This window comes from Emys orbicularis, chromosome 3, assembly GCF_028017835.1.
Source record: "Emys orbicularis isolate rEmyOrb1 chromosome 3, rEmyOrb1.hap1, whole genome shotgun sequence".
NCBI lineage: Eukaryota > Metazoa > Chordata > Testudines > Emydidae > Emys > Emys orbicularis.
In genome coordinates, this window is record NC_088685.1 from 148,885,466 (window position 1) to 148,957,554 (window position 72,089).

General features: G+C 43.0%; 1 protein-coding gene across 1 annotated transcript; it reads right to left on the reverse strand.

Annotated features, from left to right (window-relative positions):
* Positions 1 to 4,820: 4,820 nt before the first annotated feature.
* Positions 4,821 to 43,714, reverse strand: RMDN2 (regulator of microtubule dynamics 2). Its single transcript, XM_065401469.1, has 11 exons — positions 43,691 to 43,714; positions 42,417 to 42,883; positions 35,547 to 35,742; positions 33,138 to 33,240; positions 30,855 to 30,915; positions 16,425 to 16,500; positions 13,326 to 13,403; positions 7,407 to 7,505; positions 6,575 to 6,628; positions 6,403 to 6,483; positions 4,821 to 5,141 (listed from the first exon to the last, which is right to left on the reverse strand). The coding sequence occupies exons 1-11, from the start codon at positions 43,712 to 43,714 to the stop codon at positions 4,821 to 4,823; spliced, it is 1,560 nt and encodes a 519-aa protein (XP_065257541.1).
* Positions 43,715 to 72,089: the final 28,375 nt, after the last annotated feature.

Consider the following 72,089-nt stretch of genomic DNA (forward strand, 5'->3'; position numbering starts at 1 on the left):
CATGCACTTCTAACTGTTCAACACCCCTTTACAATACAAGATTTATGACCAGTGGAAGACCATATGATTCATCAAAGCCTTCTGTTTAGTACAAGGGATAAAGGAAAAGAAATCTAATATAGTGCTGTACCACCAATTTAACCCCCAAATCTAGTTCGTGACATTACTCCTGTATTCCCTTGCTTTAAAAAAGACTGTGTACATGATTGTGGCCCCTTGTTCAGAGATGCCAAGTTGCCCATTTCCAAAACCTCAAGATATAGGGACTTACAGGAACAATGACCCTGAAGGATAATACATTCTCTTTGAGAAATAGTTTGTCATTTTACTTGAAGACTTATTTTGTGCCCCCTTTGAAGAATTACTCCCAGTTTGAAACTGGCCCACTGACTTTTTTTTTCCTTCATGAGGGATATTGTCTATTTAGAGATGCTCCAAGCTGGAAGTGGCCCCCTGGGAATAAGTGCATATTCTGTAGCGGGGAGAGCAGAGAAAAAGAGGATATTTGGATGTGACTACTGTCCCAGATCTATGTTCATTTAAACCAGCTGAAGATCTGGGCCTATGTTTTCTAAGATCAAAATTCATTAGGGACAAACATGAATATGATAATGGCCTCATTTTCAGAGATGCTAAGTACCTGTAGCCCCCACCGAACTCAGTGCAAGCTGTGAGTGCTCAGCAGCTCTGAGAAATCAGGCCATCATTGACTATTATTTCTAGTGTTTATGCAGCAGCGTAAATTGCACCATAAAGTGCTCTAAGTGCTTGTTCCTTAAAACCCATTGCTGCACCACTCCAGGGACTTTGTCATATAGGGCTGGATCCACATAGGGATCTAGGCACCTAACTGCCACTTTAGGAACCTAAGCCCAAAATTTAGATCCTCAAAAGACCCACTCAATTGCTGCTTAACCCGGTAAACACCTAAGTTTCCTCTGGTAAAGTCTCCTGATGACGCCAAACAGCTTGGTGACTATACTCCACCAGGATCCACAAACTAGGTGTTCCCCTGCCTATCTCACCTGCAGGGCCCAATCCGGTAGGCATTTTCAGAAGCCGCCTATCCAACTGCCCGCACCCATCCACCAAAAACGCAGCCCGAGACAAAGAGGTGGTGATGGCGATGGCAACAGCAACCCCCTCATACGCAGAACACTCACCCAAGATCTAGGAGACCAGGGTTCAATTCCCTACTCTGCCTGATGTGGAGCAAGATCTCTTTCCCTTCCCAGGTGTGCCTAACCACTGGGCTTTAGGGTGTTCTGGGGTGGATCACTCTGTCTCACTTTTGAAGCTGTTCCAATTTGTAGGAAATACTTAAATAGAGAGAGACAGCTCTCTCGCCCAATGGTTAGGGCATTCACGTGATGGTTCCAGTCCCTGCTCCAGTGAATATCTAACTATTTCATACAAAGTGGAACAGTTCCAACAGGATAGATTCCTCCCTCTCAGGTGAGTTCCCTAACTACTGGTTTCTGAGGTGGGAGACCTGGGTTCAAATCCCTGATGCAAATTAGACAGAGTGGGGATTTGAATCGGGGTCTCCCACAGCCTGGGGTGAGCGTTCTAGCCACTGGGCTATTGAATATAAAGGGGCCACTATTACCACCTCCTCCATTTTTTTGTGAGAAAGAGAATGACTTGGCTTAGGCACCTAACTCCAGGAGAGGGTTCACGGCTGTGAATCCCGAGTACATGAGGCACCTCCTTCTGGCCCAGTATTAAGCACCTAAGTCCCTTTGACAGCTGAGGCTTAGGGCACATCTCTCTCCTCAATATTTCCTACTGGCTAGTTTAGGCAGCTCCTTGTCCACATACTGGCCTTCGTGACTCCCATTCTTAGGCTTCTAACTCTCCCCATGCTTTGTATAGGGATCCTAGCTGCCTAACTTGAGACTGAATTCCATTAGGTGGCAAGAGACTTAAATGTTAGACATTGCAATGCTGAGACTCCATTGTGCTAGGCACTGCACAAACACAGAACAAAAAGACAGTCCCTGCCCCAAAGAGCTCACAGTCTAATTACAAGACAGGAGACAACAGGTGGATATAGACAGACGGGGGGAAGCACAAGGAAATGAGACAATATTTATCAGCATGATAGGCAGCGGTCTCAGCACACCAGCTGCCTAACTGCAGTCAAGCTTTTCGTAGGCCCTAGAGCAAAGTAGAATTTTGAGGGGTTTGAAAGACGATAATGAGTTAGTTTTGTGGATATTCATGGAGAGCTTCTCACAAGCATGAGGGGCAAGATGGGAGAAAGCACAAAGGTGCTTGCTTGAAAATTTAACAAGTGGACAATGGAGGCTGGCATCATGGGTCACTCAGAGGAGGGATTCGACTTTCCATTAGTGAATGAGAGATAATAGATCGGGTGGAGATAGGTCATGAATGGCATGGAAAGTAATGACTAGTAGCTTATGTTTGATATGACAGAGAAGAGAGAGTCACTGAAGGGATGCAAGGAAAGGGGTGCCATGGTCAAAGTGATGGGCTAGGAAAATGATCTTTGTAGTAGCATTCTGAATGGACATTAGTGGGACAAGATTGTATTTGTGACAGCCAGAGAAAAGGATGTCACAGTAATCGAGACACGGGATGAGAGCCTGGACAAAGGTTTTAGCTGGATGGATCGAAAGGCCATATTTTAGAGATGTTACACAGAAAGAATCTTCAAGATTTAGACACAGCCTGGAAATGAGGACCTAGAAAGAGGTTCAAATCAAAGATGACACCCAGGTTATGGGCCTGAGTGACAGATTGAATGATAGTGTTGTCCACAGTATTATTATATTATGCTTCTGCTTTTTATGCAAATGTACATATTTCTGAATAAGAGCCAGTCTTTAAAAAAGAAAGGATAAGCAAAGAATTCCCCTGCTGAATTACCCACGTGAGAAGATAGCTGCGATTACAGTCGGAAATGACAGATTTCTAGCATGTCTGTGACAGCATCTTAAGCCATATGGCAGATGATGAACCTCGAGACTGCACAATTATACTGAAGTAACCTTCACATTGAATACATTCTGCCTGAATTGCTTCTCCTCCTCTCCATCTTCAATCTATAATCTCCTTATTTTCAGATCTGTTTCCACTTTAGATACTTTATTGATATCCATTTACTATTTTCTTTCCATGAGCCTCTGCACTGTTAGTACAATCTCTTCCCACTCCAAACTAATCTGACTAGATATTCTTCCCACCTTAATCTCCAAACCCTGAATCATTTCAGGAGCTTTTCCATCACATTTTTCCAATTTCAATAATAGTCTTTCCCTTATTCAATAAACAGAACAATCCACAATATTCTAAATCAGATGTAATTAGGACTGACATTTGGCACAATTCATCTTTCAAATCTCTACATTATATTTACTTGTTTCACAGACTTTGCTTGTTGTTTGATCACACACATTGGTTTTACTGCATTACTCACTGTGACCCCAATGTCTCTTTTTCCTGGACTTTCTTCTAAATCTAATCCAAAACATTTCACATGTAAACAAAGCCAAGTCAGGCAAACAACAATCCAGGGCCAGAATGTTGTGATATCTTTAAAATCATGCAAAACAAAAAAGGGTGAATAATTTAAGTGTTTTAGTTGAACAAGTATTTTGTTGCTAAGGGGCTCAATTGGTCCCCACTCTTAGGCTTGTCTACACAGTGTGGTGCTATGCTCTACAGGGTATGATTTCTAAAGCACACTAATGTGCTGAGCATTAGTTGGTCCATGTAGATGCTGCTGGTGTTCAAATGTTCTCTAGTGCTGTTTGCCTCAAGCTCTCTTCAACCAGTTTTCACATATATCTTGAAGAGAATTGATCCTTTTGGCTTGCTGTATTTGAGGGATCGTGTGTGATATTATTATTATTGTGTAATATCTGAAATGATTTCCTGTACTTTTTCAGCCAGAGCTCATTGCAACATCATGTGGATAGCACTAGGGTTAACACGGGGGCAAAACTTCAGCATTCTTAGTCCTGCCATGAGTGCAGGGGACTGGACTAGATGAACTCCTGAGGTCCCTTCCAGTCTTATGATTCTATGACTAACGTGTACATACTAAACTGTCTCTGCTTAAACCAGTTCAGTTACAAATTGTTCCCCGAAGCCACTGATCTTGATTTTTCTACAATGTACTGTGTACTGCTAACTGATGTCAGATCTACTGTGTACTGCTAACTGATGACAGATCCTCTTAACTTTAGTAAGAGGATATCTTAGCATTAAGTAAAGAATGAAACACTGCTAAGGAGATTATTAATATTTGTATCAATAAATATTACCAGAAAATGTCATGCTTAATTATATTTAATATATTATATTATTACAATATACCCTAACTTTGGCTGAAACTAAGGCCCACCCAGAAGCTGTTCTTGGTGCAGCAGGCAGTGGTCTGTCTTCTGAGCAGGAACATTTGGCAGAGTTGTCAATCAAACTATGGGGCCACTTAAAGGTCTTATTTCCTTAACTTCAAGAACTGAATGGGATAGAGCCATTTCCTCTCAGGAACCACCTCTATCTCTCTCTCCTGTCCCACCACATCTGCAATGCTCACAGTGGGTCCTTAGGCTGATAAAGCTTAGGTTTGAACTTGTGACGCTCTAGGACATTAAGGCATTTTCAGTGGAAGGTCTGTAATTGTGAAACTTGCTTCTACAGGAGACCAAAGAATATGTATGGATCTTATTGCCATGACCTGGTCTACACTGGAGAAATTAAACCAGTTAAAGTCTCTAGAGTATTTATAGAACGCTTTGTGTCCACACAGAAAAGCACTCCAAATGGTCAACAAAGGATCTAATAGTCAGTTAAAACAGACTTTCTTCAGCAGATGTAACTGGGTAAAGTTCATCTGGTTCAGACTGTACTAGTTTAACAGTAGTGTGGCTGAAGACAAGTTGAAACTTGTCCTCCTCCTGCCACTGACCCACAATGCACTGGTGGTCTTGCAGAATCACCAGGCTCCAGAGTACACTGCTTTTAGAAGCAGAACCAGAAATCCAGAATCCAGAGTCATTGAGACCGAAATTATTTAGGGCAGCGCAAATGCGGACATGGGGCAAAACTTTTCCGCATGTAAGATCCGAGGCCTTTTTCTGCAGCCACATTAGGACAGCAGCAGCCATGAGCTAAGAAGCAAGAAGTCACATCTTCACATTCCATCTAAATCGCATCAAAACAATGTAATATTGGGCTGTTAAGAAGGCGATCCTGTCGTAATAGTGCCCACCATCACCAGATAAAGAAACAGATCTTAAGATGGTTAAATAAAACTTTGTTTGATAGCATTTGGTCTGGCAAGGAATCACGTAACAGCTTTGATTGTGAAATCTATACTTTTTTATTGTTTTGCCTTTATGGTCCCCACTTCTCTATTGTTTATCTGTCTGGTTTCTGTCTGGTTCTCTGATTGTTTCTGTCTGTTACATAACTAATTTTGCAAGATTTATATCAGTTAAGGTGGTGGGGTCTGATTGGTTAAAGAACTGTTTCGTAATGGGCTAAGATTGGTGAAAAATACTGTTTTGGAGCACTTTGGTTATGGTACAGCTAAGCAGGACTCAAATTTACCTATATAAACTGGGGTCCAAAAGGAAGTTCTTTGGAAATTAACTCCAGGACACAGCCCAAGATCAGAGCTGCCAGATCTCAACAGCCTGCCAGCTATATCGTGCAGAAGCTGGAGGAGCCCCGGATGACCTGATCCTGACTGGCCAGTAGGAAAAGTTTGTCTGCCTTATTGGGAGTGATGAGCATTGTATGCTTAGCGTGTGCATTCTGTTTTGGTAACTGTTAATAAATAGAGGTTAAGGATATTACTGTGTAAGGCTCTTTCACCGGTATAAGGCCCTGCAAACCCACTCTGAGCCTTAGAAACTGGGCAAAGGTGGGTACTTACATTAACCAGGTTACACCCTGAGCCCTATGGTGGCCCTGAGCTCTAGGAACTTGGTAAGGATAGGTGCCTAGGAATTGGGAAAGGGTGGGGGGTACCTAAATTAACCGGGTTACACTTTGAGCCCACGGAAGGGTAAAGTTGGGGTGCCCCAGAGTGTGCGGGTAACAAGAATGGCTAGTAGGGACACAATTTGAGCTTAAGCTAGTTTAATACAAATAGATGAATTACAAATGGGTCAATTCTTTGGCATAAACCAGACTCTTTACAGCAAGCTTTAGGAAGCTTCCCAAACAACCATTTTGTCAGATATTTCACACAGATGGAATCAACTATTGTAATAAACTGGCTTAAAAAGAAAGGAGGAGGGTTTCACCTTCAAGGGGTAAAGTGGTGTAGCTTTATTACCATAGTGCATTTGGACACAGCAGTGATGAGTGCCAAAGAGAGGACAACAATCACAACAGAAACTCATTGCCACTTTCGGTACTCACCTCATTGGTAACTGGTAACACTGATGATGCAAAATCACAGTATCTCAGTGCATTGCTTCTCTGGCCAAGATCTTTGTAGCACTGAAAGAAAAAAAGTGTGTAAAAACTAACCAGGCCCTCTATAATACCAGATTCTATGAATTATTTTTTTAAAGTAAACTGTTTTAGTTACCTTTGCCAAATACACATAATTGTATTTGGAATATCCAGGATGCATTTCTTCAGCCTGGATAATAAAATACAGGAAACAACAGAGACTCAAATATAGCGTGATGAGACTAATGTGGTCAAGATACAATTTCCAGTAAAGCACAAAGCTTCCTCAAAGATTTAGGCTGGGTCCCTTCTGTCTGAATCATCTCATACCAATGCTCCATAATCCCTTTAGCACTGTTTAAAAAAATATATATGCAAAATTCTTATGGTTAACACACAAAAGCTGGAAAAGTAATTTTTTGAGACTTTGCTGAAGTCCTGGGGCTTCTCTCTCTTAAATGCTTGTAAAAGGATCAAGAAAATGCATCATCCCAGGTACAAAATCAACAGCATTCACCCATTCATACCATCTGGAAGATAATTAAAAAAGAGTGATATTTTACTCCGCTGTCAAATAACCAAGCAACCATTGCTCACTCTAAGCAAGTGGGCAAGAACTATGCACAGTTGCTTTATCGATTTTTTTCACCCTTCCCCTCTTCTCCTTGCCTCTTTTATTTCTGTGTCCACCCTCCTCTATCTCCTGGAAAGTTCAAGATGTCTTTAAAATATATTTGAGAGCATCTGACTCCACTCCCTCTGCTCCCCTAATGCTAACTTTGTTGTAAGAGCTCTGTAGAGGTGTACATAAATAAATAAGTAGTGCTACTCACTCTACTCCATACTAACTTAAAAAAAATTGTTATAGAAATATGTGATAGAACCTTGAATTTATAGCTGCTGAACATAAATTGTTCAGCTGATCTTTGGTAAATAGCTACTCAGGAAAACTGTTGGATAGGATCTACCTTAAGGAAATTCTGCAAAGCTTCCTGTACTGTTGAAGTTGGTGGAGTCCCAAAAAGAGTAGCAGCTACTTTCTTCTCAATCCAAGACAACTGTGCTACCTATAATAAAATCAGAGAAGGAAAATATACTTAAGGCTTACTTTCCAGTTATGAAGCAAAATATTACCTTGTATTACTGTATACTTATACAATTTGGTGTGCAAAGGAATACTAAAAGGAGTCTTTAATAAAATATTTTTGCTTCACTATCCCAGAGTCATCTCTTATACACACATTGAATATTTGACATAATTTAAAGGGTTTTTTAATAAATCCCTTTTTACTGTAAAAATACAATATACACATCATGAGAAATTCAGTGCAAAATACTGATTAAACCAACATGAGATTATCACTACCCACATCAGTTTTTAAAATGTCAGGTTGAAATAGAGGGTATAGCTTGATACCCCATCTACTAAATGTTTCTGAACATTAGAGGCAGTTGTTGATATTGTCATTATGTGGGAAGCTAATGCTCTTCTAAGACAAGTTCATTGTTTTGTGCAGTGATTTGACACAGATATCACTAAGTAGGTGCCCAGCTGTCTGCTTGAATTCTGACCAATAGCACATGCCAAGGAGCCTCTCTCTTCCCAGGATTACAGGCTGGTGTAAAGGGACCTTCTGGAGTTTTCTTCATTCTGTGTTGCCATTGTCACACTACAGTATATACTGTACACCATTTCCTTCCCATATATATCTAGGCATACTCCAGCAGTTACAAGAAAGCATTCTTGAGAGTGAGTGGGTCGGTCACTGCCATAATATTTTTAGTTCCACCACCTAATCCAATGAACAGAGACGCCAAATCCCTAATCAAAGCAGGAACAGCAAAGAGATGACAATATAGGGATGGAGAAATTGGTTTTCTCAAATGGGATGCCACTTCATTGAGTGGAGGAACTACCTGTTTTCCCCCGACTAACGTTTGGGGGAAAACTAATGCTTCTGGAGAGGAAAAGCAGGATGATTCTCCTGCACATCTGTACTTTAACAGTACACCTGATGCTTACTGAAATTGACTAGGACTGACAAGGCATATGCCCAAGGAGTTAGGCACTATGATTCCTTGGTAACTGCTAGCATGACCTACATAGAGGGGATGCAACCAAAGAATGAAGAGATGAGAAGAATTCATGTGAGAACCAGGAGCTGAAAAATGTGGTGAGTCGACCCTGTCTCAGCTTAGACAGAGCTTCACATTATAACCAAAGACTTGGGCCATTAAAATTCATGTCTGTTGTGCCACAGTACTGATGACTGGTGGTGAATGAGAAGGGGGGATGGAGAGCTTCAGACCCCTCAAACCCTTACTTAGTTGCTCCTCTGCTCTTTGCTGCTGCAGTCAGCTATTATCTACCTGATTTTGAAAGCTGATAGCTTTCCATTAAATAAAAGAATCTACCCAAAACTAATGATCGTAACATATACCTCGCCACTGCCATCCACTACAATTTTTAAATTTTCACGGGATGTGAATTTTTTAATATTTCTTATTATAAACTGTTCTATAAAATATGCCATTGCAAAGTATTAATGTAGCCAGCATACAACAGTAAAGTGTATACAGACTATTTTCTTGTCTGACCTCAATCATTTTTGCCAAGTTTGAGTAGCATTGCATGGAGACAAAGCAACCTGGCCAAGTCTCGCTGGTCTTCTGGCAAAAGCCAGTTCCTGAGAAATGATGTCGTAAGTCTTTCACTTGAAACAACTAAAAATAATATTCTGCAGATAAACAATATTAAGAAGTAACTGTATCTATTTTCATTATCTTTCTCCCTCCCAATGCCTCTTTCAAGAGAAATACTCTTTGACAAGCTCACAGGTTCCTGTTCATTAAAACAACATGGTGTTTCTCCCCTGCAATGCATAGTGCCAATATTGTGCTACTAAGTGCAGCATGTGAGTTAAAAAACATGCAAATGTAAGCTATTGTGTAGATAAAATGATTCCTCCTCCTCACACTGCACTTTTCACCTGCTCTTTATTTTCTAAAACCCATTGAGTGGGACAGAGGGGTTGCAGCAGAGTTTAAAAGAATATATTGCTTTCTTCAAGCCAATCCATTGCTGCAATGCTCTTTGCTCTCTTGGAGTGGGAGGAAGGTATTACTGGTATCTTTAGGTCCATCTGATCCAGATGCAGTGAACCCATTAGTAAGGTAGGAGAGAAAAAGGAAGGGAGAGAAACTGCTCATATTGAACCTCTCTGGACCACCCAAAATTCTAGAGTTATACACACACACACACACACACACACACACACAGACACACACACACTCTACATAGATACCATCATCACACACACACACCCCTACTATGATGCAATAGTGAAGGGACTTCCAAGTTTTTGCACTGTGGAATTTATAATTAGCTGCTTTAATTCTGCAGGCTGAAATTTAAATACAAGTTCTGTCTGGCAGTTGTCTTGTTTTCTTACCAGATTTAATCAGAATTACTTTACTGGGGTCTGGTTGGGTATTTTGGCTGGCTTGGGTGCGCTTTTGCACTGCTCAAAATAAATAGCTTTGCTCTGCCTTTTTTATATTAAAAAGAAACACCAATTTAAAGCAACACAGTTATCTGCATTTTAAAAGTATGCATGCACAAAATTTCATTTTTAATAATATTTAATGTGCACAGGGTTTGGTACTATTATTATGAATAATACATAAGCATCCTACTGCCTTCTACAGAGCTTTAAGCATTCACATTGATACTCTAACCGCTTCCTCTATGCAAAGAGAATCCCCACCCATCCTATTGGAGCTGCTCTCCATCCCCTTTGTGTCATGGAAGTGGTGCAAAAATTAAAGGGACAAAGTTGGCCCAGAATGTGTATTCTGTTTAAAAAGGTGTTTCAGGGCTATAATGATGCCAAGGAAAGAATTGTATTGGAGCTGTTGAACTCAAACTTGTTCCAGTTTTAAAAAACCCTTTAATTACAATGTTCAGGGTTATCCCAAAGAGTGTGAGATTGCTGGGGAGGCCTGTACAAGATGGGTTTCAGAAAGACTAGGTGAAATGCAGATCCTCTCGATGTCCGTGGCAAAATTCCCTTGACTTCAATTGGGCCAGGATTTCACCCACTGTCTGCTTCCTGGGTTCAGAACCACAGGTTCCTCCTGGGAGTGGAGAGCAGAGCAGGACGTGGCTGATATCACAGGAACACAGTACAAGAAGAACAAGCCGTCTGCAGGCATCTGATTGACTTTTGAACCTTCCTTAGGTTAGGATTTTTGAAGCTAGCCCATGGCTCTAACTTAATAGCTTGAAGCTACTCTGACATTGCAAAGAACAAGGGAGGAAGCATTATGGTCTCATTTCAGGAGAAACATTAGCTTCCAGTCACCGTGATCCTTGAGGGTGCCTGTCCCTTCTACTGGGACAGTGGGTTTATTAGCATCTTACAAATGGAGGAAACCCCTTTGAGATCTGAGGAGAATTTTGATGCTCTCCGTCTTTGAACTTTATACACCTTCTGGCATAATCTGGTGATGTCCCTCTTTTTGTGGGGTCTTTCCATTCAGAGTCCATTATACTTTCTGGAAATCAGATATTGAAAACAAGGCATTATCCCAGAATTTTATCGTTTCCTGATGTCCCTTGGAGGAATAGAATCCATACCACCATTAGGATCAATTTTGAAGGATGAACAATTAGCTTTTGGAGGGCATCTGTCTTAAAAAAGCCTGCTTTCCCCACTGGAGTCTGTCATACATCTGGGAGTCTGAAGAAGAAGACAGTTCTCTACCATCGGAGGATGAGGAGGGTTCGGTCGTTTCCCTTTCCCATGCTTCTTTTTGTTTTCTCTGCTTGAAAAAGGTGCTCAGAGGAGAGAGCCCAAGGAGTCATCAAGTCCCTGATTAACCCTACTAAAGTTGGAGGAGGAGAGGTCACCAAGATATCCCATCTACTGACAAAGAGGGGAACAATCAAGAAGACATCTCTAGAAACCATGGTATCAATAGAGGGGGAAGGGGACTGGCAGCTGCCTCTCTCTGTTACTGCCAGGGAGGAAAGAAAGCTACCCATAGGCTGCTGCCAGAGGCGGTGGCTGCCAAAAATCTCATACAAAATCCTACTCTTGGAGGACGGGGAGCAGACTGCAATTCTCTACTGGATATTTTAAGGCTACATGAGAAGTTCTTAGCAGCCTCCCTTTCTCCCAGGGTCCAGCACTACCAGAACTTTGTGCTGTCGGCTAATTAACAAAATGCAAATTGTGTCCATTCAAAGTCTTTTTCAAATACCAGGAATCTGCTACCAAGGAAACAAACTCATTCAATCTGAAAATTCAGCCTGGAAAAGACTTGCATCCCTAAAGAATTTCCTCCTTCAATGCTTCCTTGGTAATAGCTAACTAAAACGCACAATACAATTGTCCTCAATAAAACCTTCCAATCCATCCAATTTTAGCAAAAATATTACTGTCACCTACTTAAATATCATGAGAGGTTCTTCTTGTTTTATTACAGTATATTAAGATGGAATTGAATTAAGTAATTGTATAATGTCTCAGGACTGCTGGCAGAAATGAAGTAACTGGACAGCCTGCTTGTTGTAAACTATCAGCTTCCAACACAAATACTTTCATGTTTGCCAGTATAAGAGTTGAGAAATGCCATAACAGTCTGCATATGTATCTACCCACTTATCCAGCACAAACTCTGTAGGCTTTTCACTTACCAAGGAATGAGAGTAAGAGAATTACAAAGAATATGGTATAAGTAATTGGGTCAAATTGATCCCTGGTGTAACATCACTGAAATCACTTGAGTTAAACCAAGGCCGAGTCTGGCAATTGTGAATAATTTGCAAAAAGAAAACTCAAGAGAGTCAACTTTTAAACACTTACATGGCCTTTATTAGAGGCCTTGGTGCAGTTTCACTGGTATGTTTTGGCTGTTCTGTACCACTCCTGTGATACAAAGCAGCCGTAAATCCATCTCAACCAGATGCCTAGGTCAGGTTTACCGCTCCTTTGCATTAATGCAGCAATGAAAAACTTTATTATAAAAAAGTCATGTATTTGTTTGTATAAACTTTCAAGAAAATCTAACAAAGCTACAATACTAAGATGGGATGTGTACCCCACCTGGGGCCTGAAAGAGCTAATTTGGGCTGGGAAGGCCAGTTATGTTCCTGGATGCATTGGGAGGAAAAGCCGGATTTAATGAAACATGAGTGCCAGCTGGGAAGGAACTGTGTGGTTACTAAAAGCCAGGAAGTTAAAAGCAGAAAGGGGGCTGCAGGGAGAGTCTACAATCAGTCTCTGAAAATAGAGAGGTGGGGAGGAGGAAGCTCTAGGATCCTAGCCAGACTAGGAGAAGGCTGGGAAGAAAAGTTGGGAGCAGGAGAAGGGAACACCCCTGGACTGTAGACCAGTGAGAAGGGCAGGACTGGGTGAGAACTTTGAAAAGGGAGTCAAGCCCTGAAACAGGGGCAAGGCTAGGAAAGCTGAGCTATGGAAGAAGTCCCAGACTAAAGGGGAAAGAAACAATAGAGGGGCTTGCAGAAAGGAGCTTGTACCTAACACCTAACCACCCATGCTCCCTCTCCAAATCTTAGTTACCATTTCATTGATATGTGTAAATAATAAAACAAAATTCAAAACAAGAGGCTTTGAATACGAGTATGCGGTATAGTTAACAAGTGTGATTACAACGGGTAGCAAGGGCAGTCTGTATTAATAACCAGGCATGTAGAAATTATTTCATGACAAGTACATAGCAATGCTTTGTTTACAGTTTCACCATTTCCACTTCAATAAATGTGTCATTTCTCTCAGATTTCAGTTACAGTATTCCATTGTAAACACATGATCATTTTTCAGCACATTCAAATCAACTGTTAGGCATAGAAAACAACTTACTGAATAGCACCATCTTCCATTTAGGTAATATAAAAAAGGATCTTGAGGCTTAAGTTCAATTGCTTTGTCTACATGCTCCTGTTAGAAATAAGTTCAAAAGAAAGAAAATGGGATATTCATTTCTGATTGGGAGTTGTCTTCAAACTTTAAAACTGCATTGCAAAATCAGTGCAAATTTATTCAAGTTATCTTTTGTGACTGCTTTTGCTACAGTTCTTCTAATGATCTGTAAATATTTTAACTGGCAATACCCTTGCTTACAGAAGAAAACCACAAACACAATTATTTAACAACTCTGCACATAACGTACCAGGACACATTGCATTTAGAATATGACCTAACTCCTCTAAATTTCGAACAAACAGTTGAAAGAGCTTTAAAACAAACAAACAAGACTGATGTACTCCAAACCTATTAAACTTTGGTTTTATCCCTATCTGGTATTAGAAAAGTATAGCGCATCAACCCCATGTGAACACTCCTATTTTGCTTCCTAGATACTGTATGCCTGAACTAATGATCAACCACTGAAGTGTAACCTTCTCTAGTGTGGAACATGGCACCACACAACATTTTATATTCAGAAGCAGGACCTGGTTTTCTGTGAGGTGGATAATATGAAAATACATCCATGGCAGATAGTCAGAAACCTAGAATTGATTGGACATCGATGTCTAAGACAGGAATTGAACCACAGACCTAACTTTTCAATTGAAATGTGACTTGAAGTACAGCTCCTATGCCCATGCCCCACAGTTCTGGAGATAAAATGGGTCTGAATTAAACAGTACAAAGAATAATAAAAATCAAATGAGATGTTTTCTTCCAAACCCACCTTTCCCCTCCTCCCTCCATTTTCAGGTCTCATTTTTTTAGGCAAATTATTTCTGCATAATCAGTATTTAAAGAATAAGGAATTTCTTGAAGGAGTTTTTTTCAACCCTGATTTATCATTTGCTTCGCATCATAACTCAATTGTCAGATACTGTAGGTTTCACTTTTCCTACATCTCTATTTTTTTCAACTAAGCCAATCACTAAAATAGTGGTACAAAGTATTAGAACTTCTCATCTGAACTACTCAAATGATCATATTCTTGCAGTTCTGAGAGCTTCCTATTTCATTTTTTTGGCAAACTATTCAGATATATACTACTCTTTCAATCTATTTCCCCCTGTAATTCCCATGTTTCTATATTATTCATGTGATTTCAGAAGTTACCTCTGAAGAGGAGACTCTTACTGAAAATTGTACTGTTAACATTTGAGTCTCTTCTTAAACTCACTCCTTTTATAACCACAAAAATTACTTCTTACTTATATGACCCCCTTGTAATTATATCTGTCTCATGATCGATCCATTTTCTTCCGTCCAGATATTCTAGGCCAGGGGTCGGCAACCTTTCAGAAGTGATGTGCCGAGTCTTCATTTATTCACTCTGATTTAAGGTTTCGCGTGCCGGTAATACATTTTAACGTTTTTAGAAGGTCTCTTTCTGTAAGTCTAAAATATATAACTAAACTATTGTTGTATATAAAGTAAATACGGTTTTTAAAATGTTTAAGAAGCTTCATTTAAAATTAAATTAAAATGCAGAGCCCCCCCGGACTGGTGGCCAGGACCCGGGCAGTGTGAGTGCCACTGAAAATCAGCTCGTGTGCCGCCTTCGGCACGCATGCCATAGGTTGCCTACCCCTGTTCTAGGCTTTACTCACTTGTACTGTTAGGGTGGAATGCTCTCTGAGATGAGATTTGTACTATATAGATACTATATAATATGCTCTTTCACATCCCTACTTAAATAACACCTTTCAATTTAGACAATTGCTAACAGTCTTACTTAATTATGGGAGCATTTTCATTGATATAAACTGCCTTATTTGGCACCGGTGTTTATTAGATGTGCTTTTTTTTGTTTTTTTGTTTTGGTTATTTACTGTGTAATGTAAAATGCCTTGATACCGCTGAATAATGCTATATAAGGGACAATTCTTGCTCTTGTTGAATAGCAGCACAAGTTTATCAGCCTTCTATTTCTGGGTCTCATTCATTCATTGGGACTACTTGTGCAGTAAGGTGGTATTCAACATGGATCGTATAGGTGTGTGTGGGCCTCAATAAATAACATTTAAAATATAATAGCACATGGAAAAACTTCTCCTTAGACACCTTTAAATTACAACTAAGATTTTAAGTTTCTGTGGCAGAGACTTAGTTCCTTCTTTTTGTTTTATAAAGTGTGATGCACATCCATGGTGCCATGTAATAGATAAAAATTAAACATAAAAAGAAACCTTAAAAACTGGAGCTACAAAGGAAATAACACAAGACACTCGGCACTGGTTGGTGTAGCTAATACAAGCAGGGATGCTAGCCATGGCATTCTCTTGCCAATATCCTAGGGGCCAGGACTCCAAGAAGCAGGTTGAGGGTCACTGTGGGAATGTACTCTGCTGCTGTAGAGGAGATGCTGGAAAGAGGCTGAAATACAGGCTTGGGGGGCCAGAGATGAGTCAGGAGCAAAAAGGCAGATTTATGAGTCACCCATGTAAAGATGGTAATTGAAGCCATATGTGTATATGAGAATCCCTGGGAAAGATGTAAGGCTAGAAAAGGAGGATAAGGACAAAGCCCCTGGCAAGACCTTCCCCCATGTTACAATGCTAAGTGACATAGCCCACGTTTCTGAATGTGAAATACACATGTATCTGCAAATGGAAAACATTAAACAAAATTATCACTTCCCCAGGGTGACATGAAGCAACATCAATCACTGTAGGAAATGGCTGCATTTAGTGTTAAACTTGTAATTAAAAAAGAAAATTGAAACAACAGCAGAATCACTTTTCCCCACTTTGCTTAGGTCAAAGAATAAGGCAAAAATCTTGCCATTGATATATGAAGTCATATTTAAATCCTTGTCATTTGAAAACTAATGGACAATATGTGGTAGGAGCACATACAAATAATTTCTTAATCATAACACTGGCATTGAAACATACCCTGAGGCTAAGTTAGTTTGCTGCAAAAACCTCCCTTTTATACTATCGGGGAAAGTAAATTAAGAATAGTTGCTAATGAAACTACCAAAAAACATACCTTAAAGAGACAGCCATTCTTGATTTTGTTTTGTATACTGTCAAACTCAGACATATAGCCGCACATAATTGCAAACCTGGGGGGTGGGGGAAGGGAAAGAAAAGCAGCAAAAATAAAGTTCACACATTTTTGATCATTTTAGTCAAATCCCTTTGAATCAAATTATAAAATATTTCTATAATTACCTCATACATTGCTAGAATATTCCTGAAGATTTACTGGCTGGCCCAAAATTTAATGTGAGTTGTGCATATTTGGAAAATAGAAAAACATGATAAAATGGCAGCAAAAAAGTTGCCAGACACTTAGAAAGTATAACTGATTTAGGCCTTCAATGGAGTTTGAATCAGGGACCTCCCTTCAGAGCTGAAAGTATGAGCTTCCAACTACTTAAGCCAAAGGACCAAGGATAACATTTTTAAAAGTGCCGAGTGACTCAGGCACAGGCACCAAAGTGCCATTTACAAAAGTGACCTAGGCCCTTAGGAGAAAGTCAATGGACTTAGGCTCCTGAGTGCTTAGTCACTTCCCCCCCCCCCCTCCCAATTGGAATTAGGCACTTCTGAACATTTTTACCCTTTGGGTTCTAGCTGTCAGCTGTAATGAACTAATTAACCTTATGTTGACCAGCCATGAGAGGAGGAGAAAGATCCACACTCTCTTAATATGGGTTACATAAGCAGCACACATATATCCTGGCATACAGAGAAGGGTGAAAGTTGCCACAGATGACGTTGTCGAGCTTGAAAAAGGAGCACAGCTCGCTATACATAGAAAACAGCATTATCATATCCTGTCTTTCAGAACCTGGAGCCAGCAGTGAATCTGCCGGAACAAATCATTTCACCTCAATGGTGGAGCAATCAGCACACACAGTACCACAACTAAGCAGCATAAAGCAGATTAGCTGAACGCTATGTTGTGTCAGTGATATGTCAAGAATGCCAGTGGGGGTGACAAGACAGGACACGGACAGCACCTTGGAAGGAAACACATGATGTCCACAAACAAATACAAATACTCATCCCATAGATAGTATGGAAATACTGAGCTTGTGATCATACCAAGGCGTGCTCAGGGGCATGGGCTTAGGGCAAGATGGGCAGCTGGCAAGAGTTGCAATTAACTGCATGAATTGACCATGAGATATTAACACCATCCTGATCTGCAAACACATATCCTCACATCAAGCTGCTACTGATAATATACCTGAGAGGCTAATAAGTCCAGAAGGACCATACACATTTGATAGGAATGTAACTGCAGCAATTGGCAGCTATGACTGAAAGAATACAAGATTGGCTCTCAAATCATATGGTTGCATCATTCATGTATTCACAAGCTAGCAAGGTTCACAGAAATAGTTTCTTAATTACTACAAGAATGCAATGATTGTCAGATCAGTTACATGGTGCCAAAGAGGTTTGATAGGGACGTTAGAAACATGAGCGAAAGCAAAAGATAGAACTGATAGTTCATGGTGTGCAAAGCTCACAGAAGATCTTGTACATACATCTTCTGTATAAATGACTTTCACGGATTCTGTTTGTCTGGCATATGCAGGAAAGCACACAGAAGTAGAAGATGCAGCTACACAAAGACTAGTCCATGATATTGTATTTGAGAAACTATATGTGATCATGTAATTAAAGACTGTACCAGATGGCATATTCATGAAAGATAGGTCCATCAATGGCTATTATCCAGGACAGTCAGGGATGCAACACCATGCTCTGAGTGTCCCTAGCCTGTGTGCCAGAAGCTGGGAGTGGACGACAAGGGATGGATCACTCAATGATTGTCTGTTCTGTTCATTCCCTCCGAAGCACCTGGCATTGGCCACTGTCGGAAGACAGGATACTGGGCTAGATGGACCACTGGTCTGACCCAATATGGCCATTCTTATTTACAAGGGAGAAGAGAGCTAAGGTTGCGTGCACAATCTTAACTTTGCCATTTCTTGACTTGTGAATGCTACTTTAACTTTCCTGTGAGGTAGATTTTCCGTTATGGAAATGTATATAAATAGATTGCACTGTACTCGATGATGTAGCACTGGGTATAACCAGAGTATTCTCAGCTAAAGGTGGGGCTCTTTGTGATGTGCTTACATTCATGAGTGAACAATCAGACTATAAATAGACACTTCAAATCTTATGTATTTTATTTATGGCTTTTTCTGCTGTAACTGAATTAAGCAATGTTTTCACTCTTTGCTGCTGCCTAACTTTCTAGACGTTTTTCAAATATCTTAGTCACTTTTCAGAATGTCCCCTCTCCCTTTTACCCATTCCTTCATGTTCGTTAGTTGTTCTGGTGTTTCTAGTATTCTTTGTCTAGTTAATTTTTAAATTTCCTAAAATTTGTGTTCTGTTACAGCAAACCAGACAATGCTGCTCTTTCTATGGTTCCAAGCCAAGTCACCTACTGACTTCCATCACATTCCTCCCCTCTCTGTGCATCTTAGGACCTGTTGCCTTAACTATTTATAAAAAAAATTCATGAAGAAAATTCACCCCTATTTAAAAAAAAAACCCACCCTATCATATCTTGGGTTTTTTTTCTCCTTCCTTTTTCAATATGAGCCCATGATCAATTGTTGGAGGCAAGCAGCATTTTAACAGGGCAGCTGTGAGGTCCCAGTTGAGCTATTAGTTTAGGCCCCAATTCTGGAATGTTTTTCTTTTATGTACATTGATTTCTATGGAATGACTCACATGCATAAAGTTAAGCATGTACATTAAGTGCTTGGATGATCAAGACCTTCATTCCAAACTTCCTATAATTACAAGACTTTTCAAATTATGATAAATTACTAGGTATGGTGACATTAGCATTTCAAAAGAAAATTTAGGGCCACTCAAAAAAAATTATATAAAGTTATAATTGGGGAAAATATGCTGTTTTAGAAACATTTTAAATGGACTCCCTCTCTAGGTTTGTATTATCTGAACAATAGTCTCATCTTCTTGAAACTCCAGAAGCTTATGCACTCTTAGTGATGTGCACGTATTACTTCAATTATAATGGAATCATGCATGCATATCGAGAGGAAAACAGACCCCCTGGGCCTGATTTTAATTTGCCCTAAGGCCACTTTACACCACTGTAGAGAAGTAATAAAGCAGCATAAACCCATAAATATGGTTTCTTAGATCTTGTAGAGTTCAGCTAAGACATTTAAGATTTCACAGTGCATTAAAAAATAAGGAGTAATCTAAAAGAGAAAAAATAAGTTGAAGTAAAGGGTTAGTGAGAATTATGCAAAAAACTTAGCAAGTAAATGACAGTAAAAGAAGACGTCTATGTTAGTATTCATTTATTTTAAGCATGATTAAATCTCAGCTTTATTGGATTCTTTACTACATTTAACAGTTCAAACTACGAGTGAATCCTTGTTAAATGTACATACTGCAATTGTTGACACAAGTACTAAAATATCATTTTACTGCTTATAAAAAAATCCAATGCTTTTACTATAAAAATCAATGATAAAAGTAATCATGTTATGAACTGTTGATTTCTAATACTGCCAATGTTTCCTGGTAGGGCGTTAAAGTGGGCATAACAACAGTTGTTGAATTCATGTGACTCTCAGACAGATTGTCAAACATTGTTGAGCAGGATGTACACTGAGCAGAAACTGGCTAATCACACTGGTACTCCTGTCAACTAAAACAGCATGATTTCATATGGGAAAGAGCTGGTGAGGAGGAATGAAGCTAGGAAGGTCAAGAAAGTTCGGGTATTTAGAGAGGGGAAAGGTACTAAAAACGTTATTTAGCATAAATTGCTCAAATCTAGGCAACATGTCTCCTACCCCCTTTACTCATTAGGTGCTAATCAGATAAACTCAGCATACCACAGCTAAACGGATTGCTGCTGGAAAAGAAAACAATGAAAAGGGAACAAGCTAATCCAGCATCTTGCAGTATTTTCCTGTCTGTGCGTGACAAGGAAAAAAGGGCCCTAGCTTAAACCAGTTCAGAGCAGTACTTTTATTTATAGCGATTATCTTTAATATGAAGAGATCCCAACAAAATACACACAAAATGAAAAACAAACAAGCTAAAATATCCATTTTAAATATATTCCCTTTTTTAAAAATGAGGAAATCTCTCATATACTTGCTGCATTGTTCTACTTTACACTTTTGTATCTGAATAAACAGTAATGCTGGCAACTTGTGTATACCTATTACTTAATTGTGTAGAGTTAAAATTGTAAAGCACATTGGACAATCATTTGTGGATAGTGGTGGGTTAAAGAAGGCATTCATAACTTTCCAGATTTCCAGGTGTGGATGCATTTGAGTGCAAATAAAAGAGGGTGGGGACAGTGAAATGTTATCCTTATTTGTAAATTGATAATCTACTAAATGGATTAACCAATCCGGACACCTGTGACTAGTTACAGGAGCACCTTAAAACACTAAACCAAACCATGGGACTAATGAGACATGTGCCAATCATTGTCCTGCCCAACATTTTGGATGTTACTTTAAGACAAATAATAATAATTTCACACCTGGTAAAATGTTTCACTAGATAAAAGAAATCAAGGGGAATTAAACAATAAACAGCAAGATGAAAGAGACTTCGGTGCATAAAGATCCCTGTGTGGACTTCTGGCATATTTATTAGCAAAGCTAGCAAAAGGAATAAAACTGGAATATTGCTTTTACTACACATATTGAAAGGGGCCGAGCTCCAAATTCATCATTTACCTGCATGTTCAGGGTTCAGAGCTGTGCACTGCTAGGGAACGTCTCTCTTAAGAGTACACCACCCCACAGTCACTTGCCCCATCTAGTGGTTCAATTAGGAACCAGCAGACACCTTTAAAGTGGGGAGTATTTAGTTATTGTTGGTATGACAATGTAATTGCACTACAGTATTATGAAATGTGTGAAAAACAAGATGTTCAAATACTGTATAAAAAGAATAAAACTTTATAATACCTACGTCTGGAAAAACAAAAAGGAAATCTTTAAAGACTAGGGACCTACAAAAATGACGCCACGACTGAGTTAATGTTGGTACTTAACTAATATCACAAATACCTGCACATTCAAACATGCTCATTAAATAAACATAATGGATACAGTTATAATTACTTTTGTATGAGCAAACATTGTTTCTGTTAAAGTTAAATCAAATTATGAACTTGGAAATATGCTTTAGTACAATCACTGTATAAGAGACACTGAAAAAATGCATAAACATAAATAGACAAACCAAGAAAAATGGAAATGAAGGTAAAATGTCTAGATTTCTAGAAGAAAAATCTTATCAAAAACAAGAATTATTCTCCTGCAGTTAATATATATATTTTTTTTTTTTGCACACAAACGCACAATAAAAATCAGCTAGCTTTCAGCAATCATCAAGGATCTGATCTTGGAATGAGCTTTGGCTGGATGGAGCCCAGTGCCCACATGGAGACCTGTTGAAATGAAGCTCTATGCAGATGGATGGGTCTGCCTACCTGGAGCTCCTTGAAGATCAGCATACAATGAATTAACCTTTCCCGTGATGGTGCTCTAGGTGGTCTAATGGCATTCAGTCAAAACTAAGACATATTAGGGCATACCTGGTACAGTTGGAAGTACAGCAGGTTAATTCAGCCCATTTTACCTTGCATGTTCAGAATGTTCAGCCCAAATGTTAACAGACAAAATACAGATGATTCTATAATTATATCTGTCTTTAAAACAAGGAAATTTACGGATGAATGAGCCTTTGTTCTACATAGTCTATCCCCTAAGTCTTGACAGAAGAAACACGATTCTCAGCAGATATGCTAGGGGCCTAAGTTATTCTCCTGCAGTAATAAAACAAGATGTAGTTTAAAATATTTGCCAAAGCATCTAAGTCACTTAGGAGGCTATCCAAATCAGAAAGAAGAACGAAGAAGAATTTATAAGTTGTTTTTGAAGTTGTAAATGAAATAGCTCCAACTAGTCTGCTTTAGTAATACAAAATATTAAAACCTACAAAACAAATCTGAGTTTAGACTTCATGTGTATTACAGCCGTGTGTCAAATATGAAAAACTTTATAGGGAAACCAAGATCTTAGCCCGTAGTCAGTCCTGGAACCATCTTCTAACTTCTATAAACCCATCCTTCTTGGTAATAAATGGATCGTGCTTCATCACACTTTTATAAACAAGTTAAGGCATACTGTTCAGAAAATGTCCTGTAATAGTTCTAATAAATGTGTGAAGTATCTCTAAATATAGTCATGTCGATTAAATTAATCTTAAGGGTTATTTTGCATGGTAGGATTAATTTTTAAAATGTAATTCAACAATTAGTAGCAATTCTGCTGCATGCCTTACTAGGAATGCTTGAAGCATATTGCTGCTTCATCAGTACATATAGCTATATGTATGATGAAGCTATAGACATATAGTACACTGTCCCTCTTCCCCATTCATTCAGGAGAAGTAACATTTGAAATGTGACTGCTTGCTGCACACCCATGAGATTTATGATGTGATCTCGTAAACAAAGCCAAAAGGGTTTTGTGAGTTTGGCATTCCATTCAGAAGATAAAATCCAAGAATTTCCAAAATCATTATTGTTAATTTTCCCTACAGAGGCAAACTCTAAGAATCTGCTAAACATTAATGATCCAGATCGTCTCTGCACAAGCATGAAAAGCAGAGGGGTGGCATATTTTCAGTGGAAATCTCCGTGAGGATACTTTCACAGTGATTACTCCACACCATACCATTGGTGGAAAGGGGAGGAGAGAAAGAAGGCTGGGGGTTTGCTTTAATGATCCCTGATGGTTGATGGAAGGGCAGAGTCATCACTACAGAAGCCTCATATCCCATTATTACTCTGGCCCCTGGTGGTCTCCTTGTTCATACTGCAGTGCGTCCTACTTTAAAAGGTCTATTCCGAAAGAGTGCCTCATGCCTAGGACATGTAATACATGCATCAGATTGAGATACTCCTAAATTCATGACTTTCACCTACTGTACTAGCATCTCTAAATGGGTGGGTGCAGGCATGAGCTAGCTGGCAACATAGCCACCCGCATGGGCCCCCAGGAGGCGGATCCACAGCAAAGGCTGATACTTTTACCAGATACGTTCCATGAGCCCAGAGGCAGGGAAATGATACGCAACCCTGTAGACCTGCTCCTGACCTACCCACACCTCCCTCAGCCCACCCCAGTTCCTGCCCTCCTTCCCTTTCCTCCCAGGTGGACCCTAGACTGGAAACCCATCCCCTCTTCCCCCACAGGGGAAGAGCTTTGAGGTCTCCTAGGAAGGTTTTAAACATTCTCATTTCAATAGACCTGGGTTTGCTAGATGTACTGTAATCAAAGGTCTGTAATATGGAACATGGGGAAAGGGTTAGTGCTATTTGTGAATGCCAGGCAGTTTTCCATTCATGGACATTTTACACACACGCACACTCTCTTGCTCTCTTAGTGAAACTTTTTATTTAAAGAGTAATGTTCAAATACATGCAAAGCCAAGGAAAAGAAGGGTTCATTTTCACACAGTTATAAATGCTGGTCCTGATTTCCAAATGCTGTTCCTGATTTTCCTCCTGGGAGCCTCATTCATCCCCTCCCTTTTCCCTGTCACTGCTCCTCTCTCAGACACCCTGTCTCACAATGATCATCCCTCCAGTGGACACATTTTCCAACTCCGTCCGCAGAGTTTCCTGTGTCAGCCAGAAGAGCAGCACACTCTCCCCACTCCCGTATGTGCTGTATGTATGTATGTATGTACACAGTATTCACAGCCTCAGACACACTGATTGCTTATGTGGCAGTGCAACTAGCCTCCTAGGCTTCCTTTCTAGTCAGGCTTTGAATGAGATGTTAATGCCTTATAGAGTTGCTCTCAGCTCTGTGATTTACAGTGCCGTTTATGATTACTGTTACTTTACATTACAGAGATCATGGGTTTGTGCCTAAAGTTACAGACTTTCTTACCACTATTTATAGAGTGTTTAGTTATAAAAATGCATCTGATTAGTCTCAGGGCACATGTAAAGCAGCAGTGGGATGCTCATTTACTTATGTTGGTGAAAATGTGGGGTTCGGGTTAGGAATCTGCAAGCCTGCCAAGATGCAAAGCAAAGTCCTGCGGTTTTTCCTTACTTGGAATGCAACAGAGTCTATACTGTAGACCCTGGCAGGAACCGGGCCTGGAAGAAAGAATTTTGGGGCCTTGTGCACTGTGGAAATTGCCTGCTCCGAACCTTTCATAAAATAGACAGCAAAGCACCCCCACCTCCTACATGCCCCACTTCACACACATACTACCCAATGCCCCACTCTCCCCACAGACCTCCGAGTGCCCCTCCTACTCCACATAACAAGCCTCCACCGGCCCACACTTAACCTGACAGTCCTCACACACATTCCAGCAGCCCAGACATACATCCTGTTCACACAGCCCTCAGCACCTCATTCCAGCCTCCAACCCTGCCACTGCCAGCATCCCCAATTGCTCTCTTCACTAAACCCATAGCCCACCACCAACTCACCAACTATCCCCGCAACCTTGCTGGCCATTCATCAGTGCCATCCTGGGCTAGGGTAGCTTCTCCAGGTCCTGGTTGCCCAATTCTGCATCAATGGGGGGCAGCCAGGCCAAATTTGAGCAAGTGGCATTGCAATGCAGTGCTGCTCAGGGTTCCCCCATCCCACTCCCGGTCATCGGATGGCCCCACTGAGATAGGGGTCCCATGCAAGTGCAGAAAGAACACATTGGTTAATCCAGGCTGGCAGGAACATTAGTTTTTGTTGTAAGATCTCATAAAAGTAATAAAGCTGAGCTCCATGGAAATGTCAGGTCCAGCAGACACATTGCAGCTAACACAAGCAAACACACTGGAAAAAAACCAACAGTTTTAAAAAATACCCACCTGAATGCAAACTAAATTGGAGAATTTTCATATAATATCAGGGTTGGAAGGGACCTCAGGAGGTCATCTAGTCCAACCCCTTGCTCAAAGCAGGACCAATTCCCAACTAAATCATCCCAGCCAGGGCTTTGTCAAGTACTTTTTCATATAGTACAACATTGTAAAGGACACAGCAATACACAAAGAGGAATCCAAAGGCACACAATTTTAGACTAGTATTCAATGCAGATTAATTTGTTGTACCCAAAACAACATTAACAGAATATTATGGGCCTTCTGCATTTCTGTGGCCATGGAATTTGTCGCAGAACTGTCCCCTAGAAACTAAACTTTAATTTTTTAAATATTTGTTTTTATCTCGTATGGCTGCAGATGTAACTGAAAATATTAAGAGAGCATAAATCAACAGTCATATCTTCGTGAATCTGCACAGTGTGAAACAATAGTTCTCAGAGGCGTGAATAGCTCGGTTAATCTCAACTGAGTGTTAACTCTGAAACCTAACTATGATAATTTAACTGTCATTATTTCCTTACTGATCATTTTAGCAGAAACATCCAACTGGTGTGTTTATGCTGCAATCCCAAACTATGTCCCATTCACCTATATGAATTGCTGCAGAATTTCCACCAGAGTGCCACTAATCAAAGGACCTTGCTGCAGAAGGTGCCTCATACCCTAATTTTCCTCTATGAGCTGGGCTCTATCTCCCATGATTCACCATTTCCCTTCACCAAGAGACTTGGGCGGGAGACTGCCAGGAAAACCATATGGTAACCAACCCCACATACCTCCGACAATCATTTCTGAACTGCTGCTGGCAGTGGAGCTGGCTTTAAAGCTGTGCGTCCGGCCAGCAGCCTTCCTCTCTAGCTGCCCAGCCCTGAAGGCAGCACCCCGGCCAGCAGCAAGGCAGAAGTAAGGGTGGCAATCCCATGACCCTGTTACAATAGCCTTGTGACCCCCTAACCCTGACTGCCTTTTGGGTCAGGACCCCCACGGTTACAACACAGTGAAATTTCAGATCTAAACATCTGAAAACGTGAAGTTGACTAATTTTATACCCCCGGCCATGAAATTGACCAAAATGGACCATGAATTTGGTAGGGCCCCTAGTCATAAAACAATCACAAACAAGATTCTGTTTGAGGTTGGTTTTTTTTTTTAAAAGCTGGTTAACTGACAAATGCCAATTTTTGCATTCCGCTCCCATGGAAGTTGCAACAAGTTCCACAAATTAAAATGCTGCAAGGTGTTCAAACATATGAGGGCATCGTCAACATTTACATCTTTTACTAAAATCTTACTATAGTTCTAATCCCTCTTCACAGGGGACTGGACTGATTAGACAGACGAAAATTACAGCTATGATTTTCATTGTCAGCAGTTTAAAATATCTCTAATCAAACAATCTAAAGGCTGCATGATCTATCCGGGAACCATAAAATAAAGTATGACCACTCAGCAGCTGAAATCTGGATGCATCTATTAATTCTGAGATTAGCAGCAGCTGCAAAAAGATTGATTGCCAAGGATGACTGATTGATAAAAGATGTTTTGGTCAGTACTTTCTATATTTATCCCACTGATAAATTTAATTTGAAGATGAATATTGAGTACCTGGCAAGCTGCTGGTAAAAACACTGAAAGCTCTGGTACTGATATCTTTTTGCCTAAAAGATTATCTTCTGCACTGACATATCACACAACTAAACACAGACAGGCAGTTGGCCCTATTCCAGGCATTTTTCTGGAGGCAGATGTGGAAAGTAGGTAAAAAAACGACCTTAGCTATACCAGCAAACCCTCCTAATGGAGACATTGCTTATGCCAGCAAAAGAGTGCTTCTGCCCAAATAAATAACTTATACCAGTTCCGCAAACTACAAAAGATATACTGGCAATAGGACCTTTTTGCTGATATAACTGTGTATACAATAGGGCTTTTGCCAGCACAGCTATGTTAGTAGGAGAGTGTGATATTTTTTTCATACTCCTAACCAACACGCTACACTAAAAAACTTTTAAGTATAGAGATAGATAGACATGAAGGTATCTCTCTGTTGAAGGGAGGCCTTGCTCAGAAAGCCCATCACTTGTTCTCATATCATAGAACTTTTCTAACAGACTAAATGAAGTCACCAAGTTGACATGTAATATATAAAATATGGTTACCAGGTCAAATAAATCTAAAAAATCTGCATGGGTGGGAAAAGAAGGCCAGAATTAGCAATTTCCCCTCAATCAATTATACTTCACAGTTGCTGAACTTCCTTGGCTTGTACATATAGAAATTTATTTATGTTCTAATTAGAGCTCCTAATTATTAGAGATAAGCTTCTGAAAAAATCTTTCAAAGAAGCCTATTATCCTAATCCTCTGAGACAGATATATTTTATGTTCCCAATAGACAAACAGAATAAAATCCAGGGAAACATTAGTGCCAATTTATAAAACAAATTTTCTTCCACAAAAGGAAGGAATAAAAATTTGATGTACAATTCAGAGTTGTTTAATTAAATTTCATTCCCCCCCCCCATATTATTAGATTACAAGCGTCTGTGTAATCAAGGGTGAAAGAGGAAGAGAAAGAACTGTACAAACTAAGGCCACGTCTCCACTTACAGCAGCACTTGTGTAGCCACGAGAGACCTCTCCAGTCAACACAATAAAACCAGCTCAACGAGCAGCAGTAGCAATGTCAGCGGGAGAGCATCTTCCGCCAACATAGCGCTGTGCACATGAGCGCTTATGATGGCAAAATTTACGTCGCTCAGGAGAGTGTTTTTTTCACACCCTGGAGCAACAAAAACTTTGCCGACATAAGTGCAAGTGTAAACATGGCCTTAATCAAAGCAGATAAGTAGACTTAGCTGCCTGCTAGGAACACTATAATATTATTGCTTTTATTATTGCAGCCCATCTATATCACATTTGCAAAGTGAATGAGACATAACCCTTATCCAGTACTAATCAGGAGAATAATATCAAATATTACAATATTCTTCATAAACAAAGTGGAATTATAAACTACTTTACAGTCTATACCACATTAATCCTTAAAATCACCACCAATGCTGAGCACTTGATCATTCCAACCTAATGAAACTTACAATGCCATTATACTTTTGGAAAGCCTCCGTACCTCTGGCTACATAGTAAAAGAAAAGTTCAAACTTACTAAGGACAGAAATACAAGGATGAAACTGTAGAACGCATATAATTTTTTTCTGCAACAAGACACCACAGCTTAAGAAACATGGGATTTCCTTCCACACTTCAACCTCTAGAACAATTTTTTTGATCAGTCTAATTTTGGGACACCTTTTCTTTCCTTACTTTTGTACTTATTTTCCCCTGCTAGCGGGGCCTGTCATTACAGTATTTTACTTCTAAACTATGACAAAGTCAGCAAGGAGGAGAGGATAAATTAAAAGCCTCAAGGGGTAATGTCCTCTAGCACAGACTAAACTCCCCTTCCATACTATACCTCTTTAATGGCCCATAGCCAGAAAGCAGAGCTGGATCAAGGAGAGGTGAGATTAACATCAAAGAAGGGGGAAATACACCATTTTAAAAGCATAGCAACTCTCTCAGGAACCCCTGTGCAGGGACAACACAATAAAGTGCGGATCTCAGCGTAGTAGCAGACAGACTAAACTGATGCAATAATTAGCAAATAATTAATAAACTAACCCTGGAATGAAAGAAACAGCAACAAAACTTTCATCAGCAAGGAGAAAAGAAGTAAACAATTAATAAATAAAATAGCAGCACTGAGGAGACCCCAGCTAAAGCTAGCAGAAATTTTTTTTGATGGAATATGTTTCTGTCAGAAATGCTGACCTGCCAAACTTGAAACATTTCATGGGAACATATAGACTTCGATAAGTGCTTTATTTTAATAAGGTAAAAACAATTTGTTTCAACTATATTATATTACTTTAAAATTATTGTAGAATATAAAAGTCAACACAAAGCGCTTTGACCTTACTGAAACAAAGTGCCTTAATGAGGTCATTTTGATATCAACAAAACTAAATTTTTAGAAACTTCTTTTTTCAGGAAATTTTGACTTTTTTATGCCAATTTGGGACTAAAGACAATTTTGAAATGTTGGAATTTCTCATGCAAAAGAAATTCTAAATTTTGCCCAACTCTAGTACCAACTTTTCATACGCCATTTTGTTCATGGTCCTAATTTTTACATCAAGCTACAGGAAAAAAATATATTAATTTTCAAATGTAAGACTGTAAAAATAGTTCTGCTAGTATAGAAAGCAGTGATCCATTTGTTATGTAATGTTCGGCACAGGGAGCACATCACATTTGATCTTTATGATCTGCACTGGCCACCAACTCATTTCCAGGTGTAATTTATGTTATTGGAGTTAACCAGTAAAGGCCTAAAAACCTCATAAATCACCTACTCCTCACAATATATAAGGAGATTAGCTGAAGTGCTGCAGCAAATAACTCCCTTGGTTAAATAACAGGAGTCTGAAGACATGATTTTGGAGCTCTCTTTCCCTATTGGTCCACCAGAACCAAATTTGTTGGCCTCCAATTAATGCTGGAAGTCATTAACTACGCTCACAGTTTCTTTCTTGTTGCGCGGAGGAGGAATTAATTTTGGAAGAGTGATGGAAAAGTCTTAATTCTGGGGATGTGGGAGGATTTTCAATTTTGGACAGACATTGGGCCAGTATCTTGAGGTCCCAAACTAACAGCATTTCAGTAAGCAATACGATAAAATGCAGAAATTAGTATCCGGATACACCCATATCTCCAAATGTTCACATAAGCCATAATTTTCCATTTGTCTCTCTCTTCCATTACATTGTTTACTTTTTGTTTTGTCTTTTTTCATAATTAGCTATTCCTAAAGTATTTCTATGAATATATTGTTCATTTAATTTATTATTACAATGCACCTGTCTAAAACTCTGGATTCCAGTGGGAATACTTGCATAGAAAGATACTACTCAATATGTATCAGAATGTGGCCCTTATTGTTTAACTTTCATTGCTACAGACTGTAAGTTCAACTAGTGCTTTGGATGGGTGCATTTGAATTAGATAAGAGAAATAACATCAAAAAGAAAATCATGTCAAACAACTGTTTTGAATAGTTTAGGAAAGGAAAGAAAATGGAAAATTGTAGTTTGTATGGACATTATGAGATACTGGTGTAATCAAATACTCATTCCTACATTTCATCATACTTACTGGAAAATTGTTTAGTGCCTTGTTTCACCAAAAACTGAGGTTTCGTGTACTATAGCAAGCTTTTCTCAAAATATTTTAATGTAATTATTAGATGTAACTGCATTATGCTGGGTAAATAAAACCATATAAAGTTATAAACAGCTACCTTACAAAACTGATATCCAACCAATAATCTACAATGATAAAATATGGAGCCTGTAACTCTTATAGGACTTGTTGTGGACATTTTTTATAGACAATTTCAGCTTTCTGACTTTGCAGAAAACCATAATACAAACAATATTTCTCCATTATTCAAACTTACCATTGGTGACTATCAGCGCTCATGGTATCCAGCTGAATAGCTTTTTCAGCTACAATCTTTCCTGTAAAAGAAAAAGTTATACTAAAGCATCTCTCCATCTTAGATTAAGCCAGGAACTACATTGTGAGATAATATACTTTAGATATAAAAGAAACCAATCTGATTTTCCATTTAAACACTGAGAGGGATATTGTAACATTATGGATTCACAATACATACACAAATGTATTTTTTATATTTTTGTTTACTTAGGATAGTTCAATTCAGATGCAACCAACTGGTTTTCAGTGATGTTCTGCTTTTGACTCAGGAATGAAGAAATTAAGCGACTTGGCCAAATTCACATTTTGAGTAGGAGTCCAGATGATGAGATTGCTGTTTCTAAAGCCTTAGCTGTAACCAATTAAGCCACATTTTATTATTATTATTAAAAATAACTATAAAAACAAGAGGTAAAGCAAACAATCCTCTGTCCAGTTGGAATTAAAAATAAGTTACTGTGCCAAGTCCACTTTAGAAACAGTTCTCTCTGAGCCTCTTCCCAAACTAAAAATTAAAAAAAAAAGAAAATGCTGCAAGAGACTTCAGAACTCAGAACACCCAGCCATTGCAGGATAAATATCTGAACAGGCTGTGACGCAACACTGCTGATCACATGAATACCTCTGACCCACTTCACATACCACCATTGCTTCTCATCGCTCTCTGCCCTGCCATTATCTCCCATCAACAAGTGCTAAAATTAATCACAAGCAGCAGCAAATGATGTGAGATCAAAGTATAGTTTTATTATTATTTTATTATTTATTTTGTGTGCTGTGTGTGTGCTGGGCACTTTCCAAACAAAGAAGGGAACATCCCTGCCCGAAGGAGCTCACTGTACAGACAGACATGTAAACAAATGGACAGTGAGTAAGGGGAAGGGAGTAACAAAGATATACTTGTGTTAATATTAAACACATACCGTGCATGTAAATTATATCCAAGTTAGTCGTGAAGCAAGACAATGTTAGTTAGCAAGTTTCTTATAGGAATCAAGACAGAGATGAGTCTTCACAAGAGATGTGATGGCAGACAGAGTAGGTACCCTGCAGAGCAGCTCAGGAAGGACACAACATGTGTAAGGGTAGCATGAAAGAAGGCATGGAGAGGTGTGTGTGAGAGAAGCTATCAAATGAGTGGTCCAGGCTGGCATCCCTGGAGGAACAGAGTGGGTTAATGAAAACTCAGAACAAGACAAAGAGATAAGTAAGGAGAGGCAGGACTATGTAGGGCTCTGAAGGCAGTAAGGACAAGTTAAATTTGATGCAGGAGAGGAGGGGGAGCCAGTGGATGAGGTACAGAGGGAGTGATGTAATCAAAGAGATGGGCAAAGAGGATTATTTTAGTGGCAGTGTGTTGTATGGACAGGAGGGGGCCATGGGGTTGTCAGAGAGGCAAGAGAGAAGAATTTTGCAGTAGTCGAGATCAAGACGGCCTGGGTGAGAATTTCTCATTGAGAAAGGAAGATGCTAGAGGTACTGAAGAGGTGGCAGGATTTAGATACAGCTTAAATGTGCAGGACCAGGGAGAGAAAGCAAATGATGACCTCCCAGTTATGAACCCGAGCGATGGCCAAGATGGTGGTGCTTTGGAAAGTTGCAGAGGAAAAAAGGAGGTAGTGAAAGGGAAAAATCAGGAATTCAGTTTTGACCAGTTTGAGATTAAGCTGACAACAGGACATCCAGGAGATGTTGGATACACAGGCTCGGTGCAGTGGATGCAGCATATTCTGCTTTTCATTCTTTAGCACTGCTTCTAGTCCTCAGTATTCCCAGGCTCCCAAAAGAGCCATATTCAGCCCTCCTCACCTGAGACGGGGTTACTAAACTGTGGGGCCTCAGAGGACCCCAACCTTTGCCCTAGGAAAAAAAAATTGCCTTAGCCTTGGCATTTATTTAGACGTCATCAGGCTGAAGATTTTTTTTATTTTAGTTCTGTGTCAGTCTGGCTCACATTTAAGTATTAAAAGCACTGACTGGAGCCAATCCTGACTGGCAAAACCCCTTCTAATCCAGTCCTGGACATCTTCTGAGTAGAGTGAAACTAAGTGCTTGATGCCAAAACACGTGGCAGTTTTATCATGCAAAACATTTTCATCAAGGTCTAAATGCTTATAAAACCAGATTACAAATTACTTGGACTATGACATTTCAGGGAAAAGTGCCACTAAAAGTTCACAGAATGAGCCTTTCTACAATAATCAGGTGTCACTTTATCTAGCCAGTTTTTTGCTCCCCCTACCATTAGCAACATATTTCTTCTTTTCTTCAACATCTGTAGTCATCTCAAACATATCTCCATAAGCTCGTGCAAGTCTCCAAAGAAACCCCTCATGGTTTCCATACTGAAAGGAGAAGGAAGAAGCAGATATATTAGACCATTAAATTGACTAAAATGTAAATGTAATTTTATATAGTTTCCTTGAATAAAAGTTAAAATAATTTAACAGCATATTTATTCTCTCTCCTCATTCCCCTCATTGAAAGATGGTGAATTTTTGGCTATTTTTATTCCTGCCACACTATGTTTATTATGTTTGGAGAGCAAGATAGATGAATTTTTCCCCTAAGAAGAGAAGATAAATATTGGGACACTTAGCTGGAACACATGTGTTAGGTTCGTTCAGGTTTTTTCTTTGTTTTCTTTACAAAAGGACTTTCTATAACTGTTCGTTATTACAAGTAAAAGGGTAATCCATTATAAAAATAGCATGCAGTAAGCAATTAGGATGTTTTCTTTGTGCATGAAATAAAAATCTCATCATACACTCACAGTAAGTATCATATCTACCAGTCTAACTGCTATTTTCTACACTTACTTAAATGAGGAACACTACCAAAAGCACTAATATCTGCCTAACCAGAAGAAATGTATGAAGAGTGAGCACTGTATTAATTACTGCACCTAAAACTCCCAGTGATTTCAATGAGAGCACAAGTGCTGAAAGGTCAAGCTCACCTTAAAGGAAAAGTCCTGGAGCAGGGATAGTAAATAGTCAGATCGCAGGCCAAATTGCCAGACATTTTTGAACGGACCCCAAAATCTTTTTATTTACTTATCATCATTATTGGGGGGGGGGAGGTTATTATTATTTTCTCTGGAGTCTGGACCTTGACTATACCTTGACCAAGATATTTAGACTTTGGCAAACAATAATTGACTATCCCTGTCCTAGAGAATGTACCAGAAAATTGTAACTTTTTATGGGTTTTTCAAATCATCCTTTAGAATTTAATAGAGAATTATATCCCTCTGTAACAGGGTGTACTAGGCCTTTGTGGCCCCCTGCTGGAGGCCCTGCAGTCCTACTACACCCTGCCCTAGGAAAAGAGCAGCAAAGGTGGGTCCTATAGGCCTGCTTAGACAGGCTACATGGAAGGAGCCAATCAGAGCCCAGCAGGCTCAGATAAAAGGAGCTGCAAGGCCTGAGCAGGTCAGTTGATGGCTGTGACCAGAGGAGCAGGGAAGGATGCTTCTCTCTGGTCACAGAAGCTCCAGAGAAGCAGAAGGGTTCTGGTGGTAGTTGCATTCAGAGAGGAGGAAGAGGCTCTGAGAACTTAAGCTCTGAGGTATGGGCAAAGAGAAGGGAGCTGCATGGGAAAAGGCCCAAGGAATAGCAGCAGCAAACTGGAGGGAGCAGTAAGTGGCTGCTGTGTGTTGGGACCTAGAGTAGTAGATGGACCCGGGTCCCCCACCAGCAAGTGCTGGAGTGGCCTACGCCCTGGAAAGGGACACAGCTTGTTTAAAAGCCCAAGAAAAGGGACTAGATTTAAAGGGCCAAGAAACAGGGCCCTGGTGAGGGTAGACCAACAGTCCTTGTGGGGTTCTTTACTAAAAGCCCGATAAAGAGGCTAGACTCAAAGGGTCCAGAGACATTGGTGAAGACACTAATAAGGACACTCTGCTAGTCCTTGTTGGAACCTTGTTAACCCAGAAGGGGTTCATTCATTCAGACGGACTGTGAGACTTGGCTGGAGAGCTGAGCCACTGAAGACCCACCAAGTGAGGTTGACAACCTACAGCCAGGTGCAAGAAAGGCCTGCATTACCACACCCAGCCACTAGAAGGCACTCAAGAGGTGAGTGAGCAGTGATACCCTCCTATAGAATTCTATAGGATGCTTTAAAAAAAACTACACACTAATGATCACTCTATTCGATTTTATGGGGCAGATCCCCAGATGATGTAAACTGTCATAGCTCCATTGACTTCAGTGGATCTCTCCCTATTGGTTTTAGTGTCATTTCTATAAACACTCTTTAAATTTCTTTAGATCCCTGTTGGTTTCTTCCCTATTTAATTCCATAGGACTTTTCCATATAGACAAATTTGAGAGCTGGAAAAACTACTCCTACTGCCTAAAAAAAGTCCATGACATGTCTGTTCCTTAAGAAGCTGTAACAAACTGGAACTTGATATAGTTTAAATTTAGTTCAAAACAAAACAATTAAACCTTTACAGCTACCCTAATAAAAATACTGATCTGATGATACTTTGAAATAATTTTTGTTTTTAATGTAAATTGTTGTACAACACCTTCTAGTCTTCTGTACTTTAGTTCTAATATTTCAGAGTTAAAAAGGATGACATATACAGTAGTGAACCTAGAGCCAGGACTATGAAAATAATTGTACATTTATCCCTTAGTACCTTTTCCTCTTTCTCAAGTAACAGTCTGAAGCTCTCCTTTTTATCATCATCTGAACCACAACGCAAACTGTCCACCTGCTGCAGAAGATTAAATAGTTCTGTTTCCTTTTCTGTTCTCGCAGATGCTGCAGGTAAACTAATCCATCCCCTTTCTTCTTCGGATTCTCCTTCAGTATCACTGTGAGCTGTAATATAGCTAAAATTATAGAAACAATAATTATATATTCTAAAAATATTGACAAAACGTTCTATAACAATTTGTGCCAGTTCCCCAACTTTAAAGAAGTTAGCCCAGTTCCTGATAGTTTCACATTCATTTTACAGTATCCCTATTCTGAACTGGAGAATAGATTCATTATAATTAGCATATTAGGCAAATAGTTAGGAAGAATGCATCAAGTTTAAGTCTGCAAAACATGATTGTCAGGGACATTGCCTAGTGGTTAGAGCACAGGAATACTGTGAGTTCTTATTCTGTTTTTGACACTGTCTCTGTAGCTGTCATGGTTCTGTTACCAGATCTGGACTGGCTACAGAGCTTGCTTCTGAGCAAGATACCTATCAGATGTGTTCATCAGAAGATCCTTTAAGGCACTGCCAGGTATGGCTGAGGTTAGCTTAAATATGGTATTTTATGCACAGAGACATCTAGAGCCTGAACAGTACAATATATTTTAGCATTCCATTACAGTAGCCTTGAAAAACTCACTTGAATTCTGTGACTCATTTTCCCCATCTGTGAAATGTAGGTGTAAATACTAACCAATCGCACAAAAATGTTACCAATGCTGTGTAACTGAATTTTGCAAAATGCTTTCATGATGTCAAATGCTATTTACATATTAAGCATGATCAATTACATCAATATATTTTGTACATTCAGAAGATTAATATCCCACACTGGAAAAACTAAAGTAGTTCACTAACTTCACTGACTGAGTTATGGGAAAATACAACTAAGGAAAGAATCATATTTTATAAATTGCCACACAGAGATAAATAAGTAGCCTTATTTTCCAAAGAGCTGACCACCCAACAATCTCCATTGACTCCAAAAGACATTTGAAGTTCTAGCCATCTATTTAGGTGCACATACCAAAAACAAATAAATAAATAAATAAAAAGAGTAACTGTTGGCATCCATTTTTTGAAAACCATGTTCTTATGGAACAATCTTTTTGCAGTAATCTTTGGAAATTATTTGCTATCAAGCACAGAGCGCTCAAAGTTACCATGACCAGAATAAAATACAAATTGCATATTTTTAATATTTATTGCACACCCTAAGCAATAAATAATTCAGTCAAATTTGCTCAGAACAACCAAAACATACAAATAATTTTCTAGAAATAGGATCATTATAGTGTGTTGGAAATATAGAGCTAAATGATTTTTGATACTTTTATTTAAATAATCCTCTCTTCAATAAATCACTCTAAGAAAACTACCAGAATTAAAATGACATTGTGCATTTACAGCTTGCTTGGATAAGTTAAAGTAATAAGTATGCAGCTGCTTATTGAATAACAGAATTGCCAGATTTGCCACGGTAGTTTCTAAACTTAAATTTCCCCACTGGTATGGGAAAGAAGAGGAATAAAAGCTTTTTAGTGACAAATTGAAAAGCAAAGTATGATGGACAAAAGAAGCGAAATATTCAGAACAGATTTTTATATATTTAGTTTATCTATTAGTTTAGAGCTGAATCCTCATACCACTGAAGTCCAATGGCAAAAGTTCCATTGACTTCAGCAGAGTCAGGATTTGAAAGTTGTTAAATATTTACTTTAGTCTGCTAAAACATATTTAAAAGTGCAATGTGTTGCTATTTCATTATTATTTTGAACTGGTTGTAAAGCTACTGCATATGTAAGCAGTGTATATAATGGACTATATAAACCACCAAAAAAGCAGTATATTTTTAGATGCTTCTTTAGCTGTAATGCATGCTACAGTGCTGAACACCTTCTTGCAAATCAGTTGGAATCCTGACATTCAGGTAAAAAGGGTTGTTTTGTTTAACTACCAACTGAAAATGCTTGGAGTTAGATAGTGTAAAGTAGCAATGATTAAATAGTAATTGTAAATGGAACTACATGTTCCTGTACACTTTTACAATTACAGTATTGTAGAGTTAAAAGCTTTTTTGAACCACATCAAACACCCTTTAAGGTTTAAAAGTGTTTGATTTTACTCATGGGAATCAAGGTCTCAGTGTTATCAATTATCATGAATGATAATTAGCAGAAATAACATCTCCCCATTTGTTTCTTTTTTTTTCCCTGTAAAAACATTGTCTGTCCAAGGCTGAACAACAGACTAACATGATTACTGCAAGATGTTCCCATATAAGCAAAAAATGCCAAGGTCAAGTTTGTGCTGAGAAGCATTCAAAAGCAAGCCTATCAGAGAACTCCAAAGGGTCTTGTGTCAACCTGACAATACCAAGCATCAGCTCCAGGCGGCCAGATCATAAGATACAATTTTTCTACAACTTCACTTGGAAAATCTATAAGCATCTCTCAGCTGAGCAATATTTTGTTGTGGAAATCATAACAAGTGAATAAGCTTCATGAATAACAAAACATAAAAATATCAGGGAAGTAATAATGTTCTCTATGGCCAGATGGTATCCCCATCAACCCACATAACGTGCCTTTCCTTACCTCCCAGACCAAAGGGAAGAACACCTTTTCTAGCCCACAGCCTGTGCTGGGGAAGAGGGAGGAGACAGGGTGAGTTGGAATAGGAATGGGCAGGTGGTTGCACATCATCCCCCTCTGATCCCATGGAAGTGCATTTTTTTAAAAAAACTCTCCTAGTCTGTATTAATATTCATATGTAGCACTTCCTCACCACCACCCCTGCTTGTGAATCCTCACAGAAATATGTGGAAGAGACAATCCGTTCCCTTGATAAAGATAAATGATATTGTTGAATTGTTAGTTTTGATACTTAAAAAAAGAAAAAACAGTATCTCTTAAATCTCTGACAAAGGAAAAATGCTAGGTATATTAAATGAAACATGCTGAAACAATGTTACATTATTAAGGCAAAACCACTGGTTTCTGGGAGCTGTAGTGTATTATACTACAACTCCGTTCTTGCTGAAGAGAGTCACAAGACACGCAATTAGTCCATCAGAGAACTGGCCACCAAAAAAACCTAGCAGTGATGGATGCTGATAGCCCAGATGTAGTACAGCAATGTTTTTAATCTTCTCCTAGTTTGACCTTTTCACAGTTTTTCAGATAGCAAGTTGAAAACTACTTGTCCCTACAGCAAAAGGTCCAAAGAGAGTACCATCTATGGCTCTGATCCTGCAAATAGTTACACATGCATGACTTCACATGTTAGTAGCCCTATTTTCACAGAGCAATGAGGATACTCGACATAATTTAAGCATCTGCTTAACTGTTTGCAGGATCAGGGAACAAATACATTGAGTCTCATCTACCTATGAATTTACTCACTGACTATTCTCTCCCCTACACCTTTATAAGATATTTTAAACATTTTCAGTATGACAGCATTACATACAACTCCTCACTTAACGTTGTAGTTATGTTCCTGAAAAATGCAACTTTAAGTGAAACTATGTTAAATGAATCCAATTTTCCCATAAGATTTAATGTAAATGCGGGGGGTTAGGTTCCAAGGAAATTTGGGGGGAGGGGGGCAGACAAAAGGCATTATACTGTACAATACTGTACTGTGGTGGGGAGGTGCCCGTCTTACCCCACACAGGCACAGCCCGCTGCAGACAATGAGGCAGGCAAGGACGCTAGGAAGCACCTTGCGCAGCAGCAGCTTCTCCCCAGAAGAACAAGTGCTGACTTTGCCGGGGGATGCTCCAGGCCTTCCTCTTCCCGTCCCCGCTCCACTCCAGGCCCGCCTCTTCCCACCCCCACTCCACCTCCTCCCCGGAGCACGCTGCGTCCCCACGCTGGGAGGGAGGAAGGGAGGGGGAGGAGGTGGAGAAGAGGAACTTGTGCAATGATCCCTTGTAAAGTCAGCCAAACGACGTTATAAGGGAGCATTGCACAACTTTAAATGAGCATGTTCCCTAATGGAGCAGCGACGTAACTTCGAAACAATGTTAAGTGGGAGGATGTTAAGTGAGGAGTTACTGTACTAAGAAGGGAACACAGATTTAGACATCTTCTCATTAAAGCAAGGATATATGCAGTTTATCAGTTTGAATCAGAGGCTGATTTACCTCAAAATAGAGAATTCTTCCAATTGCTAAATAACAAAGTAAGAAAATATTAAAAATTACTGATGTGAAAAATGCTAAAAGGAGCCCAATGACTGGTTTCACCTGAACAAGCTAGCAGCCTTTTATATCACCCTGGTTCTAAAAGTTTGAGTAAAGATTGGAAAGCACCCAGCACATTTTAATCAGTACTAATTTTAATCACATCAGTACTTCCACTGAAGTCAACAGGATTACTTATGTGCTTAAATTTAGGCATGTGCTTAAGTACGAAGTAGAGCCCTAAAGAACTTGCAATCTAAGGCCAACCTTGCAGACACTGACCCATGCATGTAATCTAACTGAAGTCAATGGGACTTCTCATGTACATAAAGTTAGACTCACACATAAGTTTTTGCAGGATCAGAACCTAAACTTAGAAATGATCCAGTGACTGAGAGTAACAAAAGGTGGAGAGCACTATTATGAGCAAGCTTAGACTTCAGAGCAATATGTTTCAGACTGAGGTTAGACATGTGCACAGCTTCATAGTTCAAGTAAAAGGTAGTGTTTAGGTTTTTTTATTATTATAATTGTGATTCTTATAGGTAACAGAGAAAGTGAATCTTAAGGAACTATTTCAATGACAAGAGGGTCAGCTTTGCACTTGGTGTTTTGTTATATTGTGCATATGCTTTTCAATGTAAGTAAAGTTATTAAGCATTTGTAAAGGAAAGACTATTGCAAAGAACCATGACGGTAAGGTATAGAGTATCTACTCAGGCTCAAAATAAAAAATATTTCAGTAGAAAAGTGTTGTTCTACATTTTCACCTTTACAGGTTAACTTAGTAAAAAAAAAAAAGGCTATTGATTATTTCAGCCTCAGGTAAGTCTGTATGTCATTAAAACATTTTCCTATGACAGTCAAACTAATAATCCAAGAATATCATAGTTTATTATTACATTAATCTGATTTGATTTAAAAGACAGCCTACATATAACTTCAAATACATCTGGGGAATATTAGTATTGAAGTCTACCAACAACTTTGACCAACAATAATGATTTTGTATAATATATTTGATTAGTTAGATTTACTAATTTTCAGTATTCATGTTAGATGCAGTCTACCCTACACATATGTAACATTCAGACACAACAGGTTACCATAATATGCAACACCTGTTTACAGAACCATTCGATAACTACCTTTAAAGCCACTAGAAGTCAGAAATAACAGAAAAGGCATAAATACAGAAGAGCCGTTCTGTATTTCTTTGACGGTATCACACCTTTAGTATCTCAAACGAGAGAGATGCTCTCTCTGTGGAATTTCCCTACTAAAACACAATTAAACCAAAAGCATGATCCCAGAACTTTTTCTTCATCACATTAAAGACAGATCATAGAAGCTGGCTCTCTATATTGTCTTAGACTGTTACTAAATGCAGGCCTTTACAATTCTACAGCATGTTTAGAATTTATTACATTAATCTGATTTGATTTAAAAGCTAGCCTACATATAACTTCAAATACTGCAGTCATTCCATGAACAAATTTGCATGGACATTAAGAGAGCTTTCTTCAGAGCACAGTCTCTAAGTGGTGTAGCAGATTTGTCAGTATGTGCACCGAAGAGTTGAGAACACACACTTGGGGCAAACTCCTATTTCTTTCCTTTTCTTAAAAGGGAAAAATATTTATAAAGGACTTCAGTAACCCGTTAATAAAATTCTACATGATCCTCCATGACAACTGGCATTTATTTGCAGTTCTAGAAAAAAGGCCAAGGACTGAATGGTATGTCATTGCCCATGCTGTGCCTGTTTAAACTTACAGAAAGTGAGATCAGAAACTGAGCTTAGATTCTGTGTTTCCAGGCCAGCAAATGATGACCTCACTAAGAAAACGGTATACTCACTTCTCAGGCAATGGGGAGCATTGAACACAATTAGTGAGGAGTGTAACGCACTTTGAAGGGAAAACACTAAACTCTTAGACACAACTGGGACCCTTAAAAAAATGATCCAAGAGTAACATTTTTGACACATTTCAGAAGGAGCTTCTTTTTAAACATTCCATTTGAAGTTGTGCCGATATGGGATGCCTCCATGAGAAGGTTAGGAGCAAAGCTGTGCAGGAGTCAGAAGTTATGTTATGCAGGAAATTTCATGATTTCAAAATCTGTTTTCATTCTGAATAGGAACAAACCCCCAAAAAATTAAAATTTCAGGCAAAATAAATATTTTGGAAAAAAATTGTTTCAAGTCAAACTGTTTTATTACTCTAAAATTTTATATTATAATAGAAAATATAAAACTCTAAAATTTTATATTAGAAAATATAAATTTAAATATTAAAAGTCACGTTGAAACAAAATATTGAACCATTCCATCCCATGTGTTCCAAAATGCTTCATTTTGATTTGTTTTTTCTGTACAAAATTGAGACATTCCTAGAAGACCTGTGCAAATCAGCCACAGCAGGGTATAGGATGGCCCTACTGATTTGGAAAGCTTTTTCAGATGCTGAGATATAGAATAATTAGTACACATGAAACATAAATAAATTAGACTGCTGTTTACAGAACATAATTCCACATATATGGTACTAAAATGTTGTTTGCATGCCAATTTTAAAGTGTATTGTGCATGAAATATTTTGAAGACTCACCCTCCTTCACTATCTGCCTCCTCAGAGCTGGTAGTTTCTGTTGCACCATAAACTGTCTCAGCTCTTCTTTTTCTGGTGGCTTTGTGTAAAGGGCTAATCCGACGAACACCAGCCTTCCCTTGCAGCTCATCTCGAACAAGCTCTTCCAGCTTTGGAACAGCTTCTTTAAGAAACTTCACTTCTCTCTTCAGTTCTTCCACACTCAATAGTAAGCCATTCAATTTTTCCAGTATCTGAAGCTGTCTTCCTTGTAAAGCCATTACTGTTCCTTGCTCATTATGAGTCTCATTTTGCAAATCTACATAATGAAATCTGTTGCGTAAATCTAGAAACGCAGGCAAATTTACAGTTGCTCCAGATTTTCGGCTCTTGTGATACCAAACCAGTACCAAGCTTATTCCAGCAGCCCCTGCCATTATGCCCAATATCAGCCCTTTGTTTTCAGAGTGAGACATTTCTCTGTTTATCTGAAAATGAAGTAGGGGGGGAGAGAATGAAATCTGCTTTTTCACTCCATCAGAAATACTCTCTTACCTTTAAACCATAAATCTAAGTCGATACCAGCCAGCAGATATGGTATATACTTAGGTATCTCATACATTTATTAGCCTCAGTAGTAATAAAATAAAATACTATATATGTGCAATGAGGGCAACAGTGTTGCAATAAAGACCTTAACCTATGTACTACTCAGTTTTTTTGTGTTCAAGGCCCCCATTCTGCAAACACACTTACGTATGTGCAGGACTGTGGCCTTCATTTGTAACCTTAATATTGCAGTTAATGTCCTTGGGCGTATCTGTTTTAAGAGGAGAAACCTCTGTAATTTGGTTTTATAAAATTCTATGGTTTTTAAACTGCAATAGTTTCTAATATTACTTAACATTTACTTAAGAATTTATATTTTCACAGCACTTTACAAATTTAAGCCCTGATTTTACAAAAACTTGTGTGTGTAAGTGTGTAACTTCAGATATGGTCCTGCCTTAAAAGTTACGTACATGCATAAGGGTTTGCAAGGGGCTCAGGGTCAGATTCTGCATGTGGATCCGCCCCCCTGCAGTGCCCCCAAAGAAACTGTGACAGTCAAAGGAGGCTGCCTTAGTTTGCACATACACAAAATACCTAGCTATGGCACTATGGAGTGGCAAAGCCTGTTTTACAGCAGGCACTGACATAGTTTAATAAAATGTCTATTGTGCATACATGGAGCCTTTAAAATGGCTTGTATCTTCATAATTTTTAAATTCTTTTCAAAGACATGCAAGGATTACCCTTCTGTTAAGGTCTAGCCACATGGGCAATTTGGTGTTTGAAGGTTGGCTTAGAGATTTCCCCGCACAAAAGTAGTCATAAATTTTTTTTAAGAGGTGGAAGCACTATCTTCCCCTGACTCCCTTGATCAAAAAACAGCCGAAAGGGTTGGATGGTCTTCAGACTTCGGAAAAGTCTTCACCTGCCACCTGACCCCAAGCAGGGCACGTTCAGCACAAAGGGAGGATATTTTAGAAAAGCACAAATGAGTGAAAAGAGGGACGGGTTCCAGGAGCAGGGGAAGATACACGGCCCCAGCACTGGAGCGTTCACTGCGTCTCCCTCTCGCACACCAGCCGGCCGGGCCATGTTAACTAGGGAGCAGAGAGAACTCAGCGGCGAGCAGAGGGCACAGTCCAGGGCCGTCCCGGCGGCCTCAGGGACCCGCGGCGCGTGACTGACTCCTCAGGCCCCTTCTCCCCGGGGGGGCAGGGCAGGGCAGGGACCTGGACCCTGCCTGCGGGGTCAGGTGCATTTGCCGAGCTGGCGCCTTCTCAGCAGGCGGCGCAGGGGGGCTCGCCCCGCCGGGTTTCTGAGCACCGGGCGCGGCGGGGAGGGCAGCTCCGCAGCCCATTGCCCGGGCGGGCTGCAGCCCCTGCGCTGCGTGCGGAGCCAGAGGCGCTGCCTCCTGCCCGGGGAGAGGCGGGCGGGCGGGCTGCAGCCGGAGGGCGGTAGCGGGACCCCGGGGGTCGATTCAGCCCCGGTTACGTACCGGGCAGCGCGGGGGTGGCGGGGCTCCGGCTCGGAGAGGAGACGCGGCTCCGCCTGGGAGGACGGAGGGGGCGGGCGCGGCGCAGGGGGCCGCCCAAGAGCTGCCGAGACCCGGATACAGATGGGCCGGGCGAGCGGGGCCCCTCCGGGGCTGGAGACCCCGAGGACTGCGGCCAGCCCGGAGCCCGTCCGCCCCGGGGCGGCTCCTGCTTGGCGGCGGGGGGCCGGCAGTGCGGAGCCAGCGTCCCCTGCGGCGGGGACAAGGGCCCGGGGTGAAATCCCGGCCCCGCTGAAGCCTCCTGCAAACCGCCCAGTGACTTCAATGGGCTTCCCCCGGCTGCGCCCGTCCCCGCTGGGCCCTGCGCGGGGCTCCTGGGACAGCCTGGCTAGGCAGGGGCAGCTGCTCGGTGGGGTGGAGACGCTGACTTTACAGTGACAGCAGTACCAGCCGGTAACGCCCTTCGGGGCAGCTGCTGTACAGGTGGCTTCAGAGAAAGGAAGTGAAAGCGGCGCAGGATGTCTGCAGCAAGACACCCCCCCCCCCATCACCTGGGATATATTTTTGATTATTCGTGTTCCCATAGCGCCTAGGGGGGCCTCAGGTGTGGACCAGGATCACATTGTGCTAGGCGCTGTGCGAACAGAACATAAAGCCGGTCCCTGCCCCAGAGAGCTTACAGTCTGAGTATAAGACAAGAGACAGATAGATTTGGACAGATAACTGGGGAGGACAAGGAAACAATGAGACAGTATTTGTCAGAATGACAGGCCATGGTCTCTTTATGCCAGCAGCTTAGTCACTGTAACGTTTTTTTAGGCATCACAGTAAAGGAGGGATTTGAAGAAGGATAATGAGATAGTTTTGCAGGTGTTTACAGGCAGCACCTCCCAGGCATGAGAAGTGGCATGAGAGAAAGCACAAGGTGCTTGAAAGTTTAACATGTGGGCAATGAAGGCAGTGGTAGCAAATGAGAGATGATAGGTGGGATGAGGATAGGTCACAAAGGGCCTTGAAAGTGAAGACAAGGAGCTTATGTTTGGTGCGATAGAGAAAGGGGTGCCATTTCTCACACAGGCTTTTATGTTGCACCCTCATATAAGAGCTCTGTAAGGCCTGAATCATGTAAAACCCACACACTTTGATTTCAGCATGACTATTCACAGAGGTAAAGTTAAGCATGTGAGAAAGTGTTTGCAGGATCAGGGTTTTAGACTCCAATCTTGCAAGGTACTTAACATGCCTTAATCTCTGTGCCCACACAGAGGCCCACTGAGGTTCCACATGGGTGCAGACCCAAATGGAGCATGTTGTAAGACTGAGGCCTAGTCCTTTGCAGTTTGGTCTGCGATTGATACATTTGACACACTTATTACAAGGAATGGCTTTATCAGGGTACTTTTATGGCTCCCATCACACTCTTATCTGAGCACTTCTAATACATTTATCAATTTATCCTCACTACACCTCTGATACAAAGAATTATTATTATTTCCATTTTACAAGTGAGAACTGAGATAATCTCAACAGAGTTAAGTATCTGATTTGCAAAATTTCTGAACACTGACAATTCCAGTTGATGGGAGCTGTCCGTACTCAGTCAAGTCTTAATATAGTCTCAGAGGTCTGAGCACCCGCAACTTGCACCGACAGTAGTAGGAGTTGTGGGTGCTCAGCAGTTTAGATAATCAGTTTAGAAAATCTTACGTAACTTGGAAACTTCATGAAAATATTAGGTATATTATTTCCAAAGGATTTTAGTATAGTGAGAGTTATAGTTTTAAGTTAGATAATATAGCTGCTATTTTTAGACAGAATGGTGCCAGTCTTCTAGCTAATTGTCTTTCAGGTGTTGATATTCAGGAACAAGTGTAGCAAAAGCCTTGCTTGCAAACCTTTATTTATATTTTCATTTTTAAGTACTGTGCCAAATATATTCATGCAAGCCACAAAGTTGAAATAAAAGATTACAGATGCAGCAACCAGTTAATTTTTTGTTTCAGTGGGCTGAGATTTTCAAAAGTAGGTGCCTAAAATGAGGCATCTAGATAAGTGGCCTGATTTTCAAAAGTACTTCCAAGAATTGTAATGGGGGTGATTGTCTGGTGCTTCTGTTAACTTCAGTGGGAGCTGTTCTTCCTGTTGAAGAAGAAAAGGTATTTTATGATTTTGCGCATAAAGAATTGAACTGTGAGGCTGCGTGGTGCCCCTGTCCAACCTCTACCCATTCTGTCATGATGAGCTACATACTGCGAGGCAGTCAGACATTAGAAGTGGCTGCCATAGAATATGTATTTATTTTTCTCCATGACCCACAAAGTGCATTAGGGGCAGTACTTGGAGCTGACTGGAAAACAACAATTCTGTTTTGCAAAAATTTGCAAGGTTTTGAAGTTTTGTTTTCATTCCAATGCAGAAGGAAAATGAGGCCTCTTGAAATCTGTTGTCAAAAAAAACCCAAGGGAGACAGACACCCCAGAATAACTAGTAGTTGGGACAGTTTTCTTGGTTGTGGGTGTCCCCAGCTCAAGTCCCTGAACTGAATCAGCCAGCGCAGGGACTTGGTCCTCAGGCTCCTACTCACCAGGTTATAGAGTCAGTCTTTGTTTCTAGCTCAATGAATATTTATACCAAGTGGAACAGCTCCAACAGGAGAGATTGGGCAGTGTCTGAATCCAGCATTCTAGCCTTTTAGTTGGATTGTATTAAGCAAGTGGCCAGTGGTCACCTTGGAGCTCATAGTTTAGCTCATAGTTTTCGTGTCGTGGCTACTTGGAGCTTCACAGCAGCAATGGGGCTAACCCTTGGATCTAGAGCAGGGTGGGAATTTCTTGATGAAAGGCGCTTTCATTGGAAAATGCTGATTTGTTGAAACCAAAACTGTTCGTGGCAGGGTGGATTTGATTTAAATCATTATTTAAATCATTAGTCTGGAAGACTCGTGCATTTTTGTTGGTTGTTATAACCTTAATACATATTCTTCACAACTCAGAGATAGATGTAGGTTTCATTTTTAGAAGATACACACTATACATTTTTAAAGAATGATTTATTTTGAAAACTTTTCAGATTAGTTTTACAGCTATATCAAAAAATAAATGATTGTTTGGTTATTTCATTTACCAAAGGTAATTGAAGCAGATATTTATGAAGTCATTGGGAGATCAACTATCTCCAATTCAACAGGTTAAACATTAATATTTGGAGGATTTTCTTGCCATGCTGTATTAGGAGGAGAACATCACCAGACAGACATTTAAATTGTTTTATTTAACTAAAACAACAACATTAAGTATTCTGTATTTTTTTCTTCAACAGCAAACATATAATATTTTAAGAAAACAAGCATATGTCCCTCGCTTCTCACATTTATCTCCAGATTTCTTCTCCTTGTCCAGATCTATTCTGCCCCCAACAATCTTCTATTCATTGAACTTTTAGAATCTTTGCACTTTTAGAGAGAGGTAAGGGATTGACTCTGTGTACACAAATTTGCAGAGGGACAATAGAGTTGAGGTCTGTTATTTCTCACCTCTATATATTATTTATTTATTTTAAAACATTTTTGCTGTTAACAAGCATGTTACCTCTGGAGACACAAATCCACAGTTTGAGAACTGCAAAACTAAGCATCTCTGATGGTATCTTCTAGACTGAGCACTGAGTCCCATTGGGTAGATAGAAAGATTAACCTAAATAATCTATACAGAAGCCCCTGGAACCCCATAAAATTGGGTCCCTAATCCATGAACTATTGGAACGCACTTACAAAACTTTTCTTAAACATTACATGAATATATTGTCTCATACTATAGAAGTAGAATTTATAATCCCTATTCCATGATGAGATATCTTTGAGCTATAATGTGTCTTAATTAAAACTATCTTTAGATAGGTTTTTTCCTCAAAAAGCATTTTATCAAAAAAATCCGATTTAAATAAAAAAATCTGATTTTTTTTTAAATCATTGATTTTTATCCACCCTGGTTCGTGGGGGAAAAAATGGTTGCGACAAATTTCCCACTTAAACAAAACATTGAAAAAATATTTTCAAAATTATCGAAAGACCTCCCCACCACTTTCATCATTTTCTAAACAAAGAATTTCTAATTTTTTGGAGGTGATACAACTTCATTTTTAAATTTAAGTTAATTTATAGTAAAAAACAAAAAAAAAATTTACATTCACTTTCCTGTTTTATAATGAAGCCCATCATAGATGTGTCTAAACTCCAAAATTCTTCGCTTCTCTGGCTGCCCTGAAATCCATTCCAGACATAATCAAGGGATCTTCAGAAGGCTGATGAATGCCTTACCATTAACCTTTATAGTAGGTTCTTCTTATACAAAGTAATTCTTGGAAAGGTCTGATCAGGTTATGATCTAAAAGGCTATCCATAATGCCGATAGGATCTGCACCAACACTCATTATGAGTCTTTCTGTCAACTTCATTGACTTCACTGGGTTTTGAATCAGATTCATGAAAGAGGAACTTTTTTATCTTATATTGAAATGCAGCTACCTCTGGGGTGGAAGGTGATATAGTTGTGCAAGCTGTGGGAAAACCGTTGAGGTCAGGTATTTAAGAAAGCGTGCTATATTCAAAGAGGGTTTGGGTAGGCAGATTGTAGCTTCTTACATTGGCGTGTGGCCAGGAGACTGAGACTAGGGGCATGTCTTCACTACCCACCGGATCGGCGGGTAGCGATCTATCTATCGGGGATTGATTTATCGCGTCTAGTGTAGACGCGATAAAATCGATCCCCGATCGCTCTGCCGTCGACTCCAGAACTCCACCGCAGTGAGAGGCGGAAGTGGAGTTGACAGGGGAGCGGCAGCGGTCGACTCGCCGCCGTCCTCACAGCCAGGTAAGTCGACCTAAAATACGCAACTTCAGCTACGCGAATAGAATAGTTGCGTATCTTAGGTTAAACCCCTCCCGCCTCCCCCCCATAGTGTAGACCTAGCCTAGGATTTTTGAGCACGAGAGTCGTGGTCAGTAGCATCGTTTTCCATCTCTTCCAAAAAGCTGCATGTCCAGCAGCACCTTGCTGGGACATTGATTCCAAATTGCCTCAAACAGACGTGCTTCCTATTAAAACATCCACAGTACTCCCAACAGCACATTGTTTTCTTTAGAGGTCACTTATCCAAGCACCAACCAACCCTGCTTATCTTGTGAAATCTTACAACAGCACACTACTCTATGGATGCAGACAGCATGTAATTGCTTTTCCAGTGCTAAATATATATGCACTCCTCTCTGAGATTGTTCATTAATAAAAATAAGCAGATGATGCTATAATCAGTGTGTATCTGCGGCTAGCTCACCCTTTCTCTCCCATGCTCTCTTCATATAACTCTGCCTGCTTCTACCCTGTATTACTGCAAACTGCTGGTAGTTCGTTAGAAGAGAGAGTGGGGGGTGGAGGTGGGAAAGGAGGCAAGATAAAGCACGTGCTCAGAGAAGGAAGAAAGCTAATTTAGTGTTATGGATTAGGAGCCAATACTGGATAAATAAATTTCCCTGAGTAGAGTGTGCTTGTAAGTATTGCTTTATTATTCCAACTGAAAGTGAATGATAGAAAATATGACCAGAGTTATCTTACTAGCAGCAGGAAAATGTATAGATTCATAGATTTTAAGGTCAGAAAGGACCATTCTGTCCATCTAGTCTGACCTCCTGTATAACAGGCTGTACAATGTCATCAAGTGGTTCCTCCATCAAACCCATCCATGTGACTGAGCCAAAGCACATCTTTTGGAAAGGCATCCCCATGCATTAGAGCCAGATGCTAACAGAAAATCTTTTTTCTGTAGTGATGTGGTGTTAAGGGACACGGAGAAGAAGAAAATCTCTAGTTGGGCTGAGACTAAAGTTAGAGCAGAGAGGCCAGGATAATCAGAGCTAGAGCCCAGGACTGGCAAGCAGAAGACCTGCCGTTTTCTATTGCTGGCTTTGTGATCATGAGCAAGTCTCTTCACCTCTGTGTGCATCCGTTTCCACAACTATAAAATAGAGATAATCAAGGTTTCATTTATTAACCCCATTTTACAGGGTGGGAGACTGAGACACAGCTGGGGCCTGTCTACACTATACGACTATAAAAACAACAAGGAGTCTGGTGGCACCTTAAAGACTAACAGATTTATTTGGGCATAAGCTTTCGTGAGTAAAAACCTCACTTCTTCGGATGGTGAGGTTTTTACTCACAAAAGCTTATGCCCAAATAAATCTGTTAGTCTTTAAGGTGCCACCAGACTCCTTGTTGTTTTTGTAGATACAGACTAACATGGCTACCCCCTGAAACTGTATACGACTATAGTGCATTTGTAAGTTGCTGACCCCCACATGTTGCTCAGTGCCTATGGATAACGCAGCTCCTAAGCATGTGTTTGTTCTGTGCTTAACCCCTATGTAACACCAGGGCTGGATGGCCTTTTTCTGCTGTGCTGTAGGGAGCAAGCACTTGGAACTAGGGGTCTGAAGAGGCTCTCAAAAGCTTATTTTTTTGAATAATTTTTATCAATGAACTGGAAGAAAATATAAAATCACTGCTGATAAAATGTGTGGGTGACAAAATACTGGCAGAGTTGTAAATAATGTTGAGGACAGGGCAATCATACAGAGCGATCTGGATCACTTGGTAAGCTGGACCCATTCAAACAAAACAAGTTTTAACAGAGCTAAATGCAAGGTAATATACCTAGCAACAAAGCATGCAGGCCACACCTACGGAATAGTGGTATCCAGGAAAGTACTGACTCTGACAAGGTTTTAGGAGTCATACTGTGCAAGCTACTCAACATGAGCTCCCACTGCAATGCTGTGGTGAACAGGGCTAAAGCCATCCTTAGGCATGTGAGTAAGATAGGGAGGTGACACAGTATCAGTGAGACAGACTGGAATATTGCAGCCAGTTTTGGTGTCCATATTTTTAAAAGATGTTGAAAAATTGAAGAGATCGTGCAGCAAACAGAAAATGTTTTGAGGGCTGGAGAAAAATGTCTTCTTGTGAGCTATTGAAAGAGCTTGATCTGTTTAGCTTATAAAAAAGGTCAAGAGGTGACTTCATTGAACTGTCTAAGTGCCTTCATGGAGACCAAATATCAAGTATTAAAGGGCTCTTTAATCTCGCAGAGAAAGGCATAACAAGACCGTGTGGCTGGAAAGTGAAAACAGACAAATTCATATTAGAAATAAGGCACAAATATTTAACAGTGAGCATGATTCACCATTAGAACAACAAACTATAAAGGGAAGTGGTGGATTCTCCATCTCTTGATGTCTTCTAGTGAATACTAGATGCCTTTCTGGTACGTGCTTTGATCAAAACCTAGCTTTGGGTTATACAGGAGGGCTGGGATATGCAGAGGGTCAGATTAGATGCTCCAATGGTCCCTTCTGGCCTTAAAATCACTAATTTATGAAAAACTGAGTGTGGCATAGGGAGCAGCCTCTGAAGCTTTACTGTGTAGCCGGCTTGATCCCCAGACTCAACTGTTGTTGAGTGGGGTGATCTACAGGGAGCACCTCAAACATCCAGAGAGGCTAGCCAGGGGCAGGACATCAGCCTTGCAGGGAAGGGGTGGGTGTGGCAGTGACATCACAAAGGCCTGTTGCAGGACCTCAGCCTATTGGGCAAAGGTGGTGGGGAGGCAGTGACTGCACAGAGAGACCCTGACATCAGCCAGGCAGGATAGAGGTACAGGGCAGGGGGAACCTCAGAGATCCCCGTGGCCTTGCTGCAGCAAGTCTCCTTCTCAGGGTTTCTCCTCGAGGACTCAGAGAGAATTAGGATTCATGTATTTGAGCGGGAGGAGGAACCTTTTTAGAGCTTTCTCCTTTCCTACAACTCATTTTGCTAGAAAACTAACGTCCCTGTCTAGAAGGTAAGAGCCTCCGAGAGGTTTGGAACCTGTTCAGTCTGATCCACCTGGTGCCGGCTGAATTCTAGGCACAGAAAACACTAGGTTAAAGTGGTAGAATTTGATTTCCTAGCTAGGACTTTGTCCTGTAGAATCACTGGGGACATTGGGGTTTGTCCTTTTCCTCTTTCCCTCCCTCCTTTCTCTTCTTCTCTTGCTTCTTTTTTCCCTTCTTCCCTCCTTCCCCCAAGGATGTTTGTGTTTTGTGGGGTGAGGAGGTTACCCTCACAAAGAGGTGGGGGGATGGAATAGTGCTCTGAGAGTGACTTGGGCCATCCTTTGGGACATCTGGTGAGACCCCTCAGCCTCCCAGCTCCCAGAGTCTGAATGCTGATTGGCCAAGCAGGGGGGCTGGTAACAGGGAGGAGACTCAGGTCCTTTTGTTCTCTTTTAACTTAAGGCCAAGCAAATAAGTCAAAACCAATCATGTGTCTGATTAATCTTGCTGCTTCTCTCCAATAATTGTCCCTGAGCAGTTCATGACCTAAGACAAGTCACTTCACCTTTCTCAGCCTTAGTTTCTCCTTCTGTCAAGTAAGGATAACAAGCCTCTCCTTTCTACCTCACTGTGGTAGGAGCTGTGAGAATCAATTTGAGAGTGTAACTAGTAGCAGTGCATAATATGAGGTGTCCCATCACGTTGAGTCATATCCGATTGTGACATAATATATCTGAAATATTCTATTTTATTTTTATTTTATTATTTGTAAATGTTAAGAGCAGCAACTACTTAGCACAGACTGAAGCATCTTATCTAATTTTCTTGACCAAAGCATCTCCTCTTTGTGTGCAACAAGACAATTTAACACTTTGTGACAAACAGAACATGGTTTACTAGGGTGACCATATTTCCCAAAGGGAAAACAGGATTCTGCATGGGGCTAGCCCAAGCCCTGCCCCCGCTGATTGCCCGAGCCCTGCCCGCCCCCCCCCCCGCGAGGCTGGGGCTGGCGTCGCTGCTTGCTCAAGCCCTGCCTGCCCCTCGCGTGAGGCTGGGGCTGACATCACTGCTCGCTCAAGCCCTGCCTCCCCTCCCCCCCGGCACAGGGATGGCGTCGCCGCTCTCCCCTCCCTCCCGCATGTTCCTCTGGACCCCACTTTTTGACAAAAGTGGGCATTTGTCCTGCTTTCTCTTGCCAACTGATCAACTATTGATGTTTTGGCAACTGTCTTTTAAGTGTATAGCTAAGCCTCTTTAACAAATTACCAAATATTTATTTTATACCTTGAAGGCAAGTGAGGAACATTCCCAAGCACACTTCTTAATTTAAAAAGCCCTCCAAGTTACAAGGGGTTGGGTGATTGTTCATTGACCTTCAGATTAACACATTTATTTTTTTTTTTTTTGCACTGACAGTTCAAATTGCAGTACTGGAAAGTATCTGCAAAGAGTCATTGATGCGCTGGCAATATTTATTTTGAAATAATATGTTCTTCTGTCTGCATACATTTCTTCATCTTGTCAGGATACTCAAGGACATCTTTGTCAAAATGTATTATCTCATTGCATGTTCACTTTTTTAGGCCAAGGTGCATGGTTCACTTTCATTGACCTAGGAGATAATCTTCTATCTTCTGGACAGACAGCTCTTATCTACAGTGTGTATTCAAAATGAGAAGAAAAAGTTAACAGGCTGGCCAGGGCACAGAAAATGTAAGGGGTAATTCTATACTGCTGGCCTAATTTCCTCCTACATAGAGAAATAACCCTTATCCAGAAACTGTGCTGCAAATACTTGGATGCATTCCAAATGACTGAATTAGCAGATTTATTCAGAAGACAAATTTAAGAAATGGCATACAAATATAAGAATTATATAGCCTTTCAGAAGTCCAAGAAAGCTCTTTATGCTATATATGAACATATCTGTTACAGGAAATCTTCCAGGGCTTCAAACTTTGAAATAACATTAAGGTTTCACATTATCTAAGCCTTTTTCCATTAGGCCTGGTCTACACTAAAAAGTTAGGTCGACCCAGCTATGTTGCTCCCAGGTGTAAAAAATTCACCCCCCCTGAGCGACGTAGTTGTCGACCTAACTCTTGGTGTCGATGGTGCTAGGTCGACAGAAGAATTCCTCCATCGACCCAGCTACCACCTCTCCGGAGGTGGATTAACAGGAGAACTCCTCCCGTAGTGTTTACATTGAAGCGCTACAGCAGCAGCACCATAGTGTTTCAAGTATAGACAAGCCCTTAGACAAGGGATGTCCATCTGTCCTTTATCCCTGATGTGAAACTTTAGAATATTTAAAAGGGCTGTGACAATTTCCCTCTGCAGGAGCCACAAGTGAGTGAGCCTTCCTGGACTCTACAGGACAGTTGCTCATGTTGGTATTGGGTAGCCATTCCAAACGACAATTTCCTGCTGAGCCAGTCTCACCTTCCTGCCTGCCTCCTCCCACAAACTCATTCTTACCCATCTGATCTAATTAACCCCACTCTCTCTTAGGCGAATCTGATCTAGTCTAACTCCTTTCCTCTTGTCCTTCCATCTGGGCTGGGCTGGCTTCTACCCCTTAGGAGGTGTGACTTGGACTGTTGTAGTGTCATTTGGTTCTTATGCAACTAGACCTCTGGCTGGGCTTCCTGATGCAAATATATCTTAGAGGGCTGGCAGGGCTTGGATCTGTTGTTAATAACAAGTTAGAGGAATGAATGTTGGGACTGACAGGTAATAAATTATGAAAATTTTGGCAAGACACCTAAAGCACTAAGGGCCAAGTTCTCAGCCTGTCTCCAACTAGACAGTGGCAGTAGTTCTCAGTCCCTGAAAGATGTATGCTTTTATTTAAATACAAAAGTTTCTAGCCAGTTGCAGTGAGGATCTTCAGACTTTGAACTGAATATAAACCAAAGCAGTCTTATCAATTCTCTGGGCAAACTAAAACAATAACTTGCTGAGAGGGATGAATTGCCCCAGTCATCAAAATTAAGTCTAACAATGACAATACTATTAACTATTTCATTAATAATTCTAATACATACATCTAGGTATTTCAAGTTCTCCAGCATTGTCTATTGGTGAGATGATGAGACTGGCAGTCAAGGACTCGAGGTTCTTCAGATGGAGTACCATCGTATGCTCACATATTTTCATTGTCCCAAGCACAGGGATGTCACCAACAAACTTTGTAAGGGGCACTAGGTAGTCCTGTCCTGAACAACTCGTCCATCTAGTCCGCTGCCAGCTGAAATAGGACCAGCCAGGAGCCAAGTGTAATGTTTCCAACCATTAGAAACAATACAAGCTATAGTTCTTCCTCTGAATACCCTACATTGTTGTTATATGGGGAGGCAATCTAACATTCTATGCCCAGTATATAGATATGTGGATGGGTGTATGTGTTAGGAATGTTTTACCACTGTGCTTGCAAAATTTCTTCCTGAAATTTCCAGTGACTGACTAATATGTACCTGGGCTATAGTTAATGCTGTATCCAGGGAATTAAATTCTCACTCAGCTAGTAGGGCTGGTGTTGAGCTCTACCACTCAAGTGGCAGTTGCCAAAGCCGTTGGGTGAGGAGTGCTGAGGCAGGCAGAATGCCTCCGCTGGTCCTGGGGTGTGTGCTCATGAACTGTCTCATCAGCAGCATGCAGTCCTCCCAGCAATAGCCTCTAAGCACTATCAATGGGGGCAGGCCATACCACCTTCCAGCTCCCACCCTCAATTTAGGGTGTGAAGTACTGCTGGCTCCACTTATCCAGCTGTGTAACACTCAGGGAGTGCAAGCACCAGAATTCTGGTTGTCACCTATGCTGGTGCAGAAGAGGGACTGAGCTAACGATTTCCTCCCTTCCCTCTTGTAGCCCTGCTCTAAGGCTGCCACAGTCCAGTACTTGGAGACTAGGGCTATGTCTACACAGCATTTTGGAGCCCACAGGATCGAGCCTCCAAGCCCAGGTTGACAGAGTTGGGCTAGCAGGACTTGCCCTAGTGCTCTGAAAAGAGCTGTATAGACAGTGCTTTGGAGTTGTGGTTCAGACTGGAGCTCTGAAACTTGGGGGTGGGGGGGTGGCTTCAGAGCCCTCCTTCCCCTCCAGGAGGCTTTTGATGTGAGGGGAAAATAACCAGACACGGAAAAAGATCACTGTTGGCGAATGATAGCTTTTTAATGTATCAATATACAGAAGGAAAAGTGGTGAAGTGAGAAGAATTGAGGGGAAGGAAGTCATTCACAATATGTTATGGGATATTTGCTATATACAAACATATTTTTTATCTGTGATTTAGGTTGCTTCTAGCAAAAAGAATTCTGTAAAACATCTCTGCGCTGTAGAAGGAGGCACCTGACACTTTTGGATGTTGCAAGTCCCCCCAGGTTTTATTTTTCAGCAGTTGACTGGTGTGCTAATGTACAGTGTGGCACATTTTGGGGTGCAATCCAGACCAGTAAGGGGCTGTGTCACCACCTGCCCTGTCACCCTGGTGCCTTAAATGCTCTGCTGCTGCGGCTCACAGCCTGAATGCCAACAGCCAAGCATGCAGTATCCTAAGTGTCTATGTGATGTGCAGCCCTGGTTCAGTGCTTCTGACCCCAGCAGTCTGCTACAACACAACAGACACCCCGGGTTTCCACCAGCTTTATTTACACCTGGCAAGATGGCCCCAAAATACTTCCAGTCCCACATTTCCCCAAAACCATCTTCCTTGAAGTGTCCGACCCCTCTCCTGGGCCACTAGAGAAATAATATGGTTAGTTTGCTCTTTTAAAGAGACAATACCCATCAGTTAGCCATATTTAGTAGAGTTAACAATTTCTTCAATTCAAACATAGCACTGCGATGGCTTAGATTATTTATTAACAGCAGGACAGAGGTTAAGTGATGCCAGGTAGAAGAAATAAAGCTAGAGATGGTTACAAACAAATAAAAGTGAAAACACACACCTAAAAGTCTAAAACTTAATCCAGCAAGGCACAATTTCTGTTTAAGATCGTTTTACTCACCAATTACTGTTGGTCCAGCATGGCTGACTCTCTCTCCATCAGGACCTTCCACAGAAGAACAAGATGTTGGTTTCTCTTGTTATCTTAGGTGTGATAGAAAAAGTTGGAATCTCCTTTTGTCCCTTATATTCCCAAAGAACTGTCTTTGTTCCTAGAGATAGGAAGATGTCCTGGGGATTCAGTCTCTTGTGTCTTTCTGGGGTGCAGGTGCCATGTTAAATCTCTGTCTCTCGAGTTCATGCTCAAGACAACCCTCCCTCCCTCCCCCCCCCCAACTGGTTTGCTTAATAGTTTTGTTTATGGCTCATATGTAAACTGAGGTAGGACAGACCTGTTTATTACCTTTACCTAAGCTAGGCTATCTTCTTAAAACTGGCCTAGTAACATTATAAAGAGGGAATTCATAACTTCACATATAAGGTTAGCACATGCATTTTGCAATGATATTAATTACCAGTGTGCTGTTAGTTTTCAAAGTTACCTTACAAGGCATCTTTTGTACAAACATCATTGCAATAGCGTGTGAACACAGTGGTGCTTAGGGTCACACTGTGTAAATTCAGGTTTTTATTTTTCCTCTGTAGTTTGCACCCAGTTTTATCTTCTTGTGTCATTTTTCATGGGTGACTATCAGCTACAAATTAAACTGATCCATTCTTTACCAGAAAATGAAAAAAGTAGAGACAGTTTTTTGAACTTCAATGGGATGCTCAGTCTTAGGGTATGTCTACACTATGGGATTACTCTGAATTTACAGAATTCGATTTTTGGCAACTGATTGTATAAAGTCGAGTGTATGCGGCCACACTAAGCACATTAATTCGGCGGTGTGTGTCCATGTACCGAGGCTAGCGTCGACTTCCGGAGCGTTGCACAGTGGGTAGCTATCCCATAGTTCCCGCAGTCTCCCTCACCCATTGGAATTCTGGGTTGAGATCCCAATGCCTGATGGGGCAAAAACATTGTCGCGGGTGGTTCTGGGTACATCCTCCCCCTCCCTCCGGGAAAGCAACGGCAGACAACCGTTTCGCACCTTTTTTCCTGGGTTCACTGTGTAGACGCCATACCACAACAAGCATGGAGCCTGCTCAGCTCAAGACAGCAGTCGTGAACATTGTAAACACCTCAAGCATTATCGTGCAGTTTATGCTGAACCAGAACCTGCAAAACCAGATGAGGAGGAGGCGGCAACTGCAGCACGGCGACGAGAGTGATGAGGACATGGACACAGAATTCTCTCAAACCGCAGGCCCCGGCGCTTTGGAGATCATGTTGTTAATGGCAGGTTCTAGCCGTGGAACGCCGATTCTGGGCCCGGGAAACAAGCACAGACTGGTGGGACCGCATAGTGTTGCAGGTGTGGGACGATTCCCAGTGGCTGCAAAACTTTTGCATGCGTAAGGGCACTTTCATAACTTTGTGACTTGCTTTCCCCTGCCCTAAAGCACCAGAATACCAAGATGAGAGCAGCCCTCACAGTTGAGAAGCAAGTGGCGATAGCCCTGTGGAAGCTTGCAATGCCAAACAGCTACCGGTCAGTCGGTAATCAATTTGGAATGGGCAAATCTACTGTAGGGGCTGCTGTGATGCAAGTAGCCAAAGCAATCGCTGAGCTGCTGCTACCAAAGATAGTGACTCTGGGAAATGTGCAGGTCATAGTGGATGGCTTTGCTGCAATGGGATTCCCTAACTGTGGTTGGGCAATAGATAGAACCCATATCCCTATCTTGGCACCGGAGCACCAGGGCAGCCAGTACATAAACCGCAAGGGGTACTTTTCAATGGTGCTGCAAGCACTGGTGGATCACAAGGGACGTTTCACCAACATCAACATGGGATGTCCGGGAAGGGTTCATGACGCTCGCGTCTTCAGGAACACTAATCTGTTTAAACGGCTGCAGCAAGGGATTTACTTCCCAGACCAGAAAATAACTGTTGGGGATGTTGAGATGCCTATAGTTATCCTTGGGGACCCAGCCTACCCCTTAATGCCATGGCTCATGAAGCCATACACAGGCAGCCTGGACTGTAGTCAGGAGCTGTTCAACTACAGGCTGAGCAAGTGCAGAATGGTGGTAGAATGTGCCTTTGGACGTTTAAAGGGTCGCTGGCACACGTTACTGACTCGCTCAGACCTCAACCAAACCAATATTCCCATTGTTATTGCTGCTTGCTGTGTGCTCCACAATCTCTGTGAGAGTAAGGGGGAGATGTTTATGGCGGGGTGGGAGGTTGAGGCCAATCGCCTGGCCGCTGATTACGCGCAGCCAGACACCAGGGCGATTAGACGAGCACACCAGGAAGCAGTGCACATCAGAGAAGCTTTGAAAATGAGTTTTGTGACTGGCCAGGCTACGGTGTGAAAGTTCTGTTTGTTTCTTCTTGATGAAAACCCGCCCCCTTGATTGACTCATTCCCTGTAAGCAAACCCACCCTCCCCCCTTTGATCCCAGCTTGCTTTCAAAGGAAATAAAGTCACTATAATTTAAAAATCATGTATTCTTTATTAATTGATTATAAACATAGGGAGAGAACTGACAAGGTAGCCTGGGTGGGATTTGGGAGGAGGATAGGAGGGAAGGAAAAGGCCACTTCAAAAGTTCAAAATAATGATAGCCTTTTGCTTGGGCTGTCCACTGGAGTGGAGTGGGAGGGTGCACGGAGCCTCCCCCCCCCCCCCCCGTGTTCTTGGGCGTCTGGGTGAGGAGGCTATGGAACATGGTGAGGGGGGAGGGCGGTTATACAGGGGCTGCAGCGGCACTCTGTGATCCTGCTGCCGTTCCTGAAGCTCCACCAGATACCGGAGCATGTCCGTTTGATCACGCAGCAGCCCCAGCGTTGCAGCCTGCCACCTCTCATCTCGAGCGTCCCTCATGGCCTCATGTTCACTGGCATCTTTCCTGTACTTTCATACCGTGTCCTTCCACTCATTCAGATGAGCTCTTTCATCGCGGGTCGATTGCATGATTTCCGAGAACATGTCATCTCGCGTGCATTTTTTTCGCCGCCTTATCTGAGACAGCCTTCGGGACGGAGGAGGGAGGCTTGAAAAATTTGCAGCTGCAGGAAGGAGGGAAAAAAGGGAGAGAAATTATATTTTACAGAACAATGCTTATACTCTTTCACAGTGAACAACACTATTCACATTACATAGCACATGTGATTTCAGTACAAGGTCGTATTTTGCATCTTATATTGAGTGCCTGCAGCTTTGGTGTTAGAGATCACAGACACAGGACCAGGCAACAGAATTCGGCTTGCATGTAGCCATGGTAAGCCATTGTCTTTCGGCTTCTGCAACCTTCATAAAAGCAGCGCCCTCCTTTCCCATACCAAGCAAAGCCCATTGAGTGCTGTGGTTTTCCTGTTAACGTGCAGCAGCAGAAACCAAACTAAACCCCACCTCCACCCATCCAATTCTGTGTGATGATCGCTTTACCCCTCCTCCCACTGCGTGGCTGGTATCAGGGAAGATCCCTGCTAGCCAAATGCGAAAAGCTCAGCGCCAATGCCCCCTGCCCCCCGCTTGGCTAACTGCAGGGAAGGATTTCTTTTCAGCCACAGGCAAACAGCCCAGTAGGAACGGCCACCTCTGTCCCCTTAATTAAATTCACATATTTCAACCAGGTTACCATGAACGATAGCACTCTCCTGAGGATAACACAGCGAGATAAAGAATGGATGTTGCTTGAATGCCAGCAAACACCGGGACCATACGCTGCCAGGCTTTGTCATGCAATGATACCAGATTACTTGCTACTAGCGTGGCGTGGTCAAGTGTCCTACCATGGAGGACGGAATAAGGCTGCACTGCCCAGAAACCTTGTGGAAAGGCTTTTGGAGTACCTCCAGGAGAGCTTAATGGAGATGTCCCTGGAGGATTTCCGCTCCATCCCCAGACACGTTAACAGACTTTTCCAGTAGCTGTACTGGCCGTGAATGCATCCAAAGTCCTCAGGGCAAATTAATCATTAAAAAATGCTTGCTTTTAAATCATGTTTTATATTTACAAAGGTACACTCACCAGAGGTCCCTTCCATGGTCTCATTGTCTGGGATACTGCCTTGGGAGGGTTGGGAGGGTACTTCAGTCAGGCTAAGAAAAAGATCCTGGCTGTTGGGGAGAACGGAGTGCTGTGTGCTCTCTGCAAGCTTGTCGTCCTCCTCATCATCATCATCTTCCCCGTCCGCAGAATCCTCAGGCATGGCTGAGATTACCCCCTCCTCGGAATCCACGGTCAGAGGTGGGGTAGTGGTGGCGGTCCCCCCTAGAATTGCATGCAGCTCAGCGTAGAAGCAGCATGTCTGCGGCTCTGACCCGGAGCGACTGTTTGCCTCCTTTGTTTTTTGATAGGCTTGTCTGAGCTCCTTAACTTTCACACGGCACTGATATGAGTCTCTATTGTGGCCTCTCTCCATCATGCCCTTGGAGATTTTTTCAAATGTTTTGGCATTTCGTCTTTTGGAACATAATTCTGCTAGCACTGAATCCTCTCCAGTGGTGAGCTGGAGCCGGTTCGCAGGCACCGGTTGTTAAATTTAGAAACCCTTTTAGAACCGGTTGTCCCACGTGGGACAACCGGTTCTAAAAGGGCTTTTAAATTTAACAACTGGTAAAGCTCCAGCTCCCTGCTCCTGGCCCCAGCTCACCTCTGCTTCCTCGGCTCCTCCCCTGAACGCTCTGCCCCCCTTCTCCTCCCCCTCCCCTGCTTCCTGCAAATCAGATGTTCATGTGGGAAGCCTGGGAGGGTTCAGAAACAAGTGGCGGCTTCGCAAGGTAAGCTGGGGCGGGGGGAGGCACGAGGAGGGCTCCAGGGAGGCATGGCCCAGCCCAGTCCTGCTCCAGCCGAGCGGCTCCGGCCGAGCGGCTCCGGCCCCGGCCCGGGCCCAGCCGAGTGCCCCGGCTCCGGCCGAGCAGCTCTGGCTCCAGCCGAGCGCCCCGGCTCCAGCCGAGCAGCTTCGGCCCGGCCCCGGCCCCGGCCGAGTGGCTTCGGCCCGGCCCCGGCCGAGAGGCTCCGGCCCCGGCCGAGCGCCCCGGCTCCGGCCGAGCGGCTTCGGCCCGCCCCGGCTGAGCGGCTTCGGCCCGGCCCCGGCCCCGGCCCCAGCCCCGGCCGAGTGGCTTCGGCCTGGCCCCGGCCCCGGCTGAGCGCCCTGGCTCCGGCCGAGCGGCTTCGGCCCGCCCCGGCTGAGCGGCTTCGGCCCGGCCCCGGCCCCGGCCCCAGCCCCGGCCGAGTGGCTTCGGCCTGGCCCCGGCCCCGGCTGAGCGCCCTGGCTCCGGCCGAGCGGCTTCGGCCCGGCCCCAGCCCGGCCTCCAGCATGGTAAGGGGGCAGGGAGGGGGTGTTGAAAGAGGGCAGGGGAGTTTGGGGGTGGGTGGGTGGATAGGGGTTGGGGCGGTCAGAGGGCAGGGAACAGGGGGATTGAATGGGGGCAAGGGTCCTGGGGGGGCAGTCAGGAAGGAGCAGGGGTTGGATGGGGCGGTGGGGGGCAGTCAGGGGCAGGGATTCCATGGGCGGTCAGGGGACAGAGAGAAGGGGTGGTTGGATGGGGCAGGGGTCCCGGGGGTCCATCAGGAATGAGAGGAGGGGTTGGATAGGGCGGCAGGGGGCAGTCAGGGGACAGGGAAGGGGGGTGGGGCAGGGTCCCAGGGGGGCGTCAAGGAACGTGGGGGGTTGGATGGTGCAGGAGTCCTGGGGAGCGGGGGGGGCCCCAAGACCCCCTCGTGGGGTGAGGAGGAGGGAACTGGTTGTTAATTTTTTGGCAGCTCATCACTGATCCTCTCCCCATATAGCGATCAGATCCAGTACCTCCCGTACGGTCTATGCTGGTGCTCTTTTTTGATTCTCGGACTGCATGGTTACCTGTGCTGATGAGCTCTGCGTGGTCACCTGTTCTCTCCATGCTAGGCAAACAGGAAATGAAATTCAAAAGTTCGCGGGGCTTTTCCTGTCTACCTGGCCAGTGCATCCGAGTTCAGATTGCTATCCAGAGCAGTAATGGTGCACTGTGGGATAGCTCCCGGAGGCCAATACCGTTGAATTTCGTCTACACTAACCCTAATTCGAACCGGCAATGTCGATTCGGCGCTACTCCCCTCGTCGGAGAGGAGTACAGAAATCGATTTTAAGAGCCCTTTATGTCGAAGTAAATGGCTTTGTTGTGTGGACGGGTGCAGGGTTAATTCGATTTAACGCTGCTAAATTCGACCTAAACTCATAGTGTAGACCAGGCCTTAGGGTATGTCTACACTACGAAATTAGGTCGAATTTATAGAAGCCGGTTTTATAGAAATTGGTTGTATACAGCCGATTGTGTGTGTCCCCACATAAAATGCTCTAAGTGCTCTAGTCGGCGGACCGCGTCCACAGTATCGAGGCTAGCGTCGACTTCCGGAGCATTGCACTATGGGTAGCTATCCCACAGTTCCCGCAGTCTCCGCCGCCCATTGGAATTCTGGGTTGAGATCCCAATGCCTGAATGATGCAAAACAGTGTCGCAGGGGGTTCAGGGTACCTGTCGTCAGGCCCCTCCCCCTCCGTCAGAGCAACGGCAGACAATAGATTCGCGCCTTTTTACCTGGGTTACCTGTGCAGACATCATACCACGGCAAGCATGGAGCCCGCTCAGCTCAGCTCACCGTCACCATATGTCACCTGGGTGCTAGCAGACGTGGGACTGCATTGCTACACAGCAGCAGCAGCTAACTGCCTTTTGGCGGTAGACGGTGCAGCATGACTGATAGCTGTGGGGCTGGCAGCCGTAGGGATGCATTGCACCAGCCCCTTGCCTTTTGCCTTTTGGCAGTAGATGGTATATTATGACTGGTATCCATCGTCGTCATATTGCGGTTCGATCAGAGGCACCTGGGCAGACATGCTCAGTCCTATTGAACTGTCTTGATGATGATGGCTACCAGTCGTAGTATGCTATTTTCTGCCAAGCGCCCAATATTTTCTGCTAAGCACCCAGAAGAGGCCGAGGGCGATCTGGGTGCTGGCAGACGTGGGGCTGGCAGACATGGGGCTGCATTGCTACACAGCAGCAGCCCCTTGCCTTTTGGTAGAAGATAGTATATTACGACTAGTATCCATCGTCATCGTACTGCAGTGGCTATCAGTCATGCTGCACCGTTGGCTGCCAGCTTAAGATGTAAAAAATAGATTTGTTCTGTATTCATTAGCTTCCCCCTCCCTCCGTGAAATCAACGGCCTGCTAAACCCAGGGTTTTGAGTTCAATCTTTGGGGGGGCCATTCTGAGTGACAGTTGTTTGTGTTTCTCCCTGATGCACAGCCACCTTTGTTGATTTTAATTCCCTGTACCTGTACGCCATGTCGTCACTCGCCCCTCCCTCCCTCCTTCCTTCCCCTGGTCCTCAGATACTAGTTTCGCGCCTTTTTTCAGACCAGGCGCCATAGCTAGCACTGGGATCATGGAGCCCACTCAGATCACCGCGGCAATTATGAGCACTATGAACACCACGTGCATTGTCCTGGAGTATATGCAGAGCCAGGACATGCCAAAGCAAAACCAGGACCAGCCGAGGAGGCGATTGCAGCGCGGCAGCGAGAGTGATGAGGAAATTGACATGGACATAGACCTCTCACAAGGCACAGGCCCCAGCAATGTGGAAATCATGGTGTTACTGGGGCAGGTTCATGCCGTGGAATGCCGATTCTGGGCCCGGGAAACAAGCACAGACTGGTGGGACCGCATCGTGATGCAGGTGTGGGACGATTCCCAGTGGCTGCGAAACTTTCGCATGCGTAAGGGCATTTTCATGGAACTTTGTGACTTGCTTTCCCCTGCCCTGAAGCGCCAGAATACCAGGATGAGAGCAGCCCTCACAGTTGAGAAGCGAGTGGCGATAGCCCTGTGGAAGCTTGCAACGCCAGACAGCTACCGGTCAGTCGGGAATCAATTTGGAGTGGGCAAATCTACTGTGGGGGCTGCTGTGATCCAAGTTGCCAGGGCAATGAAAGACCTGGTGATATCAAGGGTAGTGACTCTGGGAAACGTGCAGGCCATAGTGGATGGCTTTGCTGCAATGGGATTCCCTATCTGTGGGGGGGCCATAGACGGAACCCATATCCCTGTCTTGGCACCGGAGCACCAAGCCACCGAGTACATAAACCGCAAGGGGTACTTTTCAATGCTGCTGCAAGCCCTGGTGGATCACAAGGGACGTTTCACCAACATCAACGTGGGATGGCCGGGAAAGGTACATGATGCTCGCGTCTTCAGGCACTCTGCTCTGTTTCGAAAGCTGAAGGAAGGGACTTTCTTCCCAGACCAGAAAATAACCGTTGGGGATGTTGAAATGCCTATCGTGATCCTTGGGGACGCAGCCCACCCCTTAATGCCATGGCTCATGAAGCCGTACACAGGCAGCCTGGACAGGAGTCAGGACCTGTTCAACTACAGGCTGAGCAAGTGCCGAATGGTGGTGGAATGTGCATTTGGACGTTTAAAAGCGCGCTGGCGCAGCTTACTGACTCGCTCAGACCTTAGCGAAAAGAATATCCCCATTGTTATTGCTGCTTGCTGTGCACTCCACAATATCTGTGAGAGTAAGGGGGAGACATTTATGGCGGGGTGGGAGGTTGAGGCAAATCGCCTGGCCGCTGATTACGCGCAGCCAGACACCAGGGCGGTTAGAGGAGCACAGCAGGGCGCGGTGCGCATCAGAGAAGCTTTGAAAATGAGTTTTGTGACTGGCCAGGCTACGGTGTGAAACTTCTGTTTGTTTCTCCTTGATGAACCCTCCGTGCCCCCCCCCCGTTCACTCTACTTCCCTGTAAGCCAACCACCCCACCCTCCCCTTCCCTCTTCGAGCACCGCTTGCAGAGGCAATAAAGTCATTGTTACTTCACATTCATGCATTCTTTATTAATTCATCACACAACTAGGGGGATAATTGCAAAGGTAGCCCGGGATGGGTGGGGGAGGAGGGAAGGAAAAGGACACACTGCAGTTTAAAACCTTAACTCTTATTGAAGGCCAGCCTTCTGATGCTAGGGCAATCATCTGGGGTGGAGTGACTGGGTGGCCGGAGGCCCCCCCACCGTGTTCTTGGGCGTCTGGGTGAGGAGGCTATGGAACTTGGGGAGGAGGGCTCTTGGTTACACAGGGGCTGTAGCGGCAATCTCTGCTCCTGCTGCCTTTCCTGCAGCTCAACCATACGCTGGAGCATATCAGTTTGATGCTCCAGCAGCCGGAGCATCGACTCTTGCCTTCTGTCTGCAAGCTGACGCCACCTATCATCTTCAGCCCGCAACTTGCTCTGTTCATCCCGCGATTCAGCACGCCACCTCTCCTCTCGTTCATATTGTGCTTTTCTGTAATCAGTCATGACTGCCTCCACGCATTCTGCTGTGCTCTGTCAGCGTGGGAGGACATCTGGAGCTCTGTGAACATGTCATCCCGCATCCTCCGTTTTCTCTTTCTAATCTTCACGAGCCTCTGTGAAGGAGAAACATTTCCAGCTGGTGGAGGAGAAGGGAGAGGTGGTTTAAAAAGACACATTTTAGAGAACAATGGGTACACTCTTTCACGTTAAATTTTGCTGTTCACATTACATAGCACATGTGCTTTCGTTACAAGGTCGCATTTTTCCTCTTATATTGAGGGCCTGCCGGTTTGGTGTGAGAGATCACTCACGCAGTGCCAGGCCACAGATTTCGGCTTGCAGGCAGCCATGGTAAGACACAGTCTTTTGGCTTTTTTAACCTTCTTAACATGTGGGAATGGTTTCAAACAGTAGTGCTCTCATTTCCCATACCAAGCACCCATTGGGTAGGCCATTTAAAATGGGTTTGCAATGTAAAAGGAGGGGCTGCGGTTTCAGGGTTAACATGCAGCACAAACCCAACTAACTCCCCTCCCCCCTACACCCAATTCTCTGGGATGATCACTTCACCCCTCCCCCCCAATGAAGCACTGTGGGATAGCTCCCGGAGGCCAATAACGTCGAATTCCGTCCACACTACCCCAATTCCGACCCCCTAAGGCCGATTTTATCGCTAATCCCCTCGTCGGAGGTGGAGTAAAGAAACCGGTTTAAAGGGCCCTTTAAGTCAAAAGAAAGGGCTTCGTCGTGTGAACGTGTCCAGGCTTAATTCGATTTAACGCTGCCTAAGGCCCGGTCTACACTACGTGTTTAGGTTGACTTTAGCAGCGTTAAATCGAATTAAGCCTGGACACGTTCACACGACGAAGCCCTTTCTTTCGACTTAAAGGGCCCTTTAAACCGGTTTCTTTACTCCACCTCCGACGAGGGGATTAGCGATAAAATCGGCCTTAGGGGGTCGGAATTGGGGTAGTGTGGATGGAATTCGACATTATTGGCCTCCGGGAGCTATCCCACAGTGCTTCATTGTGACCGCTCTGGACAGCACTCTCAACTCAGATGCACTGGCCAGGTAGACAGGAAAAACCCCGCGAACGTTTGAATTTCATTTCCTGTTTGCGCAGCGTGGAGAGCACAGGTGACCATGCAGAGCTCATCAGCACAGGTAACCGTGATGGAGTCCCAGGATCGCAAAAGAGCTCCAGCATGGACAGAACGGGAGGTACGGGAACTGCTCGCCATATGAGGAGATGAATCAGTGCTAGCTGAACTCCGAAGCAGTAAACGAAATGGCAAAATATTAGAAAAGGTCTCCAAGGCCATGAAGGACAGAGGCCATAACAGGGACGCACAGCAGTGCCGCGTGAAAATTAAGGAGCTAAGGCAAGCCTACCACAAAGCCAGAGAAGCAAACGGAAGGTCCGGGGCTGAGCCGCAAACATGCCGCTTCTACGCGGAGCTGCATGCCATTCTAGGGGGTGCAGCCACCACTACCCCAACCGTGTGCTATGACTCCCTCACAGGAGAAACACACAGGGAAGCGTGTTCGGGGTACGAGGAAGATGAGGATGGAGATAATGTAGATAGCTCACAGCAGCAAGGAATAGGAGAAACTGGTTTCCCCAACAGCCAGGATATGTTTATCACCCTGGACCTGGAACCAGTAACCCCCGAACTCACCCAAGGCGTGCTCCCAGACCCTGAGGGCACACAGGGGACCTCTGGTGAGTGTACCTTTGTAAATATTACACATGGTTTAAAAGCAAGCGTGTTTAATGATTAATGATTAATTTGCCCTGGCAATCGCGGCCAGTACAGCTACTGGAAAAGTCTGTTAACGTGTATGGGGATGGAGCGGAAATCCTCCAGGGACATCTCCAGAAAACTCTCCTGGATGTACTCCCAAAGCCTTTGCAAAAGGTTTCTGGGGAGGGCTGCCTTATCCCGTCCGCCATGGTAGGACACTTTACCACGCCAGGCCAGTAGCACGTAGTCTGGAATCATTGCATAACAAAGCATGGCAGCGTATGGTCCCGGTGTTTGCTGGCATGCAGACAACATCCATTCCTTATCGCTCTTTGTTATCCTCAGGAGAGTGATATCATTCACGGTCACCTGGTTGAAATGGGGCGATTTTATTAAGGGGATATTCAGAGGTGCCCGTTCCTGCTCTGCTGAACAGAAATATTCCCCGCTGTTAGCCACGCGGTGGGGGGGAGGGGTGAAGTGATCATCCCAGAGAATTGGGTGAGGGGGGGAGGGGAGTTAGTTGGGTTTGTGCTGCATGTTAACCCTGAAACCGCAGCCCCTCCTTTTACATTGCAAACCCATTTTAAATGGCCAACCCAATGGGTGCTTGGTATGGGAAATGAGAGCACTACTGTTTGAAACCATTCCCACATGTTAAGAAGGTTAAAAAAGCCAAAAGACTGTGTCTTACCATGGCTGCCTGCAAGCCGAAATCTGTGGCCTGGCACTGCGTGAGTGATCTCTCACACCAAACCGGCAGGCCCTCAATATAAGAGGAAAAATGCGACCTTGTAACGAAAGCACATGTGCTGTGTAATGTGAACAGCAAAATTTAACGTGAAAGAGTGTACCCATTGTTCTCTAAAATGTGTCTTTTTAAACCACCTCTCCCTTCTCCTCCACCAGCTGGAAATGTTTCTCCTTCACAGAGGCTCGTGAAGATTAGAAAGAGAAAACGGAGGATGCGGGATGACATGTTCACAGAGCTCCAGATGTCCTCCCACGCTGACAGAGCACAGCAGAATGCGTGGAGGCAGTCATGACTGATTACAGAAAAGCACAATATGAACGAGAGGAGAGGTGGCGTGCTGAATCGCGGGATGAACAGAGCAAGTTGCGGGCTGAAGATGATAGGTGGCGTCAGCTTGCAGACAGAAGGCAAGAGTCGATGCTCCGGCTGCTGGAGCATCAAACTGATATGCTCCAGCGTATGGTTGAGCTGCAGGAAAGGCAGCAGGAGCAGAGATTGCCGCTACAGCCCCTGTGTAACCAACAGCCCTCCTCCCCAAGTTCCATAGCCTCCTCACCCAGACGCCCAAGAACACGGTGGGGGGGCCTCCGGCCACCCAGTCACTCCACCCCAGATGATTGCCCTAGCATCAGAAGGCTGGCCTTCAATAAGAGTTAAAGTTTTAAACTGCAGTGTGTCCTTTTCCTTCCCTCCTCCCCCACCCATCCCGGGCTACCTTTGCAATTATCCCCCTAGTTGTGTGATGAATTAATAAAGAATGCATGAATGTGAAGTAACAATGACTTTATTGCCTCTGCAAGCGGTGCTCGAAGAGGGAAGGGGAGGGTGGGGTGGTTGGCTTACAGGGAAGTAGAGTGAACGGGGGGGGGGGCACGGAGGGTTCATCAAGGAGAAACAAACAGAAGTTTCACACCGTAGCCTGGCCAGTCACAAAACTCATTTTCAAAGCTTCTCTGATGCGCACCGCGACCTGCTGTGCTCCTCTAACCGCCCTGGTGTCTGGCTGCGCGTAATCAGCGGCCAGGCGATTTGCCTCAACCTCCCACCCCGCCATAAATGTCTCCCCCTTACTCTCACAGATATTGTGGAGCGCACAGCAAGCAGCAATAACAATGGGGATATTCTTTTCGCTAAGGTCTGAGCGAGTCAGTAAGCTGCGCCAGCGTGCTTTTAAACGTCCAAATGCACATTCCACCACCATTCGGCACTTGCTCAGCCTGTAGTTGAACAGGTCCTGACTCCTGTCCAGGCTGCCTGTGTACGGCTTCATGAGCCATGGCATTAAGGGGTAGGCTGGGTCCCCAAGGATCACGATAGGCATTTCAACATCCCCAACGGTTATTTTCTGGTCCGGGAAGAAAGTCCCTTCCTCCAGCTTTCGAAACAGAGCAGAGTGCCTGAAGACGCGAGCATCATGTACCTTTCCCGGCCATCCCACGTTGATGTTGGTGAAACGTCCCTTGTGATCCACCAGGGCTTGCAGCAGCATTGAAAAGTACCCCTTGCGGTTTATGTACTCGGTGGCTTGGTGCTCCGGTGCCAAGACAGGGATATGGGTTCCGTCTATGGCCCCCCCACAGATAGGGAATCCCATTGCAGCAAAGCCATCCACTATGGCCTGCACGTTTCCCAGAGTCACTACCCTTGATATCACCAGGTCTTTCATTGCCCTGGCAACTTGGATCACAGCAGCCCCCACAGTAGATTTGCCCACTCCAAATTGATTCCCGACTGACCGGTAGCTGTCTGGCGTTGCAAGCTTCCACAGGGCTATCGCCACTCGCTTCTCAACTGTGAGGGCTGCTCTCATCCTGGTATTCTGGCGCTTCAGGGCAGGGGAAAGCAAGTCACAAAGTTCCATGAAAGTGCCCTTACGCATGCGAAAGTTTCGCAGCCACTGGGAATCGTCCCACACCTGCATCACGATGCGGTCCCACCAGTCTGTGCTTGTTTCCCGGGCCCAGAATCGGCGTTCCACGGCATGAACCTGCCCCAGTAACACCATGATTTCCACATTGCTGGGGCCTGTGCCTTGTGAGAGGTCTATGTCCATGTCAATTTCCTCATCACTCTCGCTGCCGCGCTGCAATCGCCTCCTCGGCTGGTCCTGGTTTTGCTTTGGCATGTCCTGGCTCTGCATATACTCCAGGACAATGCGCGTGGTGTTCATAGTGCTCATAATTGCCGCGGTGATCTGAGCGGGCTCCATGATCCCAGTGCTAGCTATGGCGCCTGGTCTGAAAAAAGGCGCGAAACTAGTATCTGACGGACCAGGGGAAGGAAGGAGGGAGGGAGGGGCGAGTGACGACATGGCGTACAGGTACAGGGAATTAAAATCAACAAAGGTGGCTGTGCATCAGGGAGAAACACAAACAACTGTCACTCAGAATGCCCCCCCCAAAGATTGAACTCAAAACCCTGGGTTTAGCAGGCCGTTGATTTCACGGAGTGAGGGGGAAGCTAATGAATACAGAACAAATCTATTTTTTACATCTTAAGCTGGCAGCCAACGGTGCAGCATGACTGATAGCCACTGCAGTACGATGACGACGGATACCAGTCGTAATATACTATCTTCTACCAAAAGGCAAGGGACTGCTGCTGTGTAGCAATGCAGCCCCACGTCTGCCAGCCCCACGTCTGCCAGCACCCAGATCGCCCTCGGCCTCTTCTGGGTGCTTAGCAGAAAATACTGGGCGCTTGGCAGAAAATAGCATACTACGACTGGTAGCCATCATCATCAAGACAGTTCAATAGGACTGAGCATGTCTGCCCAGGTGCCTCTGATCGAACCGCAATATGACGACGATGGATACCAATCATAATATACCATCTACTGCCAAAAGGCAAAAGGCAAGGGGCTGGTGCAATGCATCCCTACGGCTGCCAGCCCCACAGCTATCAGTCATGCTGCACCGTCTACCGCC

Bases quoted from the DNA above. Each gene is read 5' to 3' on its own strand.
- RMDN2 (XM_065401469.1), bottom strand. From the start codon at position 43,714: ATGTGGCTAGACCTTAACAGAAGG. The intron at 35,743-42,416 runs GTGAGTCTTCAA...CTATAATTTTAG, and splicing joins GAGGCAGATAGTGAAGGAGG to CTATATTACAGCTCACAGTG. The intron at 33,241-35,546 runs GTACTAAGGGAT...TTCTCCTTTCAG, and splicing joins TACTTGAGAAAGAGGAAAAG to TATGGAAACCATGAGGGGTT.